The following is a 72,089-nucleotide window of genomic DNA, read 5'->3' as shown; positions in this document are numbered from 1 at the left end:
GTCAGCCACCTTAGCTGTCTTTGTCTGCTGTAACACCCGCCACGGTTATTTTGCACATGACAGTGATCAAAAAATATTTGTTGATTGAAAAGGAATAAAGGAGAGCAGAGCATACATGATCCTTGCCATGAGCTGGAGAACTCTGAACTTAAGCCACTGCTCTTTAAGTCCTCATACAACTGGGGTCAAAATATAACTCTTTGGAATAAAGGTAAAAGAGGGTGACTGGAGGTCCCAGAAATCTCTAGGAGATTCCAAAAGGAACTGTAAGATATATAAAGAAAGCAACTCTTATCTCAATACTGTAAAAAAAAAAAGAAAGAAAGAAAGAAAGAAAATTGAAGAAGAGGTTGAGAGCTGGCTTCACATGTATAAGCTGCGGTTAAGGGTATTTATAAGGTCTTAGTACTTGAGTATCACCAAGCTGCAAATTTTCAAGTGTTAATTGAGATTAGCTTCACTTTCTGTACAAAAAAGTGTTATCTGGCTAGTTGTATAAATGGCTTCTAGCATTGGTCGAAGAATATGTGGAACTGGCAGGGAAAGACTTGCAATAACCACTTTACAGAGAAAACTAGGTAAGTACATCTGTGGCTCTGGAGAATGTCTGATGACCATAGCTGTCAGTGGAAAGTGGCTGAAAACTCTTCAGGGTCCCTATGCTAGATCATGGATAAGAACCTAACCTTTGATCTGCATGATAAACCATCAAGCCAAACCAAGCCTTTCTGCATTTCTTCTCCTTGTAACAGCCTTTTTTTTCTTAACATCTAAAGTCTAACAGGAATCTCACTTTTCAAGCAATCAGTAGCAGGATTCCAGCTGGTTTTACATCATCTTTTTATTGTAAAATGTTCTGCCAACCTTTCACTTTGTAAAATAGCTTCTATATATCCTTTCAGTAAGTTGGATGTTCTTAATGCACACACACTATGAATGGACTTTTTCACCACACAGGCCAATGGCAAAAAACCCCAAAGCCAGTCATTGCAGCCCATAGCAAGGGTTTCAAAATGCTGCTGAAGTTGCCATCCTGATCCCAGTACCACTCACGCCTTTCTGCTTGGTGAAAAGCAGAATGCTCCTATGTCAAGTTCATCTGTTTTAAAATATTTACTGTATGTAATCCTCACTTGGCTGGTGGGCCTTTCCCATCTAGAACTGTCTTAGCAACTGAGATGGGCACCAGCAGGAAGACGAGCAAATATTTGAAAGGACAGATGCACCTCTGCAAACACCCCTAGTCTTGAGAGGAAAAACTTCTGTGGTGAAACACTGGGGAAACAAGTACTGGTTACATAAATAGGAGCCCACTGGGATCAAACCCTATGCCAGCTTTTCGCCATATCCTTGGTTTTCAGCAAGAAAGCCAAGAATAAAAATGCTCATACCTCGATCTGTAAATACAACACAGCTGGAAAAGAATTATTGAAGCTTGTAAGTTTTTCCTGCTTAGCCTTGCCAGTTTCAGGTACAGTAACCTGCAACAAGCCAACTCAGTCCCATCCAGTTTCTGAAACAACGCATTCATTCCTTCAACAACTATTCATTGAAGCACCAACCAATGTCAGGCATTTAGCTGTGGGCTGAAGGATGCAGTAGCGAACGAGATAGGATTCCAATTTTCATGAAACTTGCCATGCCGGTAAGTAAAAGATAGTAAATCAATCCATTCATTCATCCGTGATCCATAATCCATTCGTACATATATTAGATATGAATCAATAAGTGAACAATCTCAGATACTAATAGGTGCTATGAAAAAATCAAGCTAAATAATATGAAAGGAGAGTAGGTGGGGGTAATTTGGGTAACTTGATTAGTGAAGGTCTATTCATGTGTGATCTAAGCAGAGGGAAGAGCTGGTGCAAAGGGACTAAGGTACAAAAATGAACAGAAGACATAAATATATAGCTCCATAAAAAAAAGACACAAATGAACATGTAAACCAGAAAAGATGCCCAATTTTGCTTATGGTAAAATAAATGCACAACACAATACTGAGATACCACATCTCTCCTCTCAGATTAGCAAAAAGCAAAAGGGTGAGAGACACCCTCCTGGCCAGGTTTGAGGTGACAGACAGTATTGTCATATGTTGCTGATATGTTGCTGAACTCTATATAAAATGGTACTAACCTAAGCTGGGCAGCCAGCAGATTTTTACAAAATCACGTGCATTTACCCTATGACCTAGCAATCCCAATGCTAGGAATCTACCTGAGGGCATACCTCCACAAAAGGAAACAACAAAAATAAGGTTATTCATTGAGGTATCGTGTACAGTTACAAAAAAATTGAAAACAATCCAAATATGCAATAACTGGGGACCTGTTGAATTAAATATGGTACATCCACACAATGAAGTACTTTGCAGCTGTTAAAAAAAAAAAAAAAAGAGGAAGAACTTTAAGGATGGGTACAAAGTGGATTCCGATATATATTGTAAGGTTAAAAAGGCAAGATACAGGCCTCCCTGGTGGCGCAGTGGTTGGGAGTCCGCCTGCCGATGCAGCGGACGCGGGTTCGTGCCCCGGTCCGGGAAAATCCCACATGCTGCGGAGCGGCTGGGCCTGTGAGCCGTAACTGCTGAGCCTGCGTGTCCGGAGCCTGTGCTCCGCAACGGAAGAGGCCACAACAGTGAGAGGCCCGCGTACAGCAAAAAAAAAAAAAAAAAAGGCAAGATACAAAATAATGCCTATGCTACTTTTTTTTTTTTAAATCAGTTTTATTGAGATATAACTGATATACAAAGAACTGATCATATTTAATACATACAATTCTAAGAGTTTGGGCGTATGCAAACAACCTTAATACCAACACCACAGTCAAACCCATTGACATATCCAGCACCTCCCAAAGTTTCCATGTATCCATTTGTTTTTGTTTTGTTTTTTTTGCTTTGATAAGAACAGTTAACATGCCATCTACCCTCTTAAATTTTGAAATGCACAATACATATTGTCAACCTTAACCACTATGTTGTACAGCGGATCTCTAGAGTTTATTCATCTAGCAAACTAAAACTTCACACCCACTGAACAAAAACTCCCTGCTTCCCCCATCCCCACCCCCAGCTTCTGGCAATCACTATTGTATTCTCTGCTTCTGTGAGTTTGATTATTTTATTTTATTGGCCACTCCACATGGCTTGTGGGATCTTAGTTCCTCTACCACGGATCGAACTCAGGTCCTCAGCAGTGAAAGCACGGAGTCTGAACCACTGGACCGCCAGGGAATTCCTGAGTTTTACTATTTAGATACCTCATATAAGTGGAATCATGCAGTATTTGTACTTCTGTGACTGACTTACTACACTTGGCATGATGTCCTCCGGGTTCATCTGTGTTGTGTAAAGGGCAGGGTTTCCTTCTTTCTTAAGATCTAATAATAGTCCATTGTTTATATATACCAGTTTTTTTTCTTTTTTACCCATTCATCTGTTGATGGACGCTTTGTTTCCATGTTGCTTTGTGTGTTATAAACAAAAACATTGATAAAACAAATGAACATGGCTACCTATGGGAGTGAGTGGGATAAGGGTGTGAGGGCTAGGACTGAAAATGATAATTCTATGGATATACCTTTTCAAAGGCCTTTTGAATCACCTAAGTGCTTTACATATTCAAAAAATAAAAGTAAATCAAAAAGGATGCAGAGGGACTTCCCTGGTGGTGCAGTGGATAAGTGGATAAGACTCCGCACTCCCAATGCAGGGAGTCCAGGTTTGATCCCTGGGGGGGGTCCAGGTTTGATCCCTGGTCAGGGAACTAGAGCCCACATGCATGCCGCTACTAAGAGTTCATATGCCACAACTAAGGAGCCCACCTGCCACAAGTAAAGGAGCCCACCTGCCACAACTAAGACCTGGTACAACCACATAAATAAATAAATATTTTTAAAAAAAGGATGAAGAAATCCACAAGATACCAGCAGGCTGAATAGAACCACCTGTTTTGCCATGGGTGACCTATGCAATTACTGCAGGCTTGAGGGCTTCACTGGTTTCCTAAGGTTCATTCTGAGGCTGTAAATAAAAAATATATGCTTGGGGAAGGAAAACTGAGATTTTAAATTAGGTTAAGCTGATTGCATTCACCTTCATAAAAACTAATAGCTGGTTACATTACGGTTAGCTGTTCAATTCAGTTACCTCACAAGGCATAGAGAGATATTAATCACAAGTTTTTCATTCTGGCTTTTACATTTTTTCCCTAAAGTGATTTTGATCTCAGACCAAGTTCAATAATTTATTATACAGTTGCTAAGATTTCAGGAAATAAGGCCAACTTTCTCCTCATAGCCATCATCTGACTCACACACCAAGCCCCTGAGGCAGCAACAGCAAACATATTGGTGTCAGCAATTATGGGCTGACTCACCCGTGAATGTGCACAATTAACCCATTGGCTATCTCTCCAGCAGGCATTTCATCCTCAGTAGGAGCACGTGCACCACATTCAGCCAGGGTAGGAGCCCAACAAACACGCCGTGTGTTCCCACGCATTTCCGCCCTGATGGCTGGCCAAAAACAGTTCCTAACTCCACAGCACCAAGCTACATCAGCAACAGAGCTCAAACTCAAAACATTCCCTCTAAGCTGAACAGACCATTTCCAGGTTACTCTGCTGCCACGGCGCTAAATCTGAAAGCACCCGAAGCCCTGGGAACATGATTGCCTACTGTTGCAATAGTTCACATAACAGCTCACAAAATGCTGTAGGGATTACAAGTCTACCAATTTTTGTTTGACTGTAGATTTAGCCATTTGGCTTGCTGAGTAGACATATAAAATCACTTAATCTCTCTAAATCTCAGTATCTTCATTTGTAAAACACCCAAGTAACAGACTTTTGGTAAGAATTAGAGATGCTTGGTGGACCAGGGTTGCAAATAAGCATTCAGGCAGCACTACTCGATGAGCTGAGCAAAGTAAGCTCTTATTTCCATAACTGATTGAAATCTTCTTCCCTAAGGATCCCCACGCCTAATCCACCATGAGTACGGGGTGGGGGGGGGGGCTTAAAGAAACAACTGCAGCATAATAAAACACTAAACTCTGCTCTCAAAGATCTCAATTCTTTCCAGTTTAAGAGTCTCTTGAATAACACAGCATATTTCATGTAAACATTGTTGAATCTTCCCACCCTCCTTCTCTTTTGCAAGATGGATTTCCAGGGAGACTTACATTTGCGGGGAAGATGGAGAAAATGCTTAGCTGTGGTATTTCCTGATCTCTCTCTATTGCATAGTGGTTGAGCTGGTCTTGCCCAGGCTTGGGCTCTGGTGGAGGTACCAGTGATAGTGAAACCATGTAACTCAGATGGAACTTGAACCCACGTGCTGAGACTTGAACCTGGCCAAAACCCATATTGGGACTTGAACCCACGGTCTTTTAACTGAGATCACACACCTGGTCTCAGGACTTAATGAAGCTCAGGTTCTTGATGTCTCATTGAAGAAAGAATTCAGTGAGAGACAAAGCGATGGGTAAGAAGTGGATTTATTTAGGGAGAAAGACACTTCACAGACAGAGTGTGGGCCATCTCAGAAGGCGAGAGTGGCACCAGGGTATGGGGTTGTCAGTTTTTATAGGGGTGGGTAATTTCATAGGCTAATGAGTGGGAGGAGTATTCCAGCTATTTTGAGGAAGGGACGGGGATTTCCAGAAATAGGGCCACTGCCCACTTTTTGATCTTTTATTGTCGGCCTTGGAACTGTCATGGCGCCTGTGGGCGTGTCACTTAGTGTGCTGATGTGTTACAGTGAGCGTATACTGAGGCTCAAAGTCTCGTGGAAGTCGACTCGTCTGCCATCTTGGACCTATTTGGTTCTAATCAGTTTATGTTATGTCCTAGGGCTATGTCATTCTTTTAAACGTTGTGCTTCCCCCTTCCCTCCTGTTTCATTAGGGTCCCTGGTTGGGGGCATCCTTTACTGCGTCCGCTGCGCATCTGAAACTGACACAGTTGTGATCTATTTCTTTGATTCAGTCAAGACGTGCTTTGCTTCCCGAGCCCTGCTTCAGTGTGCAGGTTTGCTACGACACCTGGTTGTGACTCCCATATTTTTCTGTCTCTGGCTACTCTAGAAAACTCTTAGCTCTTCTCCTTACCACCAGATAAGGGCTCCTGATTCCAAGCAGGATCCTGTGGGGCTCCTGGGCACAAAAGCCTTTCTGTGTCCCCCATTTCTTGATTACAGGAAATAGGCATCATTCAACCTCTGTGACAGTCCCTGAGTTCCAAAGGGCAGGTTCAAACAGTTGCTAATTAGGGAAGGGAGGGGATGTGGGTGACAAAGGAGGAGGAGTCGAGAGACAACAGTGCAGCCTTGGGGCAGCGTCTTTGTTCCCCCTCAAAAGATACACGTAACAATATCTTTGAGCTGTTTTGCAGATACTGAAGCCCCCACCAGGTGGGAGAAGTAGACCCCAGACTGGCTGGAGCCAGAAGGTTGATGACGCTGACTCCCACTTACCTCACCACCAACCAGTCAGGAGAATGTCCACGAGCTGATCACATCCTCTCTGAACCATTACCATGAAACTTCTCACTAACCCCTCCACATTGAGACACACAGTTTTGAGGGCCCCTTTTGCCTGGCAAAGCAATAAAGTTATTCTTTTCTACTTCAACCAAAACTCTGTCTCTGAGATTTATTTAGTGTCAGGGTACAGAGGCCAGATTCACCTTCACTTCTAGGAACTTATGGGTCCCTTGCATGCTCCACTGGAGGTAAGTGCAGCTCGAGAAAGTTAACTTGGGGACTTCCCTGGTGGTCCAGTGGTTAAGACTCCTCACTTCCATTGCAGAGGGCATGGGTTTGATCCCTGGTTGGGGTACTAAGATTCCACATGCCACACAGCACAGCCAGAAAAAAAAGAAAGAAAGAAAGCTAGCTTGTCTGGCTAGCACTCTACTCCATTTTATGCCATCATTCCCTTGAACATATAGGGCCACTTGCGTAGTAGCTTCCTCCCACGGTTTCAAAGAGAGAATGGGATCAGAGTCCTTGTTTCAAATGTATCTCAACCCATATAATACCCTTCTCACCCTTGTCCTCCTTGGAACTTTGGTCCGGAGAGAGCTATTAAAGCATATGTCATCCTCCAACAATGCTCTCTTCACACAGGCTCTTTACCTCTTTTCTTTGTCTGGAAGGAACATTGCAATGTCATATCTTCCTTTTGGAAGTGGCATTCAACTTGCCCACCTCTCTGGGACCATAAAGGTAAAAGGAGATCAGGAAAAGAAATCAGTTTACTGATAAGGGAAGCTCCAAAATAGAGTTTCTTTGCTATATGTGTAAAGCATTTAGCACTGGGTCTGGCACAGAACATGTACTCAGTAATTCCAGCTATTACTAATAATGCTCTATATTTGTTTACAGGAAAATACCACCAAGCTTTTTCAGAGTGGACCAGATAATCAAAAATCTATATGCTCATAGGTCAGTTGAATATTTTATTGTTAATAAAGGTAAGCAGAAGGTCCATGTTTACCTTAGGAGTATTGGAAATGATTATTGATTCAAATGTACACAGTCTTTATCTCTATTTTCATGTTGCTAGTAGCCCTATTACCCTGGTTTCATGATGCAAATGAAGAGAATTACAAGTGAAAATTTCCCTGTGGACAATATTTGCAATACATATTAATTCATTCATTTAACAAATATTTACCTATTACATGTCAAAGGATACATGAATAAAATATAGATTCTGTTCCTCCTGGACATAGTACAAAGAACTTATTCTCTAACACACAAAGAGCTTTTACAAGTCAGTAAGGAAAGGTCAAACACAAAATTTGGCTAAGGATACGAAAAGATAGTTCTCAAACACAGGCGCACACACAGAAAAAAACACATGAGACCTGTCGATATTTTTAAATGTTGAATCTACCCATAGTTAGTGAAATGCAAATTAAATTTCTACGACACCGTATGCTGTATTATAATGAGATTGTTTCTGTCTCCGTGTTAGCTGACGCGTGAAAACAGTAGATTCAAGGGAGACTACAAAGTTAAAATTTCTAATTAAGTGATCACGATCAGCCAACTCTTAAACCTTTCATCTGTAATAAGGAGGTGGAGGGGAAAGGTTAGAACGCTGGAAATTGAGGGAGAATTTGGGAAGAATGTTTTTGAAAGCTGTTGGTTTGCTGAGCTCCACTCCTCAGAAGACCAGGAGGAGGGGGTGTCCCAGCCTCTGACCTTAGGTCTGGAGAGTAGAGCTTCAGTAGGAACCTCAGAGCCGAGTCACTTATTCAACATATTCGTTGAGCTGTGCAAGTCACTGTTGTACTCAGAGGTGGAGATACAGCAGTGAAAGAAGGCACAGGAGATGTCACATTACAGAACTTACAGTGTCCTGTGAACAGAATCACAGTTCAGCTATTCAATTCAATTTTATACGTTGATCATTCATTCATAAGGATTAGACTGGAGGGACATACCAAGTGAATTCCAGGTAAATCTATGCAGCTGAGGCACCAGAGGAACCAGATTCCAAAACTCCTGTAAAAAAAAAAAATAGCTTCAAGTACTTGCTTTTTGTTTTGTTTTGCTATTTCTGTAAGTGATATGCATTCAACTGATCGTTTTCTTCATCTCAAGTCCTGTTTATCAGATTGCTTTTGCCATGGAAAAGAAAGCTCTTTACCGTTGATGGATCATCTTTCATCATCTTAAAATGTCAAAATAAAACTCTCAACAGAGCATCAGTATTCAGCCTGGCTTCAAAGAATAATGTTTTTTTCCATCAAACTTTCTTTTGGAGCCTGATTTCCTCCGGAAAGCAATCTTCGAAACAATATTCACCCTGTGCCCTACTGTCAGTATTTCCATGGAATTTGATGGAAAGGCAGTGTGCTCAAAGCAGGATATGGCTCTGCTTCAATGGTTGTCTCCAGCTCACACCTCCCCTTCAGGATGTGACAGGGGAACTGGAGGGCTAGGCTTAGCCTCAGAGAAGGGCAGCTTTGTGCATATGGAAACTGAGCCATCATCCATTTATTTCATTTCTCTTTCATGCTAGCCCCCTCTACGGATGGTGTAGTTGTGTCTGTTTCCCCTTTCCAGTGGCTTAATATGGAGCAGCTGCCCGAATGAGGCCACCCAGCAGCCAGTGATGGCTCTCCCCTCTTTTTTTTTTTAATTGCAGTAAAATTGCTTTACAATGTTATTACTTTCTGCTGTACAATGAAGTGAATCAGCTATATGTATACCTATACCCCCTCCCTCTTGGACCTCCCTCCGCCCCCCATCCCACCCATCTAGGTCACCACAGAGCACCGAGGTGAGTTCCCCGTGCTATACAGCAGGTTCCCACTAGCCATCTGCTTTACACATGGTAGTGTATTTATGCCAAATCTAATCTCCCAATTCATCCCACCCTCCCCTTCCCCCCCTGGGTCCACATGTCCCTTCTCTATGTCAACGTCTCTACTCCTGCCCTACGAATAGGTTCTTCTGTACCATTTTTCTAGATTCCACATATATGCATTAACATACGATATTTGTTTTTCTCTTTCTGGCTTACTTCACTCTGTATGACAGACTCTAGGTCCATGGAGCTCAATAAACAAACAACCCAATTAAGAAATGGGCAGAAGACCTAAAGAAACATTTCACCGAAGAAGACATACAGATGGCCAAGAGGCACATGAAAAAATGCTCACCATCACTAATTATCAGAGAAATGCAAATCAAAACTACAATGAGGTATCACCCCACACCAGTCAGAATGGCCATCATCAAAAAGTCTACAAACAATAAATGCTGGAGAGGGTGTGGAGAAAAGGGAACCCTTTTGCACTGTTGGTGGGAATGTAAATTGATACAGCCACTATGGAGAACAGTATCGAGGTTCCTTGAAAGTCTTCCCTCTTTTTTACCTTTCGCGTAAGACCCTTTTGTAAGATTATTCTTCACATCTAGCAACCTCTCAGGCTCTGTGGTAGACATATAGAGCACATTTGGAGTGTTTTGGAAGCTGGATACCTCCATCTTCTCCCCATGCAGCTAAAAGTTCACAATATATGTATTATCTTCTACCAGCAGTTTTGTCTCTGAAGAAGCTGTGGCCGGCTGCAGCACTTCATATGGAGCCATTAGCCTTCACTCTTAGTCCCATGGCTTTAAAATAAGAAGACTAAGTGGGAAGAATTGGGAATTACTCTGATACCCAGGGAACTATAATACAAAAATGACAATTAGCAGGGAAACAAGACTACATTCTTTCATTTCAGATGATTCTCATTTAATCACAGAACGTATCTTTTCTTTTTTCAATTTTTTGGCCACACCACACGGCATTCAGGATCTTAGTTCCCCAAGCATGGATCAAACCCGGGCCCCCCGCAGTGGAAGCACGGAGTCCTAACCACTGGACTACCAAGGAATTCCTAGAATCTAACTTGTAATGGAGAGAAGGATTTCTGAGGTCGGCGCAGAGAGTGTCAAAGAGGATTACCCTTGTTATCTCCCAGATTTTTCTGTGTTTGCCTGGTATCTTCCCGAGTAGTGACACCTAACTCCCTCCACCTCTGAAGCCTGGGACTAAGCTCCAGTCTACAGCGTAACAGCTGGTTATAAATGCCAGGGGATGGCGAAGAAGAAAAGTTCTTCCAACCTAATTGATAAACTCTGGTGGTTTCCTATATATGGTGTTTAGATGATGTTTGCTTGCTGTTTTTAGTAACTTTTCATTGTGATGTAATTTCACATGTACAGAAAAGTTGCAAAAATTGCATAGAGCAGCAGTCCCCAACATTTTTGGCACCAGGGACAGGTTTCATGGAAGACAATTTTTCCTTGCACCGTGGTGTGGGGTTGGGGGGTTGATGGTTCAGGCGGGAATGTGAGCGATGGGGAACGGCAGATGAAGCTTCTCTTACTAGCCTGCCACTCACCTCCTGCTGTGAAGCCCTGTTCCTAACAGGTGGGGGGACCCCTGACATAGAGATCACGTATACACCATACCCAAATTCATTAACCATTTATATTTTTGTGAATTTGGTCTGTTTGTTTGCTTACTTTCTTGGCTGCCTGTTTCTTTTTGAATAATGTGGCCTTTAGCTTCACACATTCTCTAATGTGGGAATTTTTGTTTTCTTCATTAATGATCAGAATAGAGCTACAAGGGAGGCCTGGTTAACCAAGAATATGCACTTTTCAATTTGGAAGCCAGATCTTGTCACACTGTAAAGGAAGCGTGGTATTTGAAGAAATGGTGCGAGAATTTTGAAAGAAAGGAATAAACAGAGTTCTACTTCAAAAGAGTGAGGGAATGATCATTAAGAACAGTTAAGATCACCAGGGACTATTGATAAAGAATTAAGTTGATAAGGAGCATTAAGATAATCTCTCAATGGAGTTATCTTTTAATATATGACTCTTCTGAGAATTGTGGGAGGGGGAGGGATAAAATGAAAGGAAAGGCAAACACTGTTCCTAAGGGAACAGTGGTGTCTTTATTGCTAGGCATTAAACCACCAGAAAAGATTGCATGGTGCCCTGCACCATGCACTGCTGTGTGATAGTTGAGAACATGTGCTCCTCTATCCCAAATCCCATTACAGTCACAAAAGAAATATAAAAACATAGTTGCTGCAGCTCCAAAAAAAGGCAGAAAAGTTGTCAGAAGATGGAACAGTTGGCAATGATCTGCAACATTTACTCACCAACAAATACTAATGAGTGTGTACTGTGTGCCAAGCAGGCAGAAGTCCCTGCTCTTAAGAACCTGTTTCTTGGGGCTTCCCTGGTGGCACAGTGGTTAAGGATCCACCTTCCAGTGCAGGGGACACGGGTTTGAGCCCTGGCCCGGGAATATCCCACATGCCACGGAGCAACTAAGCCTGTGCACCACAACTACTGAGCCTGTGCTCTAGAGCTCGCGTGCCACAACTACTGAGCCCGCATGCCACAACTACTGAAGCCTGCATGCCTAGAGCCCCTGCTCCGCAACAAGAGAAGCCACTGCAATGAGAAGCCCGCGCACCGCAACAAAGAGTAACCCCTGCTCGCGGCAACCAGAGAAAGCCCGCACGCAGCAACAAAGACCCAACACAGGAAAAAATAAAAGTAAAAAATAAATAAATTTATTAAAAAAAAAAAAAAAGGAACCTGCTTCCTGTGGGAGACATCTCGTATTCTAAGGGAGTGGTTCACATTCGAAGGAACTCCATGCAGGCAAACAAAGAGGTTCACCAGGAAAGGGAAGTTTTCCCAACAGAATCACAGAATAACTAAGGTCTTGGGGAACCCATCTGCAGATACAGGTAAGACTCCTTAAGTCATAAGAGAATACTCTATACAGAGTTATGCTGAAATTTTTGAAAATATATACAAAAAGGATGATTTTCTCAGAAAGTTTATATATAAATATACATGTATTATATATAAATTAATATATATAAGTAAATATATATTTAACTCAATAAGAAGTATAGAAATCATGGATAGATGAATAGACGCTGGAGAAAATGGAAAGTTGGTCAAATGACAACTAAATTTTGTTAAAGGCATCAGACTCATAATTTCATACCCAGATTTTCCCAAATCTTCATGGAAAACATAATACCCATATTGTATAAATTTCTATATTCTGATCCAGAATTTTAAAAATTGATAGACTATTTTCCAACTTATTCAACAAAACTACTGTAACCCTGATACAAAAACCACAAAAATAGAAAGAAAAAAAAAAAGAAAATTATGGAGCAATTACATTACATTCATTAACAAATTACATATTATGTTATTATATGGATATAGATATCCATATAATCATTCTAAAAGATCTTACTAGATTCTACTCAGTATTTGATAAAATTCAACATGTTTCTATTTTTGAAATTGATATTAACAAATGAGAAATAAAAAGAAACTTACTGGGCTTACCCTGGTGGCGCAGTGGTTGGGAGTCCGCCTGCAGATGCAGGGAACGCGGGTTCGTGCCCCGGTCCGGAGGATCCCACGTGCCGCGGAGCAGCTGGGCCCGTGGGCCCGTGGGCAACTGGGCCTGCGCGTCCGGAGCCTGTGCTCCGCAACGGGAGGGGCCGCAGCGGTGAGACTCCCGTGTACTGCAAAAAAAAAAAAAAAAAAAAAACTTACTTATTGTATAAACAATGCCTAAGAGAATTGAGAGCAAACGTTTTACCTATTGGTAAAACATGGGAAGCATGTTCATCAAAATCAGAAAGATGATAAGAATGCCCACCATCACTATTGCTCTTTGACATTCTGTTGGCAGTCCTGGCCAATGGAAAAGAGAAGAAAAAATATAAGGGTATTTATTCACTTTAGAAACAATGAATCAAAAGCTCATTATTTAGATGATATGACTGTCTACCTAGAAGACCCAAGTGAATTTAATGAGAAAAAAAAATCCTATAAGAACTAATAAGAAAGTTTTAAAACTGTACAGAAGTGAGATGAATTGGGAGATTGAGATTGACATATATACACCAATAGGTCTAAAATAGATAACTAATGAGAACCTGCTATATAGTACAGGGAACTCTACTCAGTGCTCTGTGGTGACCTAAATGGGAAGGAGATCCAAAGAAGAGAGGATATACGTATACATATAGCTAATTCACTTCACTGTACAGTAGAAACTAACACAACATTGTAAAACAACTATACCTCAATTAAAAAAGAAAGAACTGGACAGAATTTATTGCTTTTTATTATATTAGCAATAATCAGTTAGAAAATGTAATGGAACAAAAAGATTACAATAATAATAGTAACAAAAACTATGAAACACCCAGAAAAATGATCCCAGTAAACTTGTGCATTACTTTTATGAAGAGCATGAAAGATATTCTGAGGAGAACATTATGTTTATAAATAGGGTATAAAACTTGATAAGCAGTTTCTCAAATTCATCTAGAAGAGAAAAACGTGCAAAAATGGGCATGAAAATTTTGTCAAGGAGCAACAAATACATGTAGCCACTTGCTCTAACATATACCAAAGCAAATGATAAGACTATGGTAATTTTTAAAATAGAGTTTTGACTCAGAAGTAAACTAATAGAAACAAACCCACATATGCATGCTAATATACAAATAGCTATATTTCAAATCTCTAGGAAAAGAAAGTCTTCTATACTAAATGGTGTTGTAGCCATTAGCCATCTACTTGGAAATGTGTGTGTGTATACACACACACTCATATATACACACATGTAGATATTGATGAGATATAGATATATAGAAAAAATGAGATTTCTTACATCACACTGCAAACAAAGAATTTCTAGATGAATCAAAGAACTAAAAGTAAAAAAAAAGAATGAATACCATAAGAATACTAGAAGAAAATATCAGAGAACACATTTAAAACTGTGGAGATAAGAAAGGTTACCAGAATAACTGCCAAAAATGTCATATAAGAAAGGACTGAAATATTTGATTATATAAAATTTTAAAAATTATTCACACACAGAAAAATGATAAGCAAATGTAGTAACCAACTGATGACTGAAAGGAAAAACAGGCAACATAAGGAGGAGACACAATAATGATATCTAGGATATATAAAGAGCTCCTAGTAAGAAGAAGGTCAACAAGCTAATAGAAAAATGGGCAAAACAGATGAATAGGTAATTCCCAGAAGATAAAATACAAAACCCAAGTAACTCGGGTTTAACCTAGCAAGTAATCAGGTAAATGCAAATTAAAACAACAGATACCATCAGACTGGCAAAAATAGAACAGGCTGATAATACCCAGCATAGGCACATATACAGGCAAACAGGAAATTGTAGATTCTGATAGAAAATATAAACTAAACATTGCTACTATAGTTTGGTGTTATATAACAAAATTAAAGTACACATTATCTTTCAACCTAGAAATTCCAATTTTAGATATCTAACCTACAAAATTGCCCAAGACACATGCATACAGATATTTGTTTGAAGATGTCAATGTTAGTATTATTTGCAATAGAAAACTGGAAACAACCTAATAATCTATAATAGTCTAATGGTTGTATAATGTGTGGTAGATCCATTCTATGGAATACTCTGCATCAGGCAAAAGAATGAGAAAGATATATAGAGAGGAAGACTGATTAAAGCATCTCCAATCATGACTATTATATGAGCTAACCAACATCCATTCTCTTCTTTTTCTTTACTGATTGAACTTCTATTTCACTTGAAATAGAAATGTACTCTATTAGTCTTCCTTGCAAGAGAGATAGCCAAAGCTGTATATACAAAAGTTAAAGGGGACTGGCTCAGTCTCTTAACTTGTTTTTACATTCTTCCCATCTCTTTCTTCTTCTCTGCAATAGGGATGCAATGGCTAGAGCTCCAGTAGCTTTCTTAGATGATGTAGTGAACTTGAGGATAAAAGCCATATGCTAAAAAAAAATGTGTAACAGAAAATGGAAGGAGCTGGGGAATAATATGTATAAAATAATCTGATTTGTGTTTTCTTAAAATTATGTTTGAATGTAGTATATAATACTATATATATGCTTGTGTGTGTCTATGTGTATGTGAGAGAAGCTATACAGAAAAAAAAATTTAATGTTCTACCCCAACATAACTGGTACAGCTGTTTTCCCATGGTGAGACGAGTCCAGTAATATGGGTTATGAGGAATTTCCTTTCTCTCTCTCTCTTTTTTTACTTTCAAATTGTTTTAATTTTTAAAGGCCTTTCACATGTTATTTTTGAAGTTTTAAAAATAACTAAAAATGTGTAGCCTTATATTTCAATTATAACTTTATTCTGAATATTCATTTATATTTGAGTTTTTCGAGAACTGTAACTTTGATAACTGATATTAAAGCCAAAAGAAACCTTACAAATTTTTTAGTTCCACCTTTAAATTTTACAAATGAGCATCCAATGGTCGAGAAAGAAGAATAACACACCTCAAGAAATGCAGCTTCCTACGAGAGCAGCCTACAAGAAGAACTAAATTAATAAAAATCTAATATAATCCAGGTGCCTTCTTATATTTTTTAACATTTATTCTTTACTTCAATCCTACAAGAGATACATGATATATCTATTTTACAGATGAGGAAAGTAAAGTTTGGATAATATACATACTTCATTTCCCTGAGGACATACATCAGTTAAGGAAGGGGCCAGGACTTAAAATCTGACCTATCTGCTCCAATTTCTTTCCATTTCATCATGTTGCCTCCTACACAGGCCCTTGTGCAGAGCTTTTAAACAACAGTGAATTCTGGCAGCTCCCAAGTTAATTATTCCCCCATTATTATCTGTTTGCTGAGTGTTTATACAACAGACACCAGAGAGCTTCATACCCCGGGATCCTGTCATACTTGACTGTCCACGTGGGCTGAGTGATTTAAAGTTGATCCCCCGTTGCCAAAAGAAGAATGCCAGTTGTTCTATTAATTGAAATGACATAACATAAAATGTCAATGATGCATGGCCAAAGTCTCACAGAAAACAAGTAAACATTAACGAGATATAGGCCAGGGATTTCAAAATTTCAAGAAGCAGTATCCTCCACCGAGTTTCTGCAAATCATTTGGCCATCAAGGGAAGTAACAATTCCGGGACCACAGACACACTGCTGATTTTCTCAGTAGATGTCAATCCAATGACAATATGAAGGCTTAACAGGGCAAAGAAAAGTCCTAACGGCAGAGAAGCAACACGGGCTCTGAAAACGAGATCTCATATAGCACAATGAGAAATTCAAGAAATTGTGAAATTTCTTGAATGCATTTTGTTTTGTTATAGATATTTTTCCCATTTATATCTGTTTGTTTTAATATTTTATTATTATTATTATTATTTTGCGGTACGCGGGCCTCTCACTGTTGTGGCCTCTCCCGTTGCGGAGCACAGGCTCCAGACGCGCAGGCTCAGCGGCCATGGCTCACGGGCCCAGCTGCTCCAAGGCATGTGGGATCTTCCTGGTCCGGGGCACGAACCTGTGTCCCCTGCATCGGCAGGTGGACTCTCAACCACTGCACCACCAGGGAAGCCCTGAAGTCTACAATTTTAACTACTGTATTAAAAGACATAAAGGGAAGATTCAGATTCAGAATAGACTAAGTCTCAAGGAGGATAAGTAAAAATAATTCCATACTGACATGAAAAATATAATTCATACATATTGTTTTAGAATAATGATTCTATCAGAGATCAGAATATTTCATCTTTATGCATAAAGGGAGAAGAAGTAAATTCCAAATTCTTCTGGCTAACAAACAAAACCAGTTATTTAATGTATCTTCCAAAATTACAGGTTAACATGTATATTGTTATCCATAACACCCAATTAACATAACACAATTGACAAGCTTGATCTAAGGAACATACATGAAGCCTCATAGCACAGGGAGATCAACTCAGTGCTTTGTAACCACCTAGAGGAGTGGGATAGGGAAGATGGGAGGGAGATGTAAGAGAGAGGGGATATGGGGATATATATATACATATAGCTGATTCACTTTGTTATACAGCAGAAACTAATGCAACATTGTAAAGCAATTATGCTCCAATAAAGATGTTAAATAAATAAATAAATAAATAATAAAAATAAAGAACATACATGGAACCTTGCAAAAACCACTAAAAAATAAAATTCTCAGTCACAAAATAAGTCCCAATAAACACCCAAGAAGTGCATTTTCAACACAAGGCAATAAAGTTTGAAATCTATTTTTTTAAATAACTTTTTAAAAACCTTTAAATATTTAGAAATTTAAAAACACATTTCTAAATAACATGACTCAAAGTTGCCCTAATAGAAATTTGAAAATACCAGAAACCAAAGTGTAAATGTCCCAAGGGTCTATCTCCCTTGCATTCATACCTCCTTTTTGGTGAGAAGCCAATATAAGTCATTTACCCTTTGGTGTGAATCTCAGACAATAAGCTCCCTGCCCTGGGGAAATTTCTATTTAGAGTACATCAAGGTGGTGAAAGCCTAGACAATACAATGGGCTAGTAATGTGGGTTTAAATTTTGCTTCTGCCCCTTACTAGCTGTGTGTCTCAGTTGCCTCATTCATAAAATGGGAATTATCATAACCATTTAAAAGGTTGTTATGATAATTAAGTATATTATATATATATATATATATATATATATATATATATATATATATGCTGCTAGAATGCTGCCTGACATAAAGTAAGCACCATATAAGTCTTTGTTGCTCCTTTTGTTGCTAGTAGAATACCAGTGAACAGATGGATGTAGTATCTGGGGAACAGAGAGGCCTTTGCAAAAGTCCTAAAATTATGTTTGTGGGTAGCCCCCTTCTCTGCCTATTTTTGAATCCATACCTATTATTTAGTTAGACCACAATTAGCAATCAGCACCTTTCTCTCCATCCCATCCTGCCATAGACTTTGTTTGGTGATGTAGGTCATGTTCCCCTTGAATCATTGTTCCTTTTTTCTTTCTGGAATTTTCACCTGCGGGCCCTCAGCAAGTCAGCCGGAGGAGACAGATTAAAACTGGAAAACGCCAGGATCATCACATTCCACAGTCTTCTTCAGCAATATATTGACGCTGCATGAGAGTCACCCATTAGAGTAAGGAATTATGTTCTATTCAAATAAAGTTCAAAATCAAGTTTGGTAATATCACCTTGGTAATGCATATAGTATTTGTTTGTAATATACATCCTTTGGGTAAGAGTAATAAATCTCCTGCCTGAGTGAGAGAGGGTTAGGATTGTTGCTTTTGCTTGCCATGCACGCAAGAAGAAGGAAAACCTGCAGGGTCCAAGAGGAGCGGAATTGACTCCTTTATTCTCTTATTGTGGGTCATGAAGTGCTAGACCTCTCATTTTAAAGGTGATAGAGCTTCCTCTCTTCTCTCTGCAGTTTGCATCTTGGAGTGGCCATTTCCATCATCAGTGTTTACTGATCACTTACTGCTTCCATGTGTGGGAGGAGGAGTGACTCACCTAATGGTTTAGAGAAAATCCAGGACAAAAGGGAGATTTTGTGTCTTTCCATCTGCTTTCTCTCGCTCTCTTTTTCCTCTCTCTCCCTCTCTCTTCCCTCCCTCCCTTCCCCTCTCCCCCCCTCTCCTCTCCTCTTCACTTCTCTGCCCATACACTGGTGAGTAAATCAGTCTGTCCCTGCCCCATTTGTCTGGCTGTTTTCAATTTCAGGTGGAAGGCAGAAAAGAGAATACTCCACCTTTTTTAATACAACCAGAAACCCTGCACTTTAGTGAATAAAAGAGACTCACCTGGCCATTTATAAACATTCCCACTGGGCTTTCAGGTTCTTGCAAGCACGTATTACACCTAGAATTGGGAAGGGAGGAACTGAGTTTAAGGACTCTACGCCTCTAATACATACACACTCATCTCTAACTTAGAATTAGGAATATTGAATAACTTATACAAACAATTTTGCCAATATATAATTATTTGACTTGTAATGTTGCAAAGATGAATTAATAAGCAGCCTGGCTGTAATCACCTAGAAGATTCTCCTTATGAACCCAAGCTATCGTTAGAGTTTATCACTAGAGTTATGTTCCATGAGTCCAGTCATTTCAGACCATTGACTAACACAAGTGAAAGAAAACTTTTCATAGATCAAGCAGGATTAGATATTGACATTTCTTAGAGAAATACCAAGAAATTGTACATGAAGGAAAAAAATATAAATGAAACAATGTGTTAATATTCAGACAGATTATAGGAAGCCAAAGTAACCAATGAAGGTAAAATGCAAACCATGGAGAATCTTTTAAATGAGACCTGTGTTTCAGGTCCTCCTCAAAAATAATAGATTCAACAATGTAGTTGAATCAGGGCTTGTGGGAATGTCCTCTAATGGAACAATTTTTTTTCAGAGTGATTGCGAAGAAGGCAGTTTGGTGGTTTTTACTGAACAGCACAGAATAATAATCCAAGGACATAAGAGCACACACCATCCATAAGAGATAGCCCTCTTACTGGAAGGTTGTTTCTGCATTGCAACCGTGGCTGGGGGCATTCCAGGCAACCACTATGACTTTGATTAATTACTTTCCTTGTATTCTATTTTATTAGGTAATCACGCAGTGAGAATGAGGACTACTTTGATCAGAAAATAGCTGCTACTGAGTCAAAGGCTTAAAAATAGTATAGAAATCTGGTGAATCAGGGGAAAAAGAAAACAATGGGCCATAATGAGGAACTCAACAGCTGCTTTCATAATATGGGGTCTCCTAAACCCTGTGTCCTTCACCCTGACTCTTGGGGTAAGAATTTAACCCAAATCCAATTATTTTCTAGCTGTATGATCTGGACACCCTTCTATGAAAAGGAAATGAAAACTTAAAAAAGAAAACCAGCAACAACAACACTAAACACATGTTTTAACACTTCACAAAGTTCAAGCTGGTTAGGCTAGTTAGAGAAGGCAGTTGGAGGGGCAACCATTGCAAGTGGAAGGGCCAGAGCTTGTATGATGTCTTATGCAGACCAAAAAAAACTGGAGGATACTAAGTTCTTTGGCTTGAAGAACAGTAAACAGTATGAACCCACATGGAAATTAATTCTCTAAATATGGGTGTCCCACCACCTCATTCAGCCCCACTGACCTCTCCCTCTTCAATTTTCACCCACAATGCAACTCTTGGTGGTCGGAGCCACATAGCTGGCCCAGTATTTGGTTAATGTTGGAAACTGTTCACTAATTATTTTGTTTGTTTCTCCTATCACCCCAGCTAACTCAGAGGCTCTTCAGGGGCCACAGAATAGATCTTTCACGTTATTAGAATTTCCAGCAGTGCCTGGACAGTGCCGGGCACAAAAGAGGTGATCAGCTCCAGTATTCAGAGTGTTGCTCCCTTTTGCTCTCAGGATAAAAGTCAAATAGCTTAGCCTGCTCAAAAGGGGCCCTTCATCCTACACTGCCAACTCTTCAGCTTCATTTCTCAACATTGCCAGTACCTGCCTCACCAATACTATGCTCAAGCGTACTGAATTTCTGGCAGAGTCTGAATATGCATCATATTCTCTCTCAATTTAGGACTTTCTGCATGTTATTCTTTCTTTTTTTTTTTTTTCGGTATGCGGGCCTCTCACTGTTGTGGCCTCTCCCGTTGCGGAACACGCAGGCTCAGCGGCCATGGCGCATGGGCCCAGCCGCTCCGCAGCATGTGGGATCTTCCCGGACCGGGGCTCGAACCTGTGTCCCCTGCATGGGCAGGCGGACTCTCAACCACTGCACCACCAGGGAAGCCCTATTCCTTCTTAGAGCTACACTTTTCCTCCCCATCACCTGGATTACACCACTATTGACTTGACTTAGATATTCCTTATTATTACTTAAATATTCTTCAGGAGGCTTACCCTGAGACCCAAGACTGTGGTCCACATCACACCTGGGAACCTCTGTGATACCTCATACCCACCACTGTTGTACCACTTGCCAGACTGCATTATAAAATCCTTACAAATGCCCATTTACCTGGACTATCTGAAGACAGGGGCTGTGCCTGGGTCACGGTTGTATCTCAGAAGCAACAGTTCCTGCCATATACTCTGTATCCATTTATATTTATTAAGTTAATCAATGAATGAATGATTGAATGGATGGCCTGGTCTTGGTGGGTGGTTCTGAATGATCCCTGCTAACAGAAATTCTCACGCTTAAAGGATTCTAAATATTTCATTTCTCACCTGAGATATTCTGCTTTAAGAGATAGGCTATTTATTTTGACATGTTGTAGGTATCACTTGAAGATTGTCCTGGAAGCTAAAAAGTAATTCTTTATACTATTGCAGGATATGGTGTTAATAAAGTAATGTGCCTTCTGTAAAAACTGTTGTTTAAAAGGGCCTATCCATTTTCACATGGAAATCATCACAAAGCTTTTAGTGCGGTACCTTATACACCACAGGTACTTAATAAATGCTGGCTAAATGAATGAAAGCACAAAATAAATCTTGCTCAGGAAAACACTTTGCTAGTAAAATTAGCATACACCTATGAAGTACTCACCCATAGGTCAAGAAAACTGAACAAATTGAGACAAACTTGCAAGTTTAGCTTGGAAGTTATCAAGCAAGCAGATACCCAAGGGCTTGATTTACATGACTTATTTGATTTAACAGCCAATTTAATGTAGTTTTTTAAATTATTTTTTACGTTTGCATGTGTGTTTTATAGTAAATACATAATGCCTTAATTACAGTTTTCAATTAGTTTTAATTATTTTCTCCTGGATGCTTTGGCAGTTAGGTAGACAAGTAAAGCATTAGGTCTATGGTCTTGCCTAGTCTGATGAATTGCTTGCCTCTTTATTTCCTTTATCAGTTCAGAAGGTGGAAGGAACTTTGAAATCCTGAATACCATTTTGTTCTCTCTTCTTGAGGCTCTTGTGTAAACATCCCAGAGTATTTGTTTTGTGAATAATATTTCCAGCCTGTCCTTGATTTTCTGAAATCCTCAAGAAAATTGGTTAATCAAAGATTATTGAATTTTGTTGACATTCTGGACACCTTCTGAGTCATGACTCAAGAATTCAAATTATGCCAAAGGGAAGGCAGTAAACCAAATAAACTCATCCTTAAGGGATCTGAATTAAATTTTCAAAGTTTGAGAGATGGATAATGGAATGGAAAACACTTAACCCTAAACTACAAAGGTGAATATTGACATCAATATCAATAGGAGTTTTGCAAATAGGTTTCCTTTCTTATCCAGAAGGTGTCAGTCTTTTGGGAGTCTTCAGGTCCAAGCTGTCTTTGTTTCTCATGCCACAGACTCGAATTGAAAATTTAAAATCTGTTGAATTTAGGAGAAAGTGGCATATAGATAACTGTGTCATGCACTACTAAAATTGAAGGAAGGAAATCATAAAGAAATGTAAAAGTCCAAATTACAAGTTTAGCTTAAGCACTAAAAAATCTTTTTAATCCCTTGCGAAGTTCAAGAGAAATTTTCATACCTTGTCAGATGGAAGTTAAAAATGATCTAAATCAAAGTTTTATAGAATTAATATACCCTTCAAACATCAATGTTTTAAGAAAGATTTTAGAAATTTGGATTCACATATTAATTGATAATAAATTATAATTATATAACTTTCATATTTATTAACTTTGCCCTGGTAATAAACCTGTTGAATAGTGAGGATATTTTTACTATTTCACAAATAAAGAGACTGAGAATTAGACAGGAAAGTAAAGTGAGTGGACCAGAGTTATATAAGTATTTTCCCTCTTTCCATTTCTAAGTCCAAAGAAATCTAATTTTCCTCTTGTTGGCAGTCTGGAGCAGAGCAAAATACATCACTATTTTTGCCAATGTCATTTTAATTCAATTTGCTGATAAGTTAAAATCACTTTGGACTACAGAAGTAAGTTTCTATACAGAGAAAATAGATTGTTCCTCTTGCTCAGAGATGGGAGAGCAGTGAGGATGAAACAATAATTCCTCTACCTTGAGTTCTAATGAGCTAGTTCTCCCCTCAGCGTTCAAATATGGACCCAAAGAGCACCTCCTGCACATTCTAAGAAATCCTGGCCATGCTTCAATGCATCCTGGATTGATGTCATCTAATATTTATGTTGCCCATTCTTCTGTGAAACTTTTATGCTCTTTGAAGTAAACATTTCCCAAATAGTTTTCTTTGTCTCACTTGATCAGCAATAAGCAGCAAGTTCTTCTAGGGTTTTAGTTGGAAGAGAAAAGGTATGTATTATTATTTTCAAATTATTCAGCTTAGGAAAATCTGATCCTTAGAAACACACTGAAAGCATAAATAAGTATTAGAGCGAAACTTCTCTCCCCTGTGCTCTGGTTTCCATGAGGAAGAATTTTTCTCAAACACTTTAAGCCTCTGTCACAAAACTTTCTCTGGAAATAGATCCAGTTACTTGTTGGTGAGTAATAATTATAGGTCTTGGGTGGAATTAATCTACCAAAAACCATAAGCGTGGGGATTTGTGTCTCTTTCCCCTTCTTCTTCCATCCTAGACTGGTGTGAGGCAATGATTTCTTTCCAGATCAAAATCTGCCCTTGGACAAGTAGTCCCAAAGTCTAAATTGGGTGAGGAAAGGAGATAAAAAGTTTATTTGGTTCTGTCACTAAGCTACATTCTTACGATTAAACTTACAAGTAATGAAGGTGACGTTGTTTCTACATATGCTGGCTCTTTTGTTTGCTTTCTCAATGTGTTGGAAAAGAAATCGAGCAGGGAGGAAGGGTGATATCTAATGGTCTTTCCTCAAAAACCCTGCCAGGGAGAGTAAACCTTACTCAAGTGTTCAAAATATAAGGAAACTGGATTTAGAATGCAAGCCTATTTTGGTAAACCAAATTTCAAGATGGCCCTCAAGGTTCCCACTCCTTGGAGTTCTCACTTGTATAATTCCCTCCCCTTGAGTATGAGTGATGTATTGAACAGTGTAGACTATTGCTGCTGTGATTAGGTTACTAATAAATGGGCGATAAGTTAATTAAAAGGAGGTTATCCTGGTGGGTCTAACTATTCAAGTGTGCTCTCTAAAAGAAGATGAAGCTCCAAGAGATGTGCTACTACTGGCTTCGAAGAAAACAGATAGCTGTGTTGTAAATAGTCTATGGAGAGGCTACATATTTAGAAACTGAGGGAAACCTCAAGGAGCTGAGAACAACCCCCGGTCAACAATGACCAAGAAAACTGGGACCTCAGTCCTACAACCACAAAGAACTTAATTCTAAAAACAATCTGAAGGAGTGCAGAAGAGGACCTCAAGCTCCAGATGGGATGTTAGCTCTGCTGACACTTTGATTTCAGCTGGTGAGACCCTGAACAGAGAACCCAACTATGCCATGGAAAGTGTAACATAAAAAACATGTCATTTTACTCTACTAAATTTGTGGTAATTTTTATGTAGCAATATAAAACTAACACAGCCATTGAATATTAACCACTCCATTCAGAGAGTTTATCCAAAAAACTTCTAAGTCAGTTCCTTTGAGTGCAACAGCAGTTTCTAGAGGAGCATATTAATAACTTAAAATAAGAGTTTGTAATGCAATATTCTGAAACATTATTCACCAAGATTCTAAGGGAGGCATCTGAGAGTAAAGCAGGTAAAGCAGGGGACTGAACTACATGTCCCAGAGCTGTGTGTCACAAGTCTAAATCACCGACTTTGAAAGGGAAGGGAGTATGAATGCATTATCACAGAATGAATGGGCCCACCTCCATGGATGTGGGGTGCTGTGACATAGATGGAATGATCTCTCTACTCAACAACTCAAGCCACTAGTAAAAATAGCAAGGAACATGGGACACTTGGGAAGAGAATTTACAACTGATAAGAAAAGAAACGAACTAGCTTGTATGAATAAAAAAGAATAAATCAAGAGGATGGAAAATTCACCCAAGTTAAGAGGATTTCAGCCAAGTTTACTCAAACCTCTAAGAAGCAAAAAAGACCCAAGTTATATTCAGAGTAGAGGAAGTTCTACAATACCACCTGTGTTGTGTATTCCTGAGTTCCACATTTGTGGAGTCAACCAACCACAGATCAAAAATAATTTTTTAAAATTCCAGAAATTCCCATAAAGCAAAACTTGAATTGTCATGTACCAGCAACTATTTACATAACATTTACATTGTATTAGGTACTATAAGTAATCTAGAGATGATTTAAAGTATATGAGAGGATGTGCATAGGTTATATGCAAATACTACTCCATTTAATATAAGGGATTAGAGCATCTGTGGATTTTGGTATTTGTAGGGTAGTCTGAAACCAATCCCACATGGATACCAAGGGATGACTGTACTTCAAACACAAATACAATGACTCAAGATTGAACCATCAAGACCTTGGATCATTAAAGGGAAAGGGAAACCTAAGAAAATTCGATGTGGCATTGCAAAGCACAGGAGAAAATATGGATTTGCCAAAGTAAAATGTTGGGATAAGTAGATCTCTACATGTAAAGGATAATGTTAGATCCTTATCTAATATATTATTTTTAAAAATCCAAATATGCTAAAAACCTAAATGTAAGCAACACTTTTAAGAAAAAATATAGAAATTTTAGGGAAAAATTAGGGAATTTTCATAAAAATTAGGAAATTTAATAACAAAAAGCAAAATGTACAAACCATAAAGAAGAAAACACTAAAATTAACTACTTTAAAAATTAAAAACCTATTGCACAACATAAAACATCATAAAGTTAAAAGATAAATTAAAAGAGCAAAGGTATTTTAAACATTTATAACCATTAATTATGAAAATCCATAATTTATTTTTAAAATAAAGTAAAACAAAGCATACAAATCAATATGAAAAAGACAAATAGTTCTATAGGAAACTGAACGAAAATATAAACAGGAATTTCTCAGAAGAGAAAATTAAGTGACCAGTAAACAATGTAAATATTTTCAAGTCACCCGTAACATTGGGGGAAAAAATCAGTAGGGTGTTGGTAGTGACGTGAGGAAAGCAGAATCATGCATTGTCGATAAGACTGTGAATTGTTCCAGCCATTTTGTAAGGCAAGCTCTAGAAGTTGAGGTTGTACATGCCTTTCGACCCAGCAATTCATGTCTATGCTGCTGTCCAAGAGAAACTCACTCATATGACAAAGAGACATATTCAGAGATGTGCATGTACCATTTGTGATACCAAAACAGTGAAAACAACCTTATTATCCACCGGGGGGGAATGGAGACATTATATGCTCTGGTCTGAGCATATTATGAAATACTACGAAATGAATGAACTAAGTAGAATCAAGAAGGAAAATCACACTATATAATTACGATGGAAAAAGTTGAAAAAGATATTCAGGTAGTATATCACTTATAGAATATGTCATTTAATATAATGAATGCTAACTTTATATGTTAATTAACTACATGACTTTTAATGTATACAAGATATAACATATATCATTTATTAACATATATATGCACATGGTAAATATATATAAACACACACATTGGTATGACATGCATCAATTTGCTAAGTGAAGGCTACAATAAAAAATTAGACTATACATTTCACGAGGACAGGGACTTATTTACAGGTATTCCCCATGCCTAGAAGAGTTCCTGACAAATTGTAGGTACTCAATAATTATCTTTGAATAAACAAATGAGTGAATAAATTATTATATCTAGGGGAGAATGAAAAGAATTGAATGGGGGAGGCTTTTGGATATGTTTGTAACATTTCCTTTATAAAAGAGTTAAGATTCACATATAACAAAATGATATCATCAGTTAAGTCTGGGTGATGAGTTTTCATTTTTTGAAATAATACATGATATAATATTAAAATTTTAAAAACATATTTGTAACACTTTTTTCTTATATTGGATATAAAAGAATTACCACCTCCCTCCCACTAGAATCAGAAAAAAAAATCTTTAGAGAACCCACATTTTGTTTCATAGAAGAAAACCGTCAGTGCACAAATCAAAGAACTGACCTGAATTTTAAATGCTGTAGAATAAAACTTGAACTAATAGTTGAGCTACTGTTCTACTTACAAGCACAAGTAATCATCTCCTTTGTTGAAAAATTGCATTATCACCTTGTTTGATAAATTTTAAATGGATTTCTAGAAGCAATAATTAATTACAAGGGAGAGAGTAGGTATAATTCAAAGCAGTTAATTTAAATTGTCTACCCTCTGTGTAATTACATTTATTCTAATTTCATTTCTCTTGGAAGAAAGCACAACAAAAATAACTGCAGGTTAGTCAACTGTATTAAGAACTAGATAATCAGAAATCTAAGACATAGTTCTTGCCCTCCGTGATCTCATAGTCCAGCAGGCAAGTCAGAGAAGTAACTCATTAATTGTGATACAGCATGATAACTGCTATCACAGAATTATTCCAAAGAGTATTGAGCACACAGAAGAGGGTCCTCAAAATCTGAGGGTATATGGAAGGCTTCCTGGAAGAGATGACACATAAGCTAGACCTTGAAGGATAAGTGTTTGCAAACAGGAAAATTATTGGGTTAAGGAGTTGGGGGTAGTGAGGGGTTTTTTTCATGCAATGGTACAGTATCTGTAAAGTCCAAATACAATAAGAAATCATAGCATATTTGGAGAGTTAGTAGGGAAATCAGCAGTAGTGTAAAGATGCGTTTTAGAGAGTGGCAGAAGAGAAGTCTGGAAACAGAGACAGGTATAAGACCATGAAGCACTTTACAATGCCAAAATAATTCTGGACTCTGTCTCATAGATTGTGAGGAACTATTAAAAACTTTTAAACAGTGGAGTGACATATTCAGATTAGGTGTAAATCAGGCTAGAGATGATGGTATGGAGCAGAGTCAAATTGGATGCAAAGAGAGCAGCAAAGAATCTGTTAAAGAGAGAGAGGATGAGGCTTCCCTAATCCATGACCATGCCATGGGAGTGGAAAGAATATTCATTTAAGACACATTTAGGACATAGAATCTATAATATTCGTGGGTATAACTTTCAAGAGGAGATTGTGGCAGTTTGATAAAATGGCAACAAATAGTGCCTTCTCTACATCTAGGTCCCTCTGCAATGTGGCTTTGCAACCCCTTCCATCAGAATGTGGAGCCTCTCTTTCCACCCCTGGCCTCTGAGCTGGCTTCATGCTTTGGTCTGACCAAGAGAAGGAGGCAGATGTGACACTGTGCCACTTCCCAACCTAGGCCTTGTTGCTCTGGAAACTGTGCTAAACTCTGTTCCTTCCTGAAAATTCACTAAACTGCAGTGAGGGAAGTGTATTTAAAGGCTTAAATACCCATGGCTTCAGAGGGGAAAAGATATCAGAAATACCAAAATATTGGGATTAAATTAACTGTTTTCTATCAAATACTTAATAATACTGATATTATACTGTAATAAAATTATTTGCAATGTCCTTCTGCTCATTGAAGCCAACACATTGGCAACTATTACCTGGAATTTAAAATGAGTTAGATTAATTTAAAAATGCAGTAACTTGATCTAAATGAAAAATCATGATATGTGCCTAAATCTTCAGCTACACATATAAAGACATTGATCTGGGACACAGTTCCAAAAAATAATTACTGATTTTTAAATAGTTGCAGACCATGAACGGATCTAGAGATTATCACACTGAGTGAAGTAAGTCGGACAGAAAAGGACAAATGTCATATGATATCGCTTGTATGTGGAATCTAAAAAAAAAAAGGATGCAAATGAACTTATTTACCAAACAGAAATAGACTCTAAGACATAGAAAACAAACTTATGGTTAACAAAGGGGGGAAGGGAGGGAGGGATAAATTAGGAGTTTGGGATAAAAATATACACACTACTATATATGGCATAGATAATGAATAAGGACACAGGGAACTCTATTCAATATCTTCTACTAGCCTATAGTGGAAAAAGAATCTAAAAACAAATTATATACATACACACACATATATATATGTGTGCGTATAACTGAATCACTTTGCTGTAGGCCTGAAACTAACACAACATTGTAAATCAACTATGTTTCAATAAAAATTCAAAAAACAAAAATAAAAATAAAATAGTTGCTGATGTTACCTCAAAAGATTTGTGCCTCCTGGCTCTCTTATGGTCAGTTTTATTATGAGAGTTCCCGTGGTAAGTGAAAAACATGGGCAACATTTTAAGCAAATTAAAAGATCATCACAACTTTCTTGAGAAATAGAAACTTAGCGGCTAATTTATTATTAAGCATGCACTCCTCATTCATTAGCTCATTTCTGTTTTTAAGGCTTATTATAGAAATTTTTTAACTCATCAGAAGAAAGCAGTTGTTGACTTGCAACATAGGATAAGTTATAAAACCACCATAATAAGAATGTTCCAGTAACTTTCCAAGCATTCTATGGCAGAATAGATTAGTATCTCTTCCTCGTGTATATTTCATGGTCACATAACCTATAGTTTTTGGAGTTTTTCCACTGACCCGAACCCGCACCAAATGGCAGTCCGGCAACCATCTGAATTGCCCAGATCACAGCTAAGGTCATAGCATCACTGGGTGGCACAACAAAGCTGGCAAGTGCAACAGCTTCGAATCCTTCTCCCACCACCATCTGACACTGGGAAGAGTTAGCCTCCCCGAATCTCTTGTGTTCGAATGTACTTTGTTATCAGGAAGCATCCTCCATGCTGTCTTTGAAAGAAAAGTGTTTGTTACACTGCATCTAGAAACGGTTGGGAAAGGAGAAACGAGTTAACTTCCGATTGTCTTTCAGATTTAACCACGTGTTAAAGAACTCTGTTCTCTACACAGGAATCTCACAACTATGTGACCGTGACAGCAGTTGGAAGCACACAGCGGAGGGTCTGCAAAACTCACCCCAGCATATTTAAATGTAAGTTCTCATTAGAAAGCTTCATTAAAAATAGAAAACTCAAGGAAATGTTAAACAGGTAAGACACGAGGACAATAGGCTCAAACCTGCACTGCTCTGGGTAAACTGGGACATAGGGTCTTCTATTTTGTGCCCCTCACCCCCACCCTGATAGCTCATTCTCAGCTCTTGACCCATTAGCAGAGATCAAGGACTCAGGGTCTAGTGGCAGGGAACAGAACTAGGCATAAATTACCATGAAAGCCACTGGGATGAGACTCACTTGTGGCTTTCAGACTTAGGCTTTCTGTCCCAGCAGCTACAATTTCCTTCCCTTTGAAGACTAGTGTGTTGGTTACAAAGGGTATAAGCCCTCAACCCCAAGGTATCCCTGTTAATATTCCACTGCATATAAAATGTTTAAGGACTGAATATGGTCAAAGACACATACATATAAGGCACAGACATTGTCCTCAGTCTTGTGGAGGCAATATGTGTGCGACAGATGGGAAAAGTATGGGAAATATCCATCCTCCTTTATTTCCTTCTTAATGTCCCTTTGGATTGGATAGCTCCATGTTCTTATCAACCTTCTCATCACTGGAAGAATTCTTTGTCCCCAGTGATCGCGGGAAGTTGCTCATCCGAATGAGGTAGAGAGACTGGGGACAGAGAACATATTCAACTTGCAGCATGTGTGATTGGATGACTCAATTCTGTGAACTTAATAGCAGAAGATGCTGTGCTTCCTGATTCTCAATGACCTATTGAAGATTTCATGAGTCACTTATTTGTTCCTTCTACACTCAGTAGATATGATTCCCACAGAGTCAGGATATCGTTCTAGAACCATGAATATATGCCTTCAGGACTTTTGCACTTTCACAACCACAGCCTCCCTATCACTCTTAAGGAGAGAAGCCTGAATGATGCTATTCCTCAAAAAAACAGTAGCACCACTTCCTCTTTTCTTATTCCCATCCAAAACCACCAGCTGCACCGTTTGGAAGAAGAGACAGCTTCTATACTAAAAGTTCAGATACATTAAGAAGGGCATCCATCCCACTCACCACATATTTGCTGTTAGGGGCAATCCATTATCAGGGATTTCAACCTCATTCTACCGTTAGAGATAAGAGTAAATCCAATGCGATCCTCCTGGAGAAGAATTGATACAACAGTATAAAATGACAATAGTGTCCTCAAAGGCAAGGCATTCACAGATCCATAAATATGCAAAGTGGATGAGTCTATAAATTATCTGATGCCTGATTATTTTTTACAAATGAGGAAACTGAGACTGGAGCAACCTAAAAAATTACACAGGTAATTGTGATCGAGACATGGACTCAGACCTTCCAATTCCTCACCATTGTTCTTAGAGGAAGAAGATAAAAGTGTGTATAGAAGACACTAGGTACAAATAAAAGCCAGAAAGGGGTCCCAGGAAGAGAAAGGGCAGAAAACAGGAAATCTCATGATGCCCAAGAAAATCCATTTATGTCTCTGTTTCCCCAGACTACTTATAGGGTCAGTATGATTCTGGGCTTGCTATTCAAACTATAGAACTCAGACCAGCCACATCAGCCCCATGGAGGAGCCTGTTAGAATGTAAAATCTCAGGCCCCACCCCAGACCTTCTGAACCAGAGCTTGCATTTGTACAAGATACCCAGGTGATTTGTGTGTACATTAAAGTATGAGAAGCACTGGGCTAAGACACAGGAAGAGGTAAAGGTCCAGAGGCAGCAACTCATATCCACCTTGCAGACTCTCCTCCTGCAGAAAACAGGACCAGCTTCTTGGCTAACACAGCACCTTGTTATTTCAAGACCCCAATTCCCAGGATTTTTTATATAGACCCAGAATCCTCAAAGAGGATAAAGGGAGAGTCATGCTGTATGAAGGCTGGGGAGGACACCAAAAAGTGCCTCAGCAGTTTGGATACAAGTGACTAGGACTTTACAGGTGTGCCTATAACCTAGATCAGCTTTCTTTTATTTTGTTTGATTTGATTTCATGTGTTTGTTTTGTTTCGTTTGTCCACATCAAGTTATTGTATTTACTTCATGAACCAGACAAATTTGAAACTGTTTCACAGACTATCCCCTAAATGTCTAATTCTTCTTGCTCTATAGTAATTTACACATAGCTCTATTTTATAATTTTTTCCAAATAAACACTTTCATAGGGCAGTTGACATAACTGGATTGTGAGCCCCTCAAAGGCAAAACTGTATGTTTTGTCTTTGTCATCCTAACAGTTAGTGCCCTACATTTAATAAACAAACAATAATGAATGATTGTAAAATGAATGAATTGAATGAAGCAGAAAGTAAAGTTCTCATTCTCCTGGTTTCAGCTCCAACACTCTGCTATTATTTCTCTTGCAGTTTGACCTCGTCACATGACTTCAGTTGTTGCATCCATTACAGAGAAGTCAGCCAGACTAATTTTTTGCTGTGTCCTGGGATGCAGTCAGAGCACACGAAATACAATACGTAACATGTCATCAATAAGTCACTTTGACACCCTCAGGTGAGAGTTACCCTCCAACATGCTTTCACTGCAAGGACCCAATTTTTTTTGTTACGCTCTGTTGTTGATTTACAATATATATACAGGGGAAGAAACACATTATCAGAGGAAAGGAACAAGAAGTAGCAATTTTTTTTCTTTCCCACAACACTCCCAACCAAAACAAAAAAAGTTAAAATTATGTAAAATCTTAAAATTAACCATCCCCTGAAAGTACTTTGCACACACTCACAGCTAAGATGGTCTTCTCTGTAACCATTTGCTAGCGCTACATTATGAATCTGACAGTAAAAATAACACTGATGATAGGGTCACAAAATTCAATTGCTATTTCTTTGTGATGAGAAAGAATAAAAATCTTTATTTTGCTATAACTAATTCAGTCATTCTCCTGAGCCCTCGTTACTGGATTACCAGAAAAACAAATTAACCTAATATCCAATACAATCATTTGAACAGTCTCTTCAGGAAATAACCTTCCAGTTGTTAAAAATACTAGGTCTCTGGGCTTCCCTGGTGCTGCAGTGGTTGAGAGTCCGCCTGCCGATGCAGGGGACACGGGTTCGTGACCCGGTCCGGGAAGATCCCACATGCCGTGGAGCGGCTGGGCCCATGAGCCATGGCTGCTGGGCCTGCGTGTCGGGAGCCTGTGCTCCTCAACGGGAGAGGCCACAACAGTGAGAGGCCCGCGTACCGTAAAAAACAAACGAACAAACAAACAAGCCTCCCACCCCTTGAAAAAGGGCAGTAACAGACCCTAACCCAAAAATTACTATCTAAAAAAATCCTGTTTAAAAAAAAAAAAAAAAAAAAAAACTAGGTCTCTTAGATCATCTCCTACCTCATCAGATTTTCTCCTTAAGATGGTGTCTGTAGGGTCAGAGGAAGACATATGTGTCCTAGGAACCCCTAGAAACCCCAGGAAATAATTAGAATCCTCTGCAGTGTCATCATCTCCCTCTTGTTTTCAAGTGTTTCAGACACAGAGGTGCAGCTCCCAGATCTCACTGCAAGAAACAACTTTCTGCCTATTTGCAAGACATTAGCTGACAGCCTCCAGATGTTAACTCCTTCAGGTGTCAGACTCAACTTTCAGGCTGGGGTCCTGCTTTTCTTGGGTGGTCTTGATCAATGTCTGAGTGCGGGACTGTCCTTGGAACATACTTTCTGCCCACCATTCCCACAGTGAGAGTTTTCCAAGCATGTAACCTTGAAAGAGTAGGGCATTGTGAGCCCATCTGGACTTACGACATGACTGAGCACAATTAAGGCCTCTATATAGACTTTTAAGATTCTGGCAGGTTGGGGTGGAGATCTACCCATCTTGCAGCTCTCGAGACAACTTTCCCTAGCTTATTAAAACTGCCACCTACAAACCTGGTGTGGTTTGCCTCTTTCTTTGGTCCTTCCTTGCCCTCTGTGTATGGGGGCCAGTTTCAGATTTCACCTGGGCAGCTCCTAAGGGCACAAACCAACACTCCCTTTTTCTCTCAGGAGTATTACCCCTCAATAAATATTTTGAACCCTTACCTCCATCTCAGGGCCTGCTTCCTGGAGAACTTTACTGACACCCTGGGACAATGGCGCTTGTCCAACCAATGGCTGCTTGCCTTGCTGGCTTTCCAGGCTGATCTCACTCATAATCTGATCTCTCTAAGTTTTGTCAGTGATTGGTAGTAGTCCCTGGTCAATTAAGTCTCATTTCAATTTCCCCTGGACACATTCCTCTTTCTGCCATGTCTTTCATCAGCCTCAGGCCTGGGAGTCCGACAAGGCAATAGACATATGCAGGCATAAAATATTCAAAGTCCTAATAATTCTCTCTCATAGCATCATATATAAATTCTTAGGGAAGAACCCTGATTAGCCCAGCTGGGATCACATGCCCATCCCTAAGCCATAACTAAGACGATGGAGTAGCATGATTGAACAAACTCCGGATGCCGTGTGGTTGTGTGGTTGCAGGTGGGGAGGTACCACAGTTACCAGCCCCAACACATACATATGAAATGGGGAGAGGCAAGGTGTGGTGGTGTGACCAGAAGAAAGAAGGAGTGGGGTGCTGAGCATACAAAAACAAACAAACAAAAAATACACAGTTCCTTACTACATGTTCCCTGTTTTTAAGAAGCTCAATATTTTATCATCAAGTTACATAGAAATAGATAATTACAGTAGAATACAGTAGGTGCTGGTGAAGGAGCAGTTACTACAAAGAAGGAAAAGACTAAATCTGGGAAGACAGTGAAGGCAGGGTACACAGGGAGGGAAGTAGGACAAAGCCGTGTCTGAAAAGGCTTCACAAGGTCACATCTTAAAGAATGAACAGAAGGTTGGTAGAAAGACAAAATGGAGGACCATCCAGATGGAGGGAATGGAATATGCCAGGTCACTGAGGTATAGAGCATCACGGTGGTACATCTCCTCCCCTGAAGTCCCTATTTGAGCACTTCCACAGAGGTAGTCTAATGGACTAGACACAACATATCTCTAGCTCCAAGGCACCCTTAGTCCCAAGATACTTCCAATTCTTGGCAAGTAAGAATAAACAGTGCATTTAAGAAATCAGGCTGGTCTGTTGGTTTACCTATCTTTTTATAGCTATTTTTCTTTAATTTTATAGTCACAGCTGCATTCACAGGAGAGGTTAGGATTTCAGCCGGGTAAAGGAGAGACAACAATTCCTTATGAGGAGAGAATGGGGAGAGTATATTAAGTGATATTAGCAATTATTAAACTTGTTAAGACTTTAAAGAAGCAAAATAAATAAACAATATACTTATGTATATTTGCATATGTGTACATGTAAGATTAACATATGTGGAGTTTATCGCATGAGTCTGTTCATTATGTGAAAAATGCCTTTTAAATGCGCATATATTATGTGCCTGTACATAATATATATTCACATCTCTTATCACATATATTATATATATCACATAGATTTACATATATTAAGAAGGCAGTTTTCACATAATGGGCAGACTCAAAAGTGAGCACTTTATATTATATTGAATTCTGTGCTCCAACCATTCCAATTATAATACAGTCGCAGTGTATCTGTTGAACATACACATTTTAAAAATTAAACCTTTAGTTTAGCTCTGGCTGGTAATGAATAGAAGTATAGAACACAAAATTAGAAACTCTTCTCATTATGTTTTGTCACATGTAACTTTCCTATAATAATGTGAGTCTCATCAGGATCAGATCTTAAACTCAGTAAATAGAAAGCACACATCGTGGCTTACTCCATCCAACACTCTGGAAAGGCCGCTAAACCGCCAAAGAGGCTCAGGTTGGCACTGCAGCCTTCTTATTTTTATTTTCCTAGAGATGCAAGAAGCCTGAAGGTTAAAGCACAAAATTGCTTCCACCAGTCTCATGAATTTTGAAGCGGCTCCAGCGCTAGCGGTGCTTATTTCACACTGCAGAGTGGTGCTGTAACCCTGACTCTCCTGCTACCATGGCAACCTGTTGGTTCAGAATGAATTGAATTGTGGGGTTACCAATAAGGGGAACGGGGAAGGGGCTTCTGCTTTATTTATTTTTTAAGTCAGCTTACTGTGTAATGCCTATGAATGGGAAGACCAAGAAGAAATAATTCTGTTGTTTCCTTTAAAATGTATGTGGCTTTTTAAACACACCGTGGTTATTAACTATTCATGTTAAACCTATAGGGGTTAGTTTATCATTGTATCATCATTGGAATGTAGAGAACAAATAAAATCAGATTAAAGTCTTCGTTATCTCATTGAAAATTTGTTTAAAAAAAAGATTTGGGCAGTGTGCAGAAAGGACAATATATGAAATTGGAACTTGATCTGTCAGTTTTCCCTGCCCATATTGGGGAACTTTAGCATGATTTGCAATTTTAAGCTTAAAATAAACCTGAAGTGTTGGTTCATACCACCCACAGACTTCTGAATATTCCAATTCCCGTGAAATGGCCCCAGTTAAATTGGAACTCATGACAGATGGAATCAGAACTTGTTGCTTAATCACAAATCACTTTCTCAAAATAGCCACAGCATGAGAAATAATCCTGTTTGTAAATGGAGTAAAAGTGCCTTCAGAGTGTGGTCTGTTTTGTGGAAATACATTATATGTATCCTTTTATATCCCTCTCTCTACATAATGTCTAATACTAGGATTTACACATTGCAATGGTTAATAATAGTTGTTGATTAATTGACTGGGAAATTCTACCTTGTAATATTTAGCAATTACTTTGGTCTGGGCACTGCAAAGCCACTTCGCACACATTGCTGATAAATCCTCAACAATAACCTTGTAAGGTAAGTATTATCCCTTCCTCAGATTCCAGCTAGATTAAGTGTCTGATCAAATAAATCACAAGGCCAGTAATTTTACTCAGCTTGTTTTGTTTCATTTATTAGATCCAAAGCCTCTTCTCCAAGTAAATGTTCCAATCTATCAGGTCAGAGGGACTTTCTGGAACTGAAGTCTGAATGCTCTTTGAGGCTATGATACAGGAATTGATATGCCAGCCAACATTAGAAAGGCTACTATTACGTGGTGGGCCAAACTCACCCTGTAAAACATGTGTGAAAACTTAATTGTTTTAAAATAGCAAACTTGTGTTTCTAGACCTCAGGATTAGAAAACTGCCAGTTAAAAAGGGATACCAGTGTAGGGGGAGCTACAGTCGGGTTCAAACTCAAACTAAGGTAAATATTAAATTTGATACTGTTTGAAGCATAGACCATGGTACTATTCTGGGATTTCAGATGTTTCTGAAACACCAAGGCTAAAGAGCCCTTCAGATGACCAGTGGGATGCACAGTAGGCACGTTTTTCTTTTCTATTAAATTGAGCTGAAGTTACAGAGGTCCATGCACAGACTCCAAAAAAACACAAGACAGCAAAGAGGAAGGTATGCTAGATAACATCTTCTCATTCATTCAACACATGTACACTGAGCGACTCACATGAAAGAGCCATGGTTTGGGCATCGTAGAGGATATAGAGAGGGGATTCAGAGCAAGCCTCTGACTTCAGAGAGCTTATAATTTAACAGGTGAAACAGAGAGGTCAACATGACTAGCCATCGCTATGTAGCAAGACCAAGAGAAAAAGAAATATTGCAACAAGGGTAAAAGAAAATCACCGTGAGAGCTAAGAAAAAGGAGCAGTCAGTGCACTCTTAATGGAGGTGGCAGCATGTACACTAAGCCTTGAAAAATGACTAAAATGTTGGAAGACTCCAGCAGGCTGAGGAAGCAAAAGCATCAAGATATAAATATGTGCTGGAGCAACAGGAAGTACCAACGCGGCTCTTACATCATTTTGTCTTAGCATGAACCTTATAGCCCATCTTCACCAAGACCTTCTACCCTACCACCCAGTGTTCCCCGATGACATTTAGAAGTCACAACAATGATAATGATTTAATAAAAGGTCATCAAGAAAAAAAAGGAATCTGATAAAATAACAAACCTCAAGGCATAAACAATACATTTTTTAACATCTTTATTGGAGTATAATTGCTTTACAATAGTGTGTCAGTTTCTGCTTTATAACAAAGTGAATCAGCTATACACATACATATATCCCCATTTCTCTTCCGTCTTGTTTCTCCCTCCCACCCTCCCTATCTCATCCCTCTAGGTGGTCACAAAGCACTGAGCTGATCTCCCTGTGCTATGTGGCTGCTTCCCACTAGCTATACATTTCTCCAGAGAAGATATACAGATTGCCAGCAAACATATGAAAGGATGCTCAACATCACTAATCATTAGAGAAATGCAAATCAAAACTACAATGAGGTATCACCTCACACCGGTCAGAATGGCCATCATCAAAAACCCTACAAACAATAAATTCTGGATAGGGTGTGGAGAAAAGGGAACCCTCTTGCACTGTTGGTGGGAATGTAAAGTGATACAGCCACTATGGAGAACAGTATGAAGGTTCCTTAAAAAACTAAAACTAGTACTACCATACGACCCAGCAATCCCACTACTGGGCATATGCCCTGAGAAAACCATAATTCAAAGAGTCATGTACCACAAGGTTCGTTGCATCTCTGTTTACAACAGCCAAGACAGGGAAGCAACCTAACTGTCCATCGACAGAGGAATGGGTAAAGAAGATGTGGCACGTATATACAATAGAATATTACTCAGTCATAAAAAGAAACAAATTGAGTTATTTGTAGTGAGTGGATGGGCCTAGAGACTGTCATACAGAGTGAAGTCAGAAAGAGAAAAACAAATACCGTATGCTAACACATATATATGGAATCTAAAACAAACAAAAAAATGGTTTTGAAGAACCTAGGGGCAGGACAGGAATAAAGACACAGACATAGAGAATGGACTTGAGGACACAGGGAGGGGGAAGGGTAAGCTGGGACAAAGTGAGAGAGTGGCATGGACATATATACACTACCAAAACAATACATTCTTACTTGAAAAGGTCTTGAGAATGGAAAGTGGAGTGGATGTAGCCATATGTAAATGATATGGAAATTAACTATAAATACACATGTGGCTTTGGCCCTCCAGAAAAAGAAACTTGCTAATGATTGCTGTAATAAACCCCTTAGAAGGTAGACACTGTCTGAACACTTGCAGACAGATTGTCATCTTTGTTCCAAATCAAAAGGCTTAAATCTGCCAGGAAAACTCCACTGGCTTTTCAGTCCCTGGTTCTTTTCACCCTTCAGAAGTTCCCTCATCAAAGCCCATGGGACTTCCTAGCCTTCCAACCGTCAGGAAGAATAGTTGCAGCATAAATATCATTAGCCGTAATAGCTACGTATTTGGGCTAGCATAACTTATATCAGCATGTGGCCAATTTCCATAGCATTTATAATAGCAGTGATTTTTTTTCTTGTATGGGGTAAAATAACTATAATTCTCACTTATATTGATAAAAATACCAAAATAACTATAATTTTGTAATGGTAGAGAACTATGGCATTTTAGAGGATTGCCTAATCATGGCATCAGCCCTTCTGATAATGCATAAGTTAAACTGAAAAAGATATCTGGGGCCGGTTGTCACAAGCTGACAGCTCTTACCTATCCCGTTTCTGTGAATGCTAAGGTACAGAGGTAATTGAGTTCCAAAGCTGCTGCTACGTTTCCTTTAGGCAAAGGTAAAAGACTTGGCAAAGAAAGATATTGAAATCTGGATCAAAAAGTTTTATTTCATTAATTTTATTCTGTAAAAATTTACTTTACTGATGTTATTAATTTTCATTAATTTCACTCTGAAAAATTTAAAATGAGTCTAATCAAATTTGTATTGATATAATAAATTTGATATTTATTTTTTCAACAAAGATTTACCTTGTTTCTCTGTTCTAAATTTTTTTTTTAATTTTTTTTTATTCAAAGAGAAAGTCACAAAAATTATAATCATCCTCATCAGTTCACTCAGTCCCATGTAATTAATTTTTTTTCATCTTGATCTTTTGTTAGCACTTTAACGAATTCATCAGTCTTCCATTAGAGTTCTGAAAATGCTTATTCATTCAGTTCAGCAGTATAGTCAGTTACCAGAAACCTGTACTTGTCAGTCTTTTCCATGAATTCCTTGAAGATGAAACCCTTTTACAGGAACATTTTTGCAAAAGCATCAGAGTATACCCAAAATTGTCTGTAAATGACAAAAGACTTAAAAATGACCACAGTTAAAGATTTGATGAAAGTTCATAATAATGCAATTGACAAGGAAATTTAGTTATTTCTGAGATATACATTTTAAAATAATAACTAGAATTATGACTTTAACATTATACCAGAACATATAAGATTTTTAGGAATTTCATGTAATGTCTGAAATGATTATATTAACATATTTCCATACAAATAACCCAAAGAAAGTTTAGTATTAGTTTTTTGTTCTTTTTAATTTTAATTTATTTACTTTTTTATACAGTAGGTTCTTATTAGTCATCAATTTTATACACATCAGTGTATACATGTCAATCCCAATCTCCCAATTCATCACACAACCATCCCCACCCTGCCGCTTTCCCCCCTTGGTGTCTATACGTTTCTTCTCTACATCTGTGTCTCAAATTCTGCCCTGCAAACCGGTTCATCTGTACTATTTTTCTAGGTTCCACATACATGTGTCAATATACGTTATTTGTTTTTCACTTTCTGACTTATGTCACTCTGTATGACAGTCTCTAGATCCATCCATGTCTCAACAAATGACCCAATTTCCTTCCTTTTACAGCTGAGTAATATTCCATTGTATATATGTACCACATCTTCTTTAACCATTCGTCTACCGATGGGCATTTAGGTTGCTTCCATGACCTGGCTATTGTAAATAGTGCTGCAATGAAAATTGGGGTGCATGTGTCTTTTTGAATTATGGTTTTCTATGGATATATGCCCAGTAGTGGGATTGCTGGATCATATGGTAATTCTATTTTTAGTTTTCTAAGGAACCTCCATACTGTTCTCCATAGTGGCTGTATCAATTTACATTCCCACCAACAGTGCAAGAGGGTTCCCTTTTCTCCACAGCCTCTCCAGCATTTGTTGTTTGTAGATATTCTGATAATGCCCATTCTAGCTGCTGTGCGGTGATACCTCATTGTAGTTTTGATTTGCATTTCTCTAATAATTAGTTATGTTAAGCACCTTTTCATGTATTTCTTGGCCAACTGTATGTCTTCTTTGGAGAAATGTCTATTTAGGTCTTCTGCCCATTTTTGGACGGGGTTGCTTGTTTCTTTAATATTGAGCTGCATGAGCTGTTTATATATTTTGGAGATTAATCTCCTTTGTCCATTGATTCATTTGCAAATATTTTCTCTCATTCTAAGGGTTGTCTTTTCATCTTGTTTATGATTTCCTTTGCTGAGCAAAAGGTTTTAAGTTTCAGTAGGTCCCATTTGTTATTTTTGTTTTTATTGCCATTACTCTAGGAAGTGGATCAAAAAAGATCTTGCTGTGACTTAGGTCAAAGAGTGTTCTTCCTGTTTTCCTCTAAGTGTTTTATAGTGTCCAGGCTTACATTTAGGTCTTGAATCCATTTTGAGTTTATTTTTGTGTATGGTTTTAGGAAGTGTTCTAATTTCATTCTTTTACATGTAGCTGTCCAGTTTTCTCAGCACCACTTATTGAAGAGACTCTCCTTTCTCCATTGTATATCCTTGCCTCCTTTGTTGTAGATTAGTTGACCATAGGTGCATGGGTTTATCTCTGGGTTTTCTATCTTGTTCCATTGATCTATAATTCTGTTTTTGTGCCACTACCATATTGTATTGATGACTGTAGCTTTGTAGCATAGTCTGAAGACAGGGAGTCTGATTCCTCCAGCTCCACTTTTCTCCCTCAGTACTGCTTTGGCTTTTCGGGGTCTTTTGTGTCTCCATACAAATTTTAAGATATTTTGTTCTAGTTCTGTAAAAAATTCCATTAGTAATTTGATAGGGATTGCATTGAATCTGTAGGTTGATTTGGGTAGTATAGTCATTTTCACAATATTGATTCTTGCAATCCAGGAACATGGTATATCTCTCAATCTGTTGGTATCATCTTTAATTTCTTTTACCAGTGTCTTATAGTTTTCTGCATACAGGTCTTTTGTCTCTCTAGGTAGGTTTATTCCTAGGTGTTTGATTGTTATTGTTACAATGGTAAATGGGAGTGTTTCCTTAATTTCTCTTTCAGATTTTTCATCATTAGTGTATAGAAATGCAAGAGATTTCTGTACATTAATTTTGTATCCTGTCACTTTACCAAATTCATTGATTAGCTCTAGAAGTTTTCTGGTGGCATCTTAAGGATTATCTATGTATAGTATCACGCCATCTGCAGACAGTGACAGTTTTACTTCTTCTTTTCCAATTTGTATTCCTTTTATTTCTTTTTCTTCTCTGATTGCCATGGCTAGGACTTCCAAAACTATGTTGAAAAACAGTGGTGAGAGTGGACATCCTTGTCTCATTCCTGATCTTAGAGGAAATGCTTTCACTTTTTCACCATTGAGAATGATGTTTGCTGTGGGTTTGTCATATATGGTCTTTATTATGTTGAGGTAGGTTCCCTCTATGCCCACTTTCTGGAGAGTTTTTATCATAAATGGGTGTTGAATTTTGTCAAAAGCTTTTTCTGCATCTATTGAGATAATCATATGGTTTTTCTTCTTCAATTTGTTAATATGGTATATCACATTAACTGATTTGCGTATATTGAAGAATCCTTGCATCCCTGGGATAAATCCCACTTGATCATGGTGTATGATTCCTTTAATGTGTTGTTGGATTCTGTTTGCTAGTATTTTGTTGAAGATTTTTGCATCTATATTCATCAGTGATGTTGGTCTGTATGGTTTTTTTGTAGTATCTTTGTCTGGTTTTGGTATCAGGGTGATGGTGGACTCATAGAATGAGTTTGGGAATGTCCCTTCCTCCACAATTTTTTAGAAGAGTTTGAGAAGGATGGGTGCTAGCTCTTTTCTAAATGTTTGATAGAATTCACCTGTGAAGCCATCTGGTCCTGGACTTCTGTTTGTGGGAAGATTTTTTAATCACAGTTTCAATTTCATTACTTGTGATTGTTCTGTTCATATTTTCTATTTCTTCCTGGTTCAGTCTTGGAAGGTTATACCTTTCTAAGAATTTGTCCATTTCTTCCAGGTTGTCCATTTTATTCGCATAAAGTTGCTTGTAGTAGTCTCTTAGGATGTTTTGTATTTCTGCAGTGTCTGTTGTAACTTCTCCTTTTTCATTCCTAATTTATTGATTTGACTCCTCTCCCTCTTTTTCTTGATGAGTCTGGCTAATCAATTTTGTTTATCTTCTCAAAGAACCAGCTTTTAGTTGTATTGATCTTTGCTATTGTTTTCTTTGTTTGTATTTCATTTATTTCTGCTTGATTTTTTTGATTTCTGCTAACTTTGGGTTTTGTTTGTTCTTTCTCTAGTTCCTTTAAGTGTAAGGTTAGATTTTTTATTTGAGATTTTTCTTGTTTCTTGAGGTAGGCTTGTATAGCTATAATCTTCCCTCTTAGAACTGCCTTTGCTGCATCCCATAGGTTTTGGATCATCGTGTTTTCATTGTCATTTGTATCTAGGTATATTTTGATTTCCTCTTTGATTTCTTCAGTGATCTCTTAGTTATTTAGTAACATATTGTTTAGCTTCCATGTGTTTGTGTTTTTTACGTTTTCTTCCCTGTACTTCATTTCTTTTTTTTTTTTGCAGTATGCGGGTCTCTCACTGTTGTGGCCTCTCCCGTTGCAGAGCACAGGCTCCGGATGCAGAGGCTCAGTGGCCATGGCTCACGGGCCCAGCCACTCCATGGCGTGTGGGATCTTCCCGGACCTGGGCACAAACCCGTGTCCCCTGCATCGACAGGCAGACTCTCAACCACTGTGCCACCAGGGAAGCCCTGGGTCTTGTTTTTGTATCCATTCAGCAAGCCTATGTCTTTTACTTGGAGCATTTAATCCATTCACGTTTAAGGTAGTTATCGATATGTATGTTCCTATGACCATTTTCTTAATTGTCCTGGGTTTGTTTTTGTAGGTCCTTTTCTTCTCTTGTGGTTCGCACTTAGAGAAGTTCCTTTAACATTTGTTATAGAGCTAATTTGTTGGTGCTGAATTCTCTTAGCTTTTACTTGTCTGTAAAGCTTTTGATTTCTCCATCGAATCTGAATGAGATCCTTGCTGGGTAGAGTAATCTTGGTTGTAGTTTCTTCCCTTTCATCACTTTAAGTATATCATGCCACTCTCTTCTGGCTTGTAGCTTTTTTGCTGAGAAATCAGCTGTTAACTTATGGGAGTTCTCTTGCATGTTATTTGTCATTTTTTTCCTTGCTGCTTTCAATAATTTTTCTTTGTCTTTAATTTTTGCCAATTTGATTACTATGTGTCTCATTGTGTTTCTCCTTGGGTTTATCCTGTATGTGACTCACTGCACTTCCTGGACTTGGGTGGCGATTTCTTTTCCCATGCTAGGGAAATTTTCGAGTATAACCTCTTCAAATATTTTCTCTCGTCCTTTCTCTCCCTCTTCTCCTTCTGGGACCCCTACAATGTGAATGCTGTTCTGTTTAATGTTGTCCCAGAGGTCTCTTAGGCTGTCTTCATTTCTTTTCATTCTTTTTTCTTTATTCTGTTCAGCAACAGTGAATTCCACCATTCTGTTTTCCAGGTCACTTATCCGTTCTTCTGCCTCAGTTATTCTGCTATTGATTCCTTCTAGTGTAGTTTTCATTTCAGTTATTGTATTGCTCATCTCTGTTTGTTTGTTCTTTAATTCTTCTAGGTCTTTGTTAAACATTTCTTGCATCTTCCCAATCTTTGCCTCCATTCTTTTTCTGAGGTCCTGGATCATCTTCACTATCATTATTCTGAATTCTTTTTCTGGAAGGTTGCCTATCTCCACTTCATTTAGTTGTTTTTCTGGGGTTTTATCTTGTTCCTTCATCTGGTACATAGCCCTCTGCCTTTTCATCTTGTCTATCTTTCTGTGAATGTGTTTTTGTTCCACGGGCTGCAGGGTTGTAGTTCTTGCTTCTGTTGTCTGCCCTCTGGTGGATGAGGCTCTCTAAGAGGCTTGTGTAAGTTTCCTAATGGGAGGGACTGGTGGTGGGTAGAGCTGACTGTTGCTCTGTTGGGTTGTGCTCAGTAAAACTTTAATCCACTTGACTGCTGATGGGTGGGGCTGGGTTCCTTCCCTGTTGGTTGTTTGGCCTGAGGCAACCCAACACTGGAGTCTACTTGGGCTCTTTGTTGGGTCTAATGACAGACTCTGCGAGGGCTCATGCCAAGGAGTATTTCCCAGAACTTCTGCTGCCAGTGTCCTTGTCCCCACAGTGAGTCACAGCCACCCCCCACCTCTGCAGGAGACCCTCCAACACTAGCAGGTAGGTCTGGTTCAGTCTCCCCTGGGGTCACTGCTCCTTCCGCTGGGTCCCAATGTGCATACTACTATGTGTGTGCCCTCCAAGAGTGGAGTCTCTGTTTTCCCCAGTCTTGTTGAAGTCCTGCAATCAAATCCCACCAGGCTTCAAAGTCTGATTCTCTAGAAATTCTTCCTCCTGTTGCCAGACCTCCAGGTTGGGAAGCCTGTTGTGGGGCTCAGCACCTTCATTCCAGTGGGTGGACTTCTGTGGTATAAGTGTTCTCCCATCTGTGAGTCACCCACCCAGCAGTTATGAGGTTTGATTTTACTGTGATTGCGCCAATCCTACCGTCTCATTGTGGCTTCTCCTTTGTTTTTGGATGTGGGGTATCTTTTTTGGTGAGTTCCGGTGTCTTCCAGTCAATGATTGTCCAACAGCTAGTTGTGCTTCTGGTGTTCTCACAAGAGGGAGTGAGAGCACGTCCTTCTACTCTGCCATCTTGGTTCCTAGTCCCACTATTCTAAATTTAAAGTCAAGTTCCATTCTTCCTTCTCCCCTATCTTTTCTCCCTTATTTCTTCATTCTCAATTCATTCATTTGGTCAATATCTATTTTCTGTACATTTTTTATATTCCAGTAACTGTTCTAGGAAGCTAGAGATACCACAATGAATAAAACAAACAATACCTACCCTCAGGGAGATTACATGCTAGTGGTTGAGGAGTAGACAATAAAAAAAATAAAAGTGAAAATTAAGAATGGTAGATAAAAGTGCTAAGGATAAAAAACCAGGCAATGAATGGAGACAGGAAAAGTGTGTAGGAGTTGAAATTTTAGAAAGAGTGGCATCAAGAAGTCAATATTTGTACAGAAAACTTGAAGGAAGTAAGAGGGAAAACCATGTAGATATTTGGGGAAATAGCACTTCTGAAGGAGGAAACAGCAATTGCAAAACTCTTGAGGCATATTCAAGGAACAGTGAGAAAGCCAGTGCAGGCAGAAAAGAGAGTAATGAAGAGAGTACTAGGAAACTCAGAGCCAGATCATGCAGTTGTAGGAGAGAAGGTAAGAGTGGGTGGAGAATTGGACTTTACTAGAATTCTTGTTTAGCAAAGAAGTTACAATGAAACACAAGAGGCAGAAGGGAGTTAATGTTTACAAAGGAATGACTATAATGATGAACCATGAAATTTAAACTTGGCAACGTGGGTGGTGAAGAATAAAGGGGATAAGAGAGAGTGGAAAGATGGTAGGATCCATAGGTTACATTTTTGGTGGGTGTGGGGGATTACTGGTATTAAGGTACTAGAGGCAGTACCATGGAAATATAGAAGGTGGTTGTTAGAGTAAAATGTTTGGAATTCAGTTTTAGGATACGTTGCAGTTATTAGTAAGGAAAAGAGCAAGGGCATAACCATGCAAGTGAATAGCTGATGGAGGATGGAGCCTGGAAAATATTGGAAAGATCATCTTTATGAATATTGAAAACAACAGGTATGAACACAGTAGCAGTGCTAGAAAAAGTGACAGTGATCAGGACCTATATTTAATGCGTGAGGGTAAGTGACCTGGGGCAGTAGATGTCTGCAACAGTGGGGGGTAAAGGGTGGGTAGTAAGTGATGGCATGAGATTCAAAGTCGGATGTTTTTATGGAAGAGAGAAGATGTACTGTAAGCAGCAAAGAGGAGAAAGAGAGTTTCAGGGGAAACAGGAACCTCAGAGGAGAGGTAGGTTTTCCCCAGAGAAAGAAGGTTAAAAAAAACATTCACAGAAGAGTTTGAGGATGCAGGGGATTTTGCTGATGACTGACCTTGAGTATCAAAGACAAATGAAAAAAGATATAGGATATGGGACAGAGTGGGAATTGGGGTCCAAAGAAGTGATATACAAAGTTTGGAGGTGTCAGTATGGGAAATGAGGGATGACTTGGAAGTCTTGTTATAAAGGACACCATCAGCTTAGTCCTAACTGTGCCCAAAATAGGTAGGGTCAAGAGGCTGGGAGTGTTGAAGGAAGGGAAGGGTTGGTAGGTGGTGGTCTTGCCGAAAGCATACAGAGTGCTAGGCCATCTGACTCCTGTCAAGGCATGGACTCCTACAAAGGGGTACAGTTGTAGTGCACCCTCCCAACGGTGGCCTGTAGGGGGCATTTGTGAGGAGGGCTCAAGCTACTTCCTGACTTCTGCTGAAGGAGGCTTCTTGCCAGGGAAAAGGGCAGTGTTGCCCTAATCCCAACTAGTTTGTCATCCACATCCTTGAATGATACTTAGAGCTTAATTTCTTATGCTAGTAAGCAATGTACTAAAACACTTATGAAAAAATACCTTTAGATCAGAAATAAATAAATCTGATGACTCAATAGCTGGGTATATGGTGATGCTGCAAAAAGGCAAAGATGCTTGCTGACTAGTGTCTGAGAGAAGTCAGGTAAAGAATATATATCCCAAATTAATATATTTCCCCAACTGCCAATCCTGATGCCAGAAATGTCACTGTTAGAGAATCAGGGAATTTCAACTGTAACTGAGACTTTGAGAAAAAGCAGCACAGTGTAGCAGAATGAGTGCAGGGTTTGCCAGCCCACTAATGTGTGTGCAAATCCTAGCCTGGGGCCTCATCAGCTGTGTTGTGTCAATTAACTTGCTCTCATTTTCTAACCTCCCCGTAGAACATTCACACATCACAGTGAAGGCAAGTGTCTGTTGGGTGGACATGTGTCAAGGTCTCATTTTGCTTAGGGCAAGTGTGGAGAGAGTCACGTGACTGATTTAGGGTACTAGGTGTGGCTGGCTGCATGAAACAGAAAATCAAAGAGAAAATGTAATGGGCAGGTGGTGTATGTGAACATCTGCAAAGCATGGCATATAAATATGTACTTAGACTTTAAGCTGCACAAATATCCTGGATCTTTCCATAATCTTGAATTCATAGTACTGCCCCATGAGGCATTTGAGTAAAAACCACTTATCAGAAACACTGTAGAGACAATTCCCCTCTAAGGCCTTAGATTATAGATTCTAGAATTCCACGAAAGTGTATGATAATTGGACAGAAAAGAGTCTGGGCAAAATTACAAAATAGGAAACCCTACATTCAGTGTTTTCCCCAAGGTGTGCAGGGCCTTTTCATTGCCTTTTAATCATTCCAGGATTGTCCCTCCCCCCCCCCCCCACCTATGACACACACACACACACACACACACACACACACACACACTGGCCTCCCTTGGAAGTGACCCATACTGAGACTACATAAGCCTCCCACCACCCCACATCCAATGCCCCATCCCTCAGCTGAAACGGCCCTCCCCAGAGAGGCAGTGTAGTAAAGTGGTTAAGAACACAGGCTTTGGCAATTTATAATAATGGGTGACTTGGGAGAAGTTATTTAAACTTTCTGAGTTTTGCTTTTTCTGATGTAAAAGGGTGATAATAAGTGACGCTTGACAGTGATACAGTACAAACTGAATGAGATAAAGTGTTTAGTATCGTGCCTGGTGCAAAATAAATATTCAGTAAATAGCAACTCTGATTTATTTCCTTGGTTTTTTACGACCACTGTTGCTTTGTTGCTCTATATATTTTCTTGCTGCTGTTGTTGTCGATTCCCTGTTGATATGTCAGGATGCTGATAGCATCTACCCCTGAAGTGACGCACATCATGACAATTATGTACTGCTTAGCCCACTCAGGATTCTCTCTAACACATGGACAAGAGAGAGGGCAGCTGAGGTATTCCCACTGTGCCTAAGCCATTCACTTACCTGACAGTCAGTTTGGGGATCCTTTGGCCCCTCTCAAACCATACAAAATAATAGCTGCCTTGTCTTCTGGGGACCAGGGTGACGTGAGAATAGGTAGATTGCTTCCAATATAGTAGATTGCTATAACTGTTTCTGACTGCCCCGTACATATCTCTTCTTTTTCAGTGCTGGTTATGGAAGACTTAAATGTTTGCATTTATATAAATCAAGGGTAAAAGGTATAAATATGATACTAAAAGTCTTATTCCATAATCATAAATATGAGAAAAACTACAGGCAAGCATTAGGTAGTGGGCTGCTAGAGGATGTTGCATTCTACAAATGTGTAGTATGGCCATATGTTTAAATTCCTTATTTCTTACCTGGATAGACTGTGGAAGGTGATGATTTTCTCTTTTAGCTCCATGCTGCTTGCTCCATAGTCACCGTCTCTGGTTTTCCAGAATGAATAACCCACAGTTGTCCAGAAATAACATTTATTAATCAACAACAAAACACACAATAGAAAAGGCCTTATAAATAAAACTATATATTTATAATGCTTTATTTTTTTTTGCTCCAATACTCCACAAAACACTACAGACAGTAACAAAATAATTCAATAAGTATTAAAAACTTTCAAGAGAATTATAGGACACTCTTTGTCATATGTGAGCATCAACAATGCCACAGCCATTAGATACACTATTAAACACTATCATAGATATCTTTCTTGAATAAGGGATATGATTAGTATTTTTACTCAGAAGTCATAACATTTACACATATCCATACACAAGAGAACAGCTCAGAGCTAGTGAAGTAGACACCCCAGTGAAATGGAATCACCTGCCTGTACATCATTTAAAGGTATAACAGTGTGAACAAGATAGAAGTCAACACACTAAAGAGAAATGTTGGTGTTTGCTTGGGGTGGGAGGGGTGAAAGTAGGGTAATTAATGAAAGCTGCTTACATATTTTCCATTGCTCTCTTAGCAATATGCTCCCTTCCCTTTTCTGCCTTTTCTTGGTTGAGGTATTCCAGCACTTTCATTAGCAGATCTTCATCCAAGTACTGTCTGTTGGGGGTATCGTCACTCTTCGGGGACCCCACAGGGAGCCTTTTGCTTACCAAGGCCAGTTTGTCGGTCTCCTGTGAGCTGTGTTGATTCAAACGCTCTTTGAGGGCCTGCTCGATTTGGTTCTCTTCCTGTAGATCATCTTCAGATGAGCCTTGACTAGGAACTCGCTTCACTTGGTTTGAATTCATGATCTCAGGATATTTAACTAGCATCTTGGCCAAGTACTCTCCTAATTCTTGATCCTTGTCGTTCAGCTTTTCATATGCCATTTGTCTGTTTTCAACATCTGGCATCCAGACAGCTTTGGGAAGTTGGTTTGCTTTAGACCTTCCAGGACCATAGGGGAGTCTTGACAGAACCTTCTCTCGGTTATACTGATTAGGAAAATATGGAGGCTTTTGATTTGCTGCATTTTCCATCCCTAAAAGGTTTAAAATGTCCTCAACACTGAGCCCATCTGGTAGAGCCTCTGCCACAGCACGACCAGGTGTTTTGGGGTAGCCATTCTTGGAGAGCATCTTATTTTGGAACAGATCTGGATGGTCTAAGTCGACCTCTGAGATGTCTTCAGGGTCAAGGGGAATTTCAAGCTCCTGCTCTGGTTCCACTGATACATTTGGCTTCTCTCCAGTTTTGAGCATGTCAATTAAGTCTTCAGGGGGTATTTGTAAATTCCTTGAGATTTCAATCAGCTGATAAATAGATTGAGAATCAAGTGCTTTCTCAAAAAGCCTGGTTGCTCTTTCCCCGTTTTCCCCATTCTGTGACCTCCCACTTCCCGCAACATTCACTAACCTTTTCAGATAGGCAATTACTTTGGAGACATCATCTGAGAGTTGGTCTTTATTCTCTTTCTGGAAATCTTCATCCTGGAGGCCCAGCTGCCCTGAACGCTTCATTTCATCATTGATTTGTTCATTTTTTTCTATATTCTCTTTGCTGTCTCTTACCTCTTCCTGGGTTTGACTCTCTATTTTTTCCTCTACTGGGTTCCAATCTTCTCCCCCAACCACGTCTTCATAGGCAATGTTATTAGCCTTGTAGATATCATCTTCATCATCTGTGTAAAGTTTTTGCTCCTCATCAACCCTCTCACGCTTTTGGTTGTTTGGTCCCGTCAGTTTCCCCAGCTCTTGGAAGACAGATTCCAACGTAGCAAGGCTTTGAGGAGTATATTGTTCCTCTACTATTTCATTTGTGCGTTTAAAGGGGTTGTCCCTGGAATTCTCTTCATATGTAGGAGGGAATCTCATGTGCTTGAGCTTTCTCTCCGGCCACTGTTGAGTCTCATAATCATCAGGCATGTCCATTGGAAAGTTCTTTTCTGAATTCAAGGTATAGGGCTTGTTTTCTTTTGGTGCAGACTGGGGCTCATTTTCAGCCTGTTTCAAAGCTTCAAGTATTATCTTCATCCACTCATCTTCACTCAGGGAATCCCTTGAACTTTCTGGCAAGTCACCATTTTCTTTTTGTTGAAGGGGAACAGAGACACCTTGGTAGGGATTGTAGTCTAGGCTGCTTTCTTCTTTGTGAGCTTGTTGTCGGAGCTTTTCTATGTACTCCAAAGCCCTGATCATTTCAGGACTGGGAAACCTTTGGACATTTTCCAATTTGATATCTGGTTCCTTCTGAAGCAGCTTGTTTCTCTGAAATGAAGCTGCTTCAGCCTCAGAGAGGAGGAAAATTAAAGAGATGAGAGACAGGGCTGCTCCAAGCCAGTGAGTCTTAGCTTCTGCCATGTTTGAAAGATTTCCTTAAAGCACAGAAAACAGGAGTTAACACAAATGAAACAGACTAATAGACGCTATAGCAAAAGAGGTTATTGACCATTGAGGGGAAAAAGAAACCATAGTAGACATTATTCCACATTAATTTAGGATGACTCTTTTTAAAATCTATAAATATTTCCTACACAATCCTCGCAAGCTAACCACAGGAATCTTTAGCAAAATTGTTAGCCATTTGCATCAAATTTGTATGGCATTCTCTTGGTTTAAATAATAGCAAAATCACTGATAGGAAGTTTCTCAAATTTTATTTTTTAATTTATAAAACATGTTGTTTGTTTTGTAGTATGCATTGTTTCTGTTAAATAAAGACTTTCCAAGATGAGTCTTAGTTATCTTGTATAGCATTCCTTCTGAAATCACTGGCAAAAAAATTAGCTGGCTTAACTTAAAACATGCATGTACACACACACACACACACACACACACACACACACAGAGTTATCTCCTTATCAAAAAGCATGTGATTTAGTTCCTGAATTGTCCATCTAATTTGTTGTAGAAACACAGAAAGCAGCAGTGACATTACTATATATGATGAAGTGATACACCATGTTAATGTTAATCATACTGAATTATCTTGTGGATGAGTCCCATTCACATACATTTTCAGAAATAACTTGTTCTCACTCTGCCACTGAATCATACTATTAATTTTGGAAGGTCTATACCTTAATGACCTCCAGAATATGGGTCATCTCAAGTTCCAGCTAGTAGGTAAACCTAATGAAGTTTTTCTTTAAATATCCCCAAAGCAGTATTTATTTACCCATTGAATTCCAAAATATTTAATTTAGAAGTCTGGTATTTTATAATTACTCATCTTGATTGACATGTAATAACACACAGAGTATTGTCAGGACACACAAGCACAATAGCCAGAGTTACAAAAAGTAATAAATCCATGATATCCAGTGAAGTTTATTTCAGTGTAAATGTACTAAAATATAAACTGTTTAAAAATATCTGCACTCCATATTTCTTCTAATAATTTTATTGTGACTGTCTTGTAAAATGCAATCATGGTTATATTTTTCCTCAGCCCTCAAGAGTGTATAGTAAATAATAACAGATGCTACAGAGAGAACATAAGCTTTCTTAACCAGTCTATTTCTGAACTTCTGAGTGTTCCGATTCAGCTTGACTTATGTCTGTGTCTATTTGGGTGTGGACCTATGAAATCTTAAATGACTCATACTGTTAGAAAATCTTAAAATAACCACTATGAAACTCCCAATTTAGATAAATACAGACAATGTGTTGAATTCTTCCTACTTAAAATTTTTCATTCATTTTTTTCCTCCAAGCCCTGATAGTCTCACGTATGAATTAGCAAAAGGATTAGTTTTTACATGTATTACTTTTGGCATTGATAGCATTTAAACCTATTTTAATAGGTTTAGGTTGCAATTTTTGTTACAAATAAAGTAAATGTAAAAGAATTTTATGTTTGTTCATGATATTTTACCTGAATTATGGTTTTGTGATATATAAGCTAAGTTATGTAGGTACAATTATCTACTAGCTTAGACATCAATTGTAGAAAATATCATTGTTCACTGGATTATATTGGTATTTAAATAATGTTCTCAGTTTTTAGAACCTAAAAAAAAGTTGTAATTATAGAAATTTCTTTAGCACATATTTATTCATTAAAATGATTATTAAAATTAGTTAGTAAATATATACATTTATTTCAAAGATCCCCATTAACTTGACTACTTAATTTACTGAAAGGAAAATCTTTAAAGGCATGTCAGAGAAAATTTCTAAAATATTTGCTATGAATCAATGTTTACTAAAGGAAATTGTATTCATAAATTCTTAGGTTTGAGTAAAAGTACATTATGCATTCTTCTTTATACTATTTCAGGATTAATTTAGATTTGGAAATCAATTTTCAACATTGGCATTTGGACTAGTAGTTTTAAGAATCTTAGTGAACTTATTTTCTTTGAGACCATTAACCTGAAGTATATTTAACAGATGGGTTATGTGCTGGTCTTTAAAATCACTATCTTGTAGGTGGGCTTCGCTGTGGAGTTGGGGCAAAATACCCAATGCAGCTATTTAAACCACAGCCTAACAAGAGCTACTGTTTGGTCATTTATTCAGATTCAGTTTGGATGACATAGTTATTGCCTTTGAGTAAGACCCAAGGGATTTCTTTCCCAGGTAGCAGCTCATCTAAGTAGTGACGGTGGTTTCAACAGCTCTAATATTTTATAGAGTTTGAACTAAAGCCTTGTAAGTTAAACTGTCTTTTCTATTGAAATTAGACTAGAGCATTAAATGCAGTTGGATATATCAAATTTGAGCAATTCAACTAGTTAGGATGCAGAAAAAAGAAACATTTGTCCCATTCAAAATATTTAGCAAAATATTGCACAACCTCTTTCAACCAAAGCATAATAATAATAGTTTTTACAGTTATCAATGGTTTCCTCATACATTCCAAATTATGATCTCTCTGTAATCCATGGTCATATCCAACCTGTAACCCAAGATAATATTTCACCCTGAATAAACAAGGAAGCCCATTCTAATCTTACCTTCCTAGGTCTAAAACTAGGAAATAATAATGTAAGCCTTTTCAGAGTATACCAATTGGGCAAATAATTTTATATAGTTAGTTAACTTTGAGCTCTTGCAAGGTAAATGTCAAAGGGAAAAAAAAACCTAATTCCAAAATTGGTTACTTCTATCACTAACGTGTTTAACAGCCTTTGAATCATTGGAAACCTACTGTTAAGAATATTAAGCATATAAATTATATCCTTGGCCTTGTATCTGGTTCTTAGGGGAAGAAACAATAAATTAAGGAAAGAAACAAAATATCAGGCTTGGTTAACTTTACATTAATAATGTGTATTGACACAAATATCCTAAACTTTTTCATGCTTCTTATATATGATTATGTAAATAGCACTATGGTTAGTAAATGCCTAACAGCAAGTGGTGTAAATCACAGATTCAATCATATGTACGTACACATACATAGTGTCCTTACATTGGCTGATGAGCAGCAGGTCGCTGTTCAGCTATTCTATAGACACAAGCTTGCCAATTGGTCTTTTTCTTCTTAGCTAAGAATTAAGGAGAGAACACGCAATTTAGAACTTTCAAGTAAATCAAAGGGAAAAGCAGTCTTACCTCTTTTTTATATGGCAGAGAACGTCCACAGCACGTTCCTCGTGGCCCGCTGCGTGAGCTGCTCGGACCGTTTCAGCACCCGGACAGCTCCTCGGCTTATAGGGAGCCGCCGCGCCTGACACCGCACTGCCACACTGACGTCACCGGCTCAGCCACAAACCCGAGCATAGGCGAGCTTCTTCAGAGACAAAATAAGCACTTTATATATCTTAAAAAAAAAAAAAAAAAAAAAATGTTGCATGCTTACGCCACCTGTCTTTTTGTGGCAAAAACTGCAGTTTCCTTTTTTTTCTTTTATCAAAATCTTTGAGGCTTGAAATAAAATGCTTTGCACAATTTCCCTTAGAAAGAAAAATCCATCAGGTAGACATGGCTAATTGCAATATAATCTCGTCTATGTTCTAATAGCTTGTGATAAGTGTTTCCTATTGCTATTGCTGTTGTAATCATCGTTATAAGAAAGTTTTACAGACAAGGACTATTTTTTTTTTTCCTTCAGTGGTCACAAAGAAATTACATTACCATTCCTCAGTATGCTCCAAGAGGAACAGAAGACACATTATGAATATGAAATCATATTTTATATCATAACCACAAGGAGCATTGTTTTTAAAACCATATTTATTTGAATAAAAAAGTTTTCTCTTTTTTATGTGAGTTACCTTTAAGGCTCTAATGAGTTGGAATTTTGCTTTAGAGCCTCAATATAATTTTGAAGTATTTTTAAGGTCTCAGGTCTAGTAATTAATAATTTTATATGAATCTGTTGGCATCTTTTACAACATTTGATCTCAAAAAGGGAAGTTCAGAAGTTGAAAATACTTCCAATAAGAAAAAAAAACATTCACTGTTTGAGGAAAGTGTGACACATATGTAACTGTAATTCATTTGTAACTAAAGTTATACTATGAATATTTTCCTTCTCCAGTTGAATCAGATGAATTGAATACCTTCCATAAATGGGACCAGTTTAGGGAATAATATAATACTTCCAACTCCAACCTTTCAGACTTGCAGTTCATAATCATTCCTGTGCTTTACCAGGTAACCTGATTATATATTTTAATAATTTATATAAGTCTAAATTTTTAACTTCATTTCATTAAAGATATGATTCTCCTAATAACAGTATATTTTGAAATATAATTTAAGTATACAAAAGAATCTTGCTGTATAAGAGATCCCTTTTGTCTCTGTTAAATGAATAATCAGCCACTGATTTATCCATTCAGTAAGTTGTAATGCCTACTAACTGCCAGATATAAAGATGACGACATACATATTTGTATGTATATATATACATATATATATGCTCTTTTTTTCTTTTGAGGATCCTTTGGCCTGGTGGGGATGAGAGACAAACAGATTATTTTGACTTTTATAAATTGGAAAGTACTAAGAAAGATGTCAGCCAGAACAGACAGCAGGGAGCACGGCTCAATCTAGAAATTCGGTGGGGGTCCTGGGAAAAGAAGCCTGAGCTGAGATTTCTCATTACCAGGTTTTACTTAATGATATCTAACGATGCTAGGTAAACCACAATACTCTTGAACTCCTCAAGGAAATAGAGATCGTTTAAAACCTTAGGAAAAAAAATAATCTTGGGAAAAGTAGCCCTTCATTCTCTCTCTTTGATCTCCTGGTAAATCTATTTGATTCCTAATGAGTGGTAGACCATCATTTGTGGATTGACATGGAACTCATACAGGCTTAAACTGGAGTCCTGTGGCCAATTTGTCTAATCTATTTATGCCTCATGATGGGATTTTCGAGCAAGGTTAAGCACCAAGTTGAAGAGACCTGAGTTAACAAATCTCATTTCTCAAGCACTACCTCAATGAAATCAGCTCATTTGCAGACATCTTTGTTAGTTTACACACATGATAATATTTTTTTAAATCTTGACAAAGATAAGCCACTCTGAGTTTCACCTGACTTGCTTTCCAGTAGTTCTGTGTGGCCAGTGGAACCAACCAGTATCAACACAGCCTCAGAAAATTCCACAAGGTTACTCTTAGAGGGTTGAGTATGTTCAGCAGAGGTCTCAACAACACTCAAGGAAGTCGCTCTTTTTTTTTTTTTTTAACAAGATGAATAGATTCTGGGGATGTAATGCACAGTGTAATGACCAAAATTAACAATATTGTATACTTGAAAGTTGCTAAGAGAGTAGGTTTTTTTTTTTAATTTTTCAATTTTATTTTATTTTTTTATACAGCAGGTTCTTATTAGTTCTCCAGTTTATACACATCATTATATACATGTCAATCCCAATCGCCGAGTTCATCACACCCCCACCACCCAGCTTTCTCCCCTTGGTGTCCATACGTTTTTTCTCTACCTCTGTGTCTCAATTTCTGCCCTGCAAACTGGTTCATCTGCACCATTTTTCTAGATTCCACATATATGTGTTAATATACGATATTTGTTTTCTCTTTCTGACTTACTTCATGCTGTACGATGGTCTCTAGATCCATCCACGTCTCCACAAATGACCCAGATTCGTTCCTTTTTATGGCTGAGTAATATATCATTGTATATATGTACCATATCTTCTTTATCCATTCATCTGTCGATGTGCATTTAGGTTACTTCCAAGACCTGGCTATTGTAAATAGTGCTACAATGAACATTGTGGTGCATGTGTCTTTTTGAATTATGGTTTTCTCTGGGTATATGCCAAGTAGTGGGATTGCTGGATCATATGGTAGTTCTATTTTTAGTTTTTGAAGGAACCTCCATACTGTTCTCCATAGTAGCTATATCAATTTACATTGCCACCAACAGTACAAGAGAGTTCCCATTTCTCCACACCCTCTCCAGGGGTTGTTTGTAGATTTGTTTGTTTGTAGATTTTTGTTGTTTGTAGATTTTCTGATGATGCCCATTCTAACTGGTGTGAGGTGATACCTCATTGTAGTTTTGATTTGCATTTCTCTAATAATTAGTGATTTTGAGCAGCTTTTCATGTGTCTCTTGGCCATCTGTTTGTCTTCTTTGGAGAAATGTCTATTTAGGTCTTCTGCCCATTTTTGGATTGGTTTTTTTTTTTTTTTTAATATTGAGCTGCATGAGCTGTTAATATATTTTGGAGATTAATCCTTTATCTGTTGATTCATTTGCAAATATTTTCTCCCATTCTGATGGTTGTCTTTTTGTCTTGTTTATGATTTCCTTTGCTGTGCAAAAGCTTTTAAGTTTCATTAGGTCACATGTGTTTATTTTAGTTTTTATTTCTATTACTCTAGGAGGTAGATCAAAAAAGATCTTGCTGTGATTTATATCAAAGAGTGTTCTTCCTATGTTTTCCTCTAAGAGTTTTATAGTGTCCAGTCTTACATTTAGGTCTCGAATCCATTTTGCATTTATTTTTGTGTACGGTTTTAGGGAGTGTTCTAAGTTCATTCTTTTACATGTAGCTGTCCAGTTTTCCCAGCACCACTTATTGAAGAGATTGTCTTTTCTCCACTGTATATCCTTGCCTCCTTTGTTGTAGATTAGTTGACCATAGGTGCGTGGGTTTCTCTCTGGGCTTTCTATCTTGTTCCACTGATCTATATTTCTGTTTTTGTGCCAGAACCATATTGTCTTGATTAATGTAGCTTTGTAGTATAGTCTGAAGACAGGGAGTCTGATTCCTCCAGCTCCACTTTTTTCCCTCAATACTGCTTTGGCTATTCAGGGTCCTTTGTGTCTCTGTACAAATTTTAAGATTTTTTGTTCTGGTTCTGTAAAAAATTCCATTAGTAATTTGATAGGGATTGCATTAAATCTGTAGATTGCTTTGGGTGGTATAGTCATTTTCACAATATTGATTCTTCCAATCCAAGAACATGGTATATCTCTCCATTGGTTGGTATCATCTTTAATTTCTTTCATCAGTGTCTTATAGTTTTCTGCATACAGGTCTTTTGTCTCTCTAGGTAAATTTATTTCTAGGTATTATTCTTTTTGTTGCAATGGTAAATGGGAGTGTTTCCTTAATTTCTCTTTCAGATTATTCATCATTAGTATTTATGAATGCCAGAGATTTCTGTGCATTAATTTTGTATCCTGCCATTTTACCAAATTCATTGATTAGTTATAGTACTTTTCTGATGGCATCTTTAGGATTATATATGTATAGTACCATGTCATCTGCCAACAGTGACAGTTTTACTTCTTTTCCAATTTGTATTCCTTTTATTTCTTTTTCCTCTCTGATTGCCATGGCTAGGACTTCCAAAACTATGTTGAAAAATAGTGGTGAGAGTGTACATCCTTATCTCGTTCCTGATCTTAGAGGAAATGCTTTCAGTTTTTCACCATTGAGAATGATGTTTGCTGTGGGTTTGTCATATATGGCCTTTATTATGTTGAGGTATGTTCCCTCTATGCCTACTCTCTGGAGAGATTTTATGATAAATGGGTGTTGAATTTTGTCAAAAGCTTTTTCTGCATCTCTTGAGATGATCACATGGTTTTTATTCTTCAATTTGTTAATATGGTGTATCACATTGATTGATTTCAGCATATTGAAGAATCCCTGCATCCCTGGAATAAATCACACTTGATCATGGTGTGTGATCCTTTTAATGTGTTGTTGGATTCTTTTTGCTAGTATTCTGTTGAGGATTTTTGCATCTATAGTCATCAGTGATATTGGTCTGTAATTTTCTTTTTTTGTAGTATCTTTGTCTGGTTTTGATATCAGGGTGATGGTGGCCTCATAGAATGAGTTTGGGAATGTTCCTTCCTCTGCAATTTTTTGAAAGAGTTTGTGAAGGATGGGTGTTAGCTTTTCTCTAAATGTTTGATAGAATTCACCTGTGAAGCCATCTGGTCCTGGACTTTTGTTTGTGGGAAGATTTTTAATCACAGTTTCAATTTCATTACTTGTGATTGTTCTGTTCATATTTTCTATTTCTTCCTGGTTCAGTCTTGGAAGGTTATACCTTTCTAAGAATTTGTCCATTTCTTCCAGGTTGTCCATTTTATTCACATAGAGTTGCTTGTAGTAGTCTCTTAGAATGCTTTGTATTTCTGTGGAGTGTGTGGTAACTTCTTTTTCATTTCTAATTTTATTGGTATGAGTCCTCTCCCTCTTTTTCTTGATGAGTCTGGCTAATGGTTTATCAATTTTGTTTAACTTCTCAAAGAACCAGCTTTTAGTTTTATTGATCTTTGCTATTGTTTTCTTTGTTTCTATTTCATTTATTTCCGCTCTGATCTTTATGATTTCTTTCCTTCTGCTAACTTTGGGTTTTGTTTGTTCTTTCTCTAATTGCTTTAGGTGTAACGTTAGATTGTTTGAAATTTTTCTTTTTTCTTGAGATAAGCTTGTATAGCTATAAACTTCCCGCTTAGAACTGCTTTTGCCGCATGCCATAGGCTTTGGATTGACGTGTTTTCATTGTCATTTGTCTCTAGGTATTTTTTGATTTCCTCTTTGATTTCTTCAGTGATCTCTTGGTTATATAGTAACGTATTTTTTAGCCTCCATGTGTTTGTGGTTTTTTACATTTTATCCCCTGTAATTCATTTCTAATCTCATAACGTTGTGGTCAGAAAAAATGCTTGATAGGATTTCAATTTTCTTAAATTTACTGAGGCTTGATTTGTGACCCAGGGTATGACCTATCCTGGAGAATGTTCCATGTGCACTTGAGAAGAAAGTGTAATAGGCTGTTTTTGGTTGGAAAGTCCTATAAATATCCATTAAATCTATCTGGTCTATTATGTCATTTAAAGCTTCTCTTTCCTTATTTATTTTCATTTTGGATGATCTGTCCATTGGTGTAAGTGAGGTTTTAAAGTCCCCTACTATTATTGTGTTACTGTCGATTTCCTCTTTTTTAGCTGTTTGCAGTTGCCTTATGTATTGAGGTGCTCCTATGGAGGGTACATATATATTTGTAATTGTTTTATCTTCTTCTTGGATTGATCCCTTGATCATTCCATAGTGTCCTTCCTTGTTTCTTGTAACATTCTTTATTTTAAAGTCTATTTTATCTGATACGAGTATTGCTACTCTAGCTTTCTTTTGATTTCCATTTGCATGGAATATCTTTTTCCATCTCCTCACTTTCAGCCTGTATGTGTTCCTAGGGCAGAAGTGAGTCTCTTGGAAACAGCGTATAGATGGGTCTTGTTTTTGTATCCATTCAGCAAGCCTGTGTCTTTTGGTTGGAACATTTAATCCATTCACGCTTAAGGTAATTATCGATATGTATGTTCCTATGACCATTTTCTGAATTGTTTTGGGTGTGTTTTTGTAGGTCCTTTTCTTGTCTCTGTTTCCCACTTAGAGAAGTTCCTTTAGCATTTGTTATAGAGCTAATTTGTTGGTGCTGAATTCTCTTAGCTTTTACTTGTCTGTAAAGCTTTTGATTTCTCCATTGAATCTGAATGAGATCCTTGCTGGGTAGAGTAATCTTGGTTGTACATTCTTCCCTTTCATCACTTTAAGTATATCATGCCACTCTCTTCTGGCTTGTAGAGTTTCTGTTGAGAAATCAGCTGTTAACCTTATGGGAGTTCCCTTGTATGTTACTTGTCGTTTTTCCCATGCTGCCCTCAATAATTTTCCTTTGTCTTAATTTTTTGCCAATTTGAATATTACATATCTTGGCACATTTCTCCTTGGGTTTTTCCTGTATGGGACTCTCTGCACTTCCTGGACTTGGATGGCTATTTCTTTTCCCATGCTAGGGAAATTTTCGAGTATAACCTCTTCAAATATTTTCTCTCGTCCTTTCTCTCCCTCTTCTCCTTCTGGGACCCCTACAATGCAAATGTTGTTCTGTTTAATGTTGTCCCAGAGGTCTCTTAGGCTGTCTTTATTTCTTTCAATTCTTTTTCCTTTATTCTGTTCCGCAACAGTGAATTCCACCCTTCTGTCTTCCAGGTCACTTATCCGTTCTTCTGCCTCAGTTATTCTGCTATTGATTCCTTCTAGTGTAGTTTTCATTTCACTTATTGTATTGTTCATCTCTGTTTATTTGTTCTTTAATTCTTCTGGGTCTTTGTTAAACATTTCTTGCATCTTCTCAATCTTTGCCTCCATTCTTTTTCTGAGGTCCTGGATCATCTTCACTATCATTATTCTGAATTCTTTTTCTGGAAGGATGCCTATCTCCACTTCATTTAGTTGTTTTTCTTGAGTTTTGTCTTGTTCCTTCATCTGGTACATAGCCCTCTGCCTTTTCATCTTGTCTACCTTTCTGTGAATGTGCTTTTTGTTCCACTGGCTGCAGGATTGTAGTTCTTCTTGCTGTTGTCTGCTCTCTGGTGGATGAGGCTATCTAAGATGGCTTTGCAAGTTTCCTGATGGAGGGACTGGTGGTGGATAGAGCTGGCTCTAGTGGGCAGAGCTCAGTAAAACTTTAATTTGCTTGACTGCTGATGGGTGGGGCTGGGTTCTCTCCCTGTTAGTTGTTTGGCTTGAGGCAACCAAACACTGGAGTCTACCGGGGCTCTTTGGTGGGGCAAATGGCAGACTCTGGGAGGGCTTATGCCAAGGAGTATTTCCCAGAACTTCTGCTGCCAGTGTCCTTGTCCTCATGGTGAGACACAGCCATCCCCCACCTCTGCAGGAGACCCTCCAACACTAGAAGGCAGGTCTGGTTCAGTCTCCTAGGGGGTCACTGCTCCTTCCCCTTGGTCCCAATGTGCACACTGCTTTGTGTGTGCCCTCCAAGAGTGGAGTCTATGTTTCCTCCAGTCCTGTCAGAGTCCTGCATTGAAATCCCACTAGGCTTCAAAGTCTGATTCTCTAGGAATTCCTCCTCCTTTTGTCAGACCCCCAGATTCAGAAGCCTGATGTTTGGCTCAGAACCTTCACTCCAATGTGTGGACTTCTGTGGTATAAATGTTCTCCAGTTTGTGAGTCACCCACCCAGCAGTTATGCGATTTGATTTTATTGTGATTGCACCCCTCTTACCATCTCATTGAGGCTTCTTTGTCTTTGGATGTGGGGTATCTTTTTTGGTGAGTTCCAGTGTCTTCCTGTCAATGATTGTTCGGCAGTTAGTTGTGATTCTGGTGTTCTTGCAAGAGGGTGTGAGAGCACGTCCTTCTACTCTGCCATCTTTGTTCTGTAAGGAAGTCACTCTTGATCAGGCTAGTGCATATATGTGGAACTAAGCTTTCTGGCAAGGACTAGAAGCTATAGTTCTTCCAAGGTCCCATAGTCAACCTCTTTCCTGAGAATGTCTTTAATCACCCAAAATCCATATAAAACCTCATTCAAAAGCTCCAAGTAGAAGTGAGATGTCAGGAGGCAGCCACTGGGATGCACTGGCTCCATCAGCTAAAGGAGTTGGAGAACTACGAGCCATATGTGAGTAACTGAATTCTTGCCTACTATAGACTATGATAAACACCTATAATTTACTGAGTTCCATTACATTCCAGGCACTGTACTTGGAGCTTCAGCAACCTAATTTAGCCCTCATGTCAACTCTAATATACAGTTATTTTTGTCTCCATTCTGCAGTTGAAGAAACTGAAACTCAGAAATAACTAAATTGGCTACTGTTTCCTCACTCATAATTGATAGAGGTAAGATTTGAACCTAGTTCTTTCCAAAGGTGTTTCCATAATAAAGACTATGATTTAGGCACTCTGCTAGGTGATAGGAATACAGAAATGACCATGGCATGGATCCAATAATTAAAGATCCAAGTCTAGAATATAGTCACTTTGACAAAATTCCTCAGGGGTTGTCCCAATTGTTTCTCCTGGTCACTGCTCAGATGGCACAGGCTTAGACTCCTATCTGCGGCAGCAAAAATGGAAAACAAGAGTCGACATCAGATCACTTCCTTGATGCTATGGGGCATATTATAATGTGTTCCAAATAAGAGAGTAGTTCTTGAATTTGGAAATTCTATTCAGTGGCCTGTGTTTTACAGATTTTTCAGTGAGTTATATTTAGCATATCTCTAGAAGTCATTAATTTTTTGCCAGTACTTATTAGCTCTAAAGGGAACTATTTTCTCTAATAGAAATTTATTTGGAGAAGAAGTTAAAGTGCAATATGCATAGAGAAAGCAAACTTCATGTTGATGTGAAATCTTTTAGAGTATGTATATTAAAGATAACATAAATCTTTTTATCACTAAGCTTGAGGTAAGATCTTTTTAAACGTTCTTCACAAAATTTTAATTTTCTGGTAGGTCTAAACTGGCAATTATCATTGCCTCCAAGAAGCAAAGCTCTATATCTTGGACATTTTCAAAGTAATTATGTCCTCTGTTATGATAATGGTTTTTACTAAATTAGCTTGCATCCTCACCGTGGTGCTAAGATCAAGCTAATCATTCACAACTTAAATCTAAATAATTAGAATGGACTAAATTTCATTTTATGATCAGATTTTCTTAAATCTTAATCATTTTGTCCTTTGTTATTCAATTTCATATTTCATTTAGACCAGATTCTGATGTTCCTATCATTTTTACATGCAGTCTTCTGCCTTAGTAATCCTTCAGTTTGAAAATATCTCTCTTCCACTCCATTACACTTCTCATTTTGTTTCAATTTATATGAAAGCTATTAAGATCCAGAAGGCCAATACATCTGCCTTCTCCTCTTTCTCTCCCCTCTTCTCTGACTCTAACCTCCTCCCTCATCTTTCTCTCCCTTGGAAGACAAGACTTTCATGGAGGATCATGTCTGCAGCATATGTGACCTAAGGTCCTCCAGCACTTGCCAGGGGATAGGGGTGGTCTGCACTGGGTTACTTTTCATTGCTCATTCCTCACCTGTTTTCCTCTCTTCCCTTATTTTTATTTTTCTTCGTTATACTCCTTGTTGACTCTTTACCATCCTGATGCGTTGCTTCTAAAATTTACTTAAACTCCTTTCTTTTAGAGTACAATTTTTTACTAATAAATGTTCTTTCCTAACATAGATGATTTTTTTAAAAAACTCACTATCAGGGCTTCCCTGGTGGCGCAGTGGTTGAGAGTCCGCCTGCCAATGCAGGGGACACAGGTTCGTGCTCCGATCCAGGAAGATCCCACATGCCGCACAGCGGCTGGACCCGTGAGCCATAGCCGCTGAGCCTGCGCGTCCGGAGCCTGTGCTCCACAACAGGAGAAGTCACAACAGTGAGAGGCCCGCATACCGCAAAAAAACTCACTATCAAAGAAGAGTAAAATGTTTTTTCACTTCTCTTGCAAAAGCAGAGCCTGTCAGAGAACGTATAAATCAGTAACTGGTATACTTAATACTGTAACTACCTAGTTTTCCAGACAAAATCATTAGTTTCTAAGAGGCCTTGGACAATGGCTGGCCGAAAACATATTGTGTTCAATTGAGTTAACCTTTTATTATTTCTACTGTCAAAGCTTCACACACTCCATTTTGGAATTTTTTAATCCTTTCAAAGTGTCCTTATGCAAATGAACTGCCTTTATTTGTTTGAGCTTCAGGTACTGCTAGCAAATTATGTTTAAAATTTTTTTAAGAAAAATTTTCTTTCATTATAGGGGCACTCTATGTTTTTCTACTCTTTCCCTTATTTTGTAAAACATTTTCTAGTATTTGAATTAAAATTTTAAATTATACATAAAGAAAAGTAAGCTACTTATAATTCTAGTATTTGTTTATTCTTTGTAATTTTTTTGCTCTTCTTATCAAGATACCACATTACTGGTGGCCCTATATGGACTAGATAACATTTAAGGCCCTTCTAACCCTTGGACCCTGCACCTCTTTTCTTTGTGAAATGAGGATCAGCTGTGAAATTATTTTTGCATTTGTCTTCTAGGTACTAAAGTATGATCTTTCTCATAAACCCTCAGTGAGAACCACTTAAACCAAATAAATTTAGGCTTTCTTCTCCATTGCCTTTGGATTCTGGAACCAGCTGGTGCTTGGAGGAAGAGAAAGTACCATTCTCTTAATCTAATACCACGCATGTTTGAGCATCTGCTCCTTTAGTGGGCTTTGGGAGAATGAAGTTTGTGCACTAGAAGTTAATTACTTTACCTAAAACAACACTGAATGTCTCAATCTTTCAAGTTCTCCTGGCATAATTGTTTTGTGAATCAACACTTTAAGGATTTACATGTAAATGTTTTAATAGGGATATTTTCTGTTTGGAAACAACCCAACTACATACTCCTACCCTTCCTTTTAATAAGAAGCCCAGTAAGATGTAGGAGAGTCTTTAAGATCAAAGTTTAGCATTATTACAGTTAAGTTTAGCATTTTGTGTCCAGGGCTCCCACTGCCTTACCAGATGACTTTTACAGTTCACTTAGCCTTTGCATAGATTTTAGAGTGTTGTTTTGATAAAATCAATATATCAGTTCTAGAGATAGGGCACTTGCATATATAATATAAGGTACAGAGCTGAAAATAATCTCCTAAAACCTAAAACCTTCTCCCCCAAATCCAGCCATTGTGTCTGTATTCCACATCACAGTCAATATTTTTCTAGGAATTTTTGGTCCAGAATTTAGTGCACAAGTCAAATCATCTAACTACTTTGACACTGAAGCTGTTTGAACTATAAGTGGAGTGATGTAAAGTACATGTTAGAGTAGAGATCCTCAAAGTGTGGTCCCAGATCAGAATATCAGCATCATCTGGGAACCTCTTAGCAAAATATTCTCTCATGGACCACATATCTCTCCTGGTTAGTACTTATTACAGTTGAAATGCAACATTTGTTTGGGAAATTCTTAGATTACTCTCTTCCCAGCTGACAATAATCTCTTTGAGGACATGAAGCCAAGGATCCTTTTTTCTCTTACCCTATACTCAAAAGCCATCCAAACCAACCTTAAAAATAATAACATCTACAAATAAACATATCAAGCCAACCAAATTCTCTCCGATCTCTTATCTCCTTCTCAATGGTATCACCTGATTAATTATCATCTCTGCCCCTTGGTTTCAACCATGGAATCATTATCTCCTCAGCTCATTCCTGCACTTTCTCCCTCTCCACTCCCTTGCCCCTCTCCTTTCCCCAACCATTGATAAGTCTTCCCAGTTGCTCCTTTCTTATTCATCCATCCATTTTCACATCCTCTTATATCTGGTTTTTCTAAGAATCTCTCCCCAGCAGGAGATTAGGTTTATCACTAATCTCCTTCCACACATGTCCTTTTCCTCCAGGAACTTAGGTGTTTGCATCTTAAGGAAAATAATTTCTGTTTCTAATCTGAGCCAGCACTCAAGAAATACTGTTGACTGAATGACAGGTGTGTTTGATTTAAAACAAAATCAAACAGCCAGTTTATATTAATTGCCTACTAAGTACAAACCATGGGGCTTAATCCTTAAAAACACAGTAGCAAATTATCTTTCAACATTTTTCCATTATGAGTCTCCCCTGCTCAACTGATACCAAATAAGTTAACTTTCCATAGTCCAAGGTTTCTCACTGATTTTTTTTCTTAATGTTCTCCCAAATCTCTCCAGTCTCACATCCTTAGGTTTTCTGTTTCAGTTGTGTAAACCTTTCTACCAGAAGATATACTTAATCTCTTCAGACCCATTTTCATTCACATCACTCTCCTTGCTCGGAAAATGTTCTACCCCTCTTCGCTACTATTTTGGTTCTTTAAAAATAATGTTTGCAGTTACTTCATTTATTAGAGCATAGATTTTTAACTTGAGGTCCATTGAATCCCATGAAAGGGAATACAAATATTTATATGTATATTATAGTGTGTTTTTTAATCAGGCAGCTCCAGAGCCATATACAGATGCTCAAGTGAATATGCGACTTTAATTTTTTTATTATTGTAGCTCTTAGTACTCTTCACAAAATATTTCTGATTCTTCCTTCTTCTGAGCATATTTAGAATTAAACTTCTTGGACTCTAATGATGGGGTGAGACCCTATGAAAGTCCTAGCCTGTGAGCCAGAAAGGACATATGACAGAGTTCACTTTCCCTCACCACAGCAACAGGCAAAGTTTGAGACATAGCCTGGTCCCTGAGTGACAGTCAGCAATGTTCAGAGTTGCCTTCCAGACCTTTCATGGCCATGCAGTGTGAGCAAGAAATAAAGTTGTTTTATTGGTTTCGGGAGTGTTGTTTGTTACCATCTATAACTTAGCCTGTCCTGACTGATACAAATATTGAAATCAACTGGTTTGGGACATATTGTAACTTGAATGTCTATAACCTTGCTGTCATAGACTTACCCAGAGAAGAATGATGAGATGAATTTGCAGTGAGGATCTTGTCCTTCTTTTTCCTGGGACTCCTGTTCTCAAAGGAGCCAATTAGATGCATCTATGTTTCCCAACGTATGGAAAGCATATCCACAGCACTATTGGAAGTGATTTTATGCCACGTGTAGGCATAGCATCAAGTAATGCTGAATGTCATAGCCTGAAATGTATTCGCTGCACAAATTTCTTGGTTATATAAAGAAGATTTCAGTTGAGGACTAGTCTGTTTTTACCACGTTTCTAATACTTGGTAATCTTCCCTTTTTGGTCTTAGGCTCAGAGTTCTCTGTAGGTTGTAGGGTCTAACAAGACATTTATTAACAACTTTATATTTTTATTGACTTTATGGTTTGGGTTGCCTCCTATTTATGTAGGTGATAAAATTTTCAAATTGAAGCAGTGATACCTCCTTATATTTAAGCTTAACAAAAGAAGAAATTATAGAACAAATTTTTCTATATTTTTTTCTTAAATATAGAAAATATAATATTAAGAAAATAATAGTACTGATAATGCTTAGAGACAAGAACAATTCTTCGATTGACAATTATTTTGGGAAATTTTGTGTTACTCTGTAATTTAACCTTCAGTGAGGTTTAGTCCTCATTTTGGGGTCCAGAACTTTTGGTGGTATCGTTGCATTGCCCTCCTCCACTTCCCACCTCTGAGAATGCTATACTCGGTGACCAAAATATTTGATTTTAATTTTAAAAATATTTCAGTTCCACAGTAAAACTTGACTCAGAACAGATTCAACAGGCAGCAGTTACATATGGCAGGAGATAGAATGCTGGGCTTCTGTCTAACTGTGTGGCTTCAGGCAAATCACTCAACCTCCCTGGGACCCGGCTTCTTCATTTGTCAAATGAGGGTACTATGACCTAGGCTGAGGGCCTCAGACAGTTGCTGCAAGAATCCAGTTACGTAATAGTTGTAGAAATGCTCTGGAAAGTTTGAGGCATTCTGCGGTCAGGCTGCCTAATTATTATTCACCTCCCAATCCCTGGGAATTCACTGAAACCGAGCTTCCGATCCCTGAATTTTAAGATGGTAACCAAGCAAAGAAATCATTTCCTTCATACCAATGCGATTAGAATTGATTTTTGGACCCTGCTTCAAGGCAAGTCATTTTGCTACCTCGCCTCAATTAGAGCGAAGAGAAGAAACGCAAGTGTTTTCGTAAATGCTGGCAGGAAGTTCCGCTCTCCAGCCGGCGGAGGTGGAGTTTCTTCTGGGAGACTACTGCTGGCACAGGCAGCCAAGCCCGGCGTGGCCTCGGACAGATGAATCGAAAGTCAAAACACACACGGCTATAGGGAATAAGACGTGAGTCATGCTTTGCTGGGGCTGAGAGGCAGACATGAATGAAAGCGAACACTTCTTTTCAGGCCCAGGCTGCCGCCGCCTCAGCCCAAGGCCAGGTTCACGGTTTAATCATCAGCATCTCCGCACAGCCCAGCACGAAGGGGCACAGTGGAAGCAATTTTCCCATTATGCCTTCATAGAGGCGCAGCCGTTCATTACATTCATCCCCGGGCTCTGTCCTAATGAGACTCAGGAACGAGGCTGAAAGGTCATGACACTTCGGTGCCTTTTCCTGATGGGAGAACTGCATGATGCTGATGGGGCAGACAACGCAGCAGCTGCGTTTCAGAGGAACCAGGGATGGTGCTTCACCCACAAACCCCGAAATGACTGCTGTCCCGAAGGCTCCCGGCCATCTTGGTGGCTGAGGCAATTAGAGTGTTCTGAGGGAATGAGAGGCTTCAGAGTCCCTTTTGGGCTTTTATTTCCTGACCTCAACTCTGAAATCTCTAAATTGCCTGTGTTTGTCTCGCTAGTATCCATCAACCGAAGTAGGGCTTGGGGGGTCTTTTGACAGCAGCAGTCGAAAGGCAAGTAGATAAAATCCTGCTTTTCTCCTACCACGGTGAATTCCTTCCTTCTGAACTATGCTTCATTACTCTTCATCTTAGCTAAAAGTCAAGAATCATTCATCTGTTAAAAGGAGGGAGAGGCAGTTAACGGGCAAGTTCTGGCGCCAGACCTCCTGGGTTTGAGCCCTGCTTCTGCCGCTTACCAGCTGTGGAGGCCTGATCAGGCTGTTCTCTTTGCGCCTTTGCTTCCTCCTTCATAAAACAGAAATCATGATATTAGGCACCTCGTAGGGTTTTGTGCAAATTCAACCAGAACCGTAAGCATTTAATAAACATAGTACTATTAGTGGTAGTAGTACTATCATTATTAGCAAACATTTACTGTATATTTTCTTGCTGCCGAGCACTGCATTAGGTATCGAGGATAGAACATGAACAAGATGCAGGGGCTGCCCACATGGTGTCTAGTGGGGAAAATGGCTTTTGGGGAAACATCTATACATAGCTAAATGTAATGGGCTGGGGTAAATGTACACACAAGAAGCAGTGGGTGGAGAGAGACCACAGTTAGCTCTGTATAGGAGGGCTGGAGAAGATTTCAGATAGCAGGAAGTGTGAAGTTGTCTAAGACGGTTTGAAGCTGCCAGGAGAATCAAAGCATTTGCTTCGCCTCAGCCTCCCAAGCAGGCTGGATCTTTACACAGAGCTTTCTTCAATTGTCTAAAGAGCAGGCTGGTCCCATACTCTGCACATGACCCACAGGGTATGTGGCCATTCTGGAGCCTCGTCTCTGTGTCCAGGGTCTCTTTCCCCACACCTGTGCTTCTCCAGAAGACCCTGCAAGTTCCAGGGATTAGCTTTGTCTCCCAAACCCAAAGATAATAAACCCAGTACAAGAATGAATCTATTTTAAGAGTAAGAAAGGGATTGCCAGAAGCCAAGATTTCCTCTGCTTATCAGAATATCCTCCTCGTTGGGCCTTGGAATCGTGATCTCGCAGTTTTTATCAAGTAGCCACAATAGAACACTGAGATAACCACTTTTCAGGTATTCTTGGACGAGAAAAGGTAAAGTACCTACCATACACCAATATGGATGGCTCAGAATTTGATGGATACAATTATTGGTTGCAAATGACATCTACTCTGGAATTCATAGAATACAGCACAGGTTTTGCTTTGTTTTTCTTCGCAAATTCGATCAAATCCAATCCAATAAGTATTTATTGAATTCCTACTATATGCCAAATACTAGGGATACTGCTATAACTGTGATAAAGGGGGCAGAAAGCCATAGAAACGTACACAAAATGATAAACTAGGAAAATGAAGGGTATGGTGTAGTGAGAATAGCTAATGTTTATTAAGTTTACTATGTGCCACACACTTGACAATCACTGTATCTTTACAACTAACCTGTAAGGTAGGGAATCTTATATGTTGAACTCTCTGAAATTGTCATTTTTCCATAAAAAATTGTTGAATGTAGACAATATTATGTGATTCAAACTAATGTCATCACTATCTTGTTGATGAGGACAATGAGGCTCAGAGGGTGTCATGAAGAGACACAAGTGACCTGTGATCATTCTA

At 38.5% G+C, this 72,089-nt stretch overlaps 1 protein-coding gene across 1 annotated transcript; it reads right to left on the bottom strand.

Moving 5' to 3' along the window:
• Positions 1–49,964: 49,964 nt before the first annotated feature.
• On the bottom strand, positions 49,965–55,536 carry SCG2 (secretogranin II). Its single transcript, XM_032637545.1, has 2 exons — positions 55,439–55,536; positions 49,965–52,251 (listed from the first exon to the last, which is right to left on the bottom strand). Exon 2 carries the CDS (start codon positions 52,235–52,237, stop codon positions 50,387–50,389), a length of 1,851 nt encoding a protein of 616 aa, XP_032493436.1. The 5' UTR covers positions 52,238–52,251; positions 55,439–55,536; the 3' UTR covers positions 49,965–50,386.
• Between the last annotated feature and the right edge of the window lie 16,553 nt (positions 55,537–72,089).

The sequence above is a fragment of the Phocoena sinus genome, chromosome 7, assembly GCF_008692025.1.
Source record: "Phocoena sinus isolate mPhoSin1 chromosome 7, mPhoSin1.pri, whole genome shotgun sequence".
Lineage (NCBI taxonomy): Eukaryota > Metazoa > Chordata > Mammalia > Artiodactyla > Phocoenidae > Phocoena > Phocoena sinus.
The sequence above is the reverse complement of the archived record's forward strand: the minus strand, read 5'-3'. Positions and strand labels throughout refer to the sequence as shown.

Coding starts and splice junctions, on each gene's coding strand:
- SCG2 (XM_032637545.1), bottom strand. CDS start 52,237: ATGGCAGAAGCTAAGACTCACTGGCTTGGAGCAGCCCTGTCTCTCATC.